Source organism: Petaurus breviceps, unplaced genomic scaffold (genome assembly GCF_028583685.1).
Source record: "Petaurus breviceps papuanus isolate PSGF00001 unplaced genomic scaffold, PetGlider_PUasm1.0 90804, whole genome shotgun sequence".
Classification (NCBI taxonomy): domain Eukaryota; kingdom Metazoa; phylum Chordata; class Mammalia; order Diprotodontia; family Petauridae; genus Petaurus; species Petaurus breviceps.
Genome location: NW_027187348.1, coordinates 13697311 through 13769399, shown reverse-complemented (window position 1 = coordinate 13769399; position 72089 = coordinate 13697311).

Here is a 72089-nt window from a genome sequence, read left to right as displayed (position 1 = left end):
GGAAGGGCTAAGTCTAAGCAGTGCCAAATCTCTGCAGCTTAGAGTGGGTCTCCCACTGTTAAAAGGTGTCAATGAAAAGGAGCAGCACCAGGAACAGCAGGACTACAGTGAAGGTAATGATACTTCTTGTGCAATCACTGAGTCTCATCATGAATCAGAGTAATCAACAGTAAGATAGTTAAGAGGTGATTATTCCCCTTGCATGCAACATTTTCCAGTTGAAATGCCAGTACCAATACCCTCCATTACTCCCCACTCAGCTTTCCCTAAACCACCATCCAGGATCTCCTCTCCTATGGGAATCCCCCAAAAATAGTGCCTTGAGTGACCTCAGAGAGACTTGCCCTTTTTTATGAAAGGTTAATACTGCTCTGTCCTGAGATCTGCCCCACCTGCTAAGGCTCTTCTGTGCCCAGGTCTCAGTACTGCTCCTTACCAGAGCTACACATCACCAGTATCACAGACCAAGGAGCCCCTGCCTCTTGTTTGTTCTCTATGTCAATGAGGTCAAGAATGGCAACACCTGGTGATTCAGGCAGTTCATAGGAGTCGTTCTTGCTAGCCGGGTCAGAGACAGGGCTCTCTACTTCCTATTAGTCATCATCTTTCCAGTGTAGGAAATTCCACCTATTTCAGCCAGTCTAACTGAAGAGCCCAGAAGCTCCTGACAGATATTTTGCAGTTAGAAGTCTACCTCTGAAGATAGAATTTTTCAGGATTGCTAACTGATGCTCAAGGAAAGAGAGACAAATCAAAATATATGGCTGGTTCTTGTTCGCCATCTGCCACCTATAAACAGTTTTCATTTTTTCCAGGATGGGGGGTGGGGAATTGGATGCCTTAGTTCTGCTGAAGCCCCTACCCTACCTCTTGTTAAAAATTCCAGAGAGAGATGGAGAGACACAGAGAGAGCAAGAACTGTAATTTATAGATTCAGAAAAGGAGCAGATTTTGTCTTTAATTTTTTACTTCAGTTAACCTCTGTAGCAAACTGATGAGAATATATGAATGAAAGCTAAATACCAGCCATGGTCTGCCATAAGTTCTACAAGTATTATCCTCTTTATTGTACCTGTGACCACCAGCTAATAGTTATCTGATGTGGGATTTGAAGCCAGATCTTTCTGACTTCAAGTCTAACATTCAATCTGGTATACTGTACTACTTCTCCAAGGAATTTGCCTACTGCTAAAGCTAGGCAGACATTTGAAGTTTACATCTTTGGACAGAATACTGTTGTCAGTGTGATCACAGATATATTTGAGAATTCACTGAAAAATAAAATAAATATGTATCAACTTTAATAAAATAAAATATATTTCTTTGATTGGCACATATTTCCTAGAGAGATAATTGATTTTAAAAATAAATTGGAAATAGTTTCAAAAAGAAATCCTTTCAATAAAGCCCTGGTCAAAATGTTTTTACCATACCTTCCCAAATTTATTGGTACCTGCATCTTTGAAATGAAGCATAATATTATTTCCAGATACAGGTGATTTTTTTAATCTCCATTTAAGAGGGTTAAATTATGTGCTCATTTAAAGAACTTATTAGATGATAAATAATTTTTAAATAGGTTGAAAAATTATGAAACCTTAATTTCCATACACTCCTCTTTCTGTTTTCAGCATATGCCTTTATTTTTTTTAAAACAGCAGCTATTCTCAGACACTATCCTGTGCCTGTAGAGAGCTAATTTCAGAAGCAATCAGCTGCTTGCAATCTCTGTTTGTTTCTGCAAATATCTGGAGGTGTGAAAATATCAACAAAAGAAAAAGTTTCCATTAAGCCCACATTTTATTGTGAAATGAATTAGGTCAAGGGATGAAAATGAAACTTTCCATTAAACTTAAGAATTCAAAGCAATCAGAGTTCCAAAGTCATGATTAAATTCTACAAAAAGATTTTCAGCTAAGAAGGAAAGAAGGGTCCAGTATTCTGGTTCTGTTGTCCTCTCCTCAGTCAACAAAATTCTGTCGTGCTTTAGCAGGCTATTTTTGTCATTAATATAGAAATTAAAACAGCCTATAGATCCAATCCAGGACTCATTTCTCTTTAACCTTTCTGCCCAAACCCATTATTGCATTCAGTCCAGCTTCTTGTGCTTAAAAGGCAGTCAGTCAGTTAGCTTTAATTGAGCACCTACTCTATGTCAGGCACTGTGTTAACCACTGGGAGTAAAAAAAAAAAAAAAGGCAAAAAAATATATAGAAATAAAAAGTCCCTGATCTTTTTTTAAGCAATTGGGGTTAAATAACTTGCTCAAGGCTACACAGCCAGTTATTTCTGATGTGATGTTAAGTATCTGAGCCCGGATTCGATCCCCGGTCATCCCAACTCTGGGGCTGGTGCTCTTACTCACTGTGCTACCTGGTGGCCCCAAAAGTCCCTGATCTTAAGAAGCTCACAGAATAATGAGGGAGACAGCATGCAAACAGCCACATACAATTGGTATATACAGGACAAAAATGCAGAAATATTAGAGGGAAGTTACCTTAATTAAGGAGGACTGGGAAAGGCTTATATCAGAAAGTGAGACTTTAGTGAAGACTTGAAGGTAACCAGGAAAGCTAAGAGTCAGAGATAAGGAGGGAGAACTTTCCAGGTATGAGAGATAAGTAGTGAAAATGCTTTGTATTAGAAGATGGAGTATTCTGAGAAAGGAACAGAAAGGAAAGCAGTGTCATGTGATTGCAGAATATATGAAGGGAGTAGAAGGAAAATAAGTGTAAGAAAACTGGAAGTATAGAGGAGGCAAGGTTATTAAAGGATTTAAAAGTCAAACAAAGGATTTTATGTTTGATCCTGGAAGTGATAGAGAGTCATTGGAGTTTGTCGAGTAAGGAGAAAGTAAATACATGGCCAGATCTGTGGTTTAGGAAAATTTGGACAGCTGAGTAGAGTATGGACTGGAGTGGGGAGAGACTTGAGGCAGTGATATCAACAAGAGGGTTATTGCAATAGTCCAAGTGTGAGGTGATGAAGGCCTGCACAAGAGTGGTAGCAGTGTCAGGGGATTGAAGGGAGCATATACAAGAGAAAGAAATGGAAGGAAGGAAGTCTAGAACAAAAGAAACAACAGAGACTTCTTCCTTCAGCTACTTAACTATATACCAATCATTCATGAAGTAATGGAAGGAAAGAGTTAAATAGTACTTTAGACATCATCACCATTTTCATATGGTCACCAGGTAGTATTTGAGGTAGAATTTGAATACAGATCTTCCTAAATCCAAATCTAGCACTCTATTTTACCCTATGAAATATAAAAATAGTCCTACCAAGTATATCTTTATATTTCCAAGTATTCAAATTATTAGTAAAAAAAAAAATAATAAAGTTAACTACTATCACAGTCTCTAGAACCACAGTAATATGGGGTGACCCAAAATTCTTAGTAGAGCTTGCATTAGAAATTCTGAAACAGAGAAAGATATAGTAGATAGAAAGAGAGATAGAGAGATAACTAGATGATAGGTAGATAGATAGCATTTAAATGTTTACTATGTATAAGACACCAAATTCAGTTATTACATTATAATAAAAAGTATGCTATGCAGTCTTTATCCTCAAGGAGTTTATATTATAATGGGAGGAAACTATATCTAAAAGGAAACTGGGAGGGTAAAGAGATGTATTTGGTGAGAGACTCAAACCACACAGTCTATCAAAGCCCAGGGAAGTTCTAACCGTGGTTTCTGGTTTTCTGTTGAGGAGGGAGAGGAGAGCATGGCCTGAAAGTAAACTTCTTGGCTGGAGAAATTCATATGAGGGCTCAACAGAGAAGGATGCAGGGTATTTTGGTGGAAAGATTGTTTGATTTGGAGTCTAAATATCTGGACTTAAATTCTTAAATTGCTACTTAACTAACTGTGTGACCATGGACAAGTTACTTAAACTCACTGGAACTCATGACCCTCATCTGTTTAATTGATTATCTAGTAATCAATAATGTCGTGAAAGTGGAGTAGGAAACCACAGCTGGAATATGATTTAAAGGAAAAGATTCTTCTATTCATCACCACCTACTGTTCTCCTCTCTTAGGTTCTCCCTCTCCCTTTCCAAAAGCCTTCTACAATGGAGTTCTTATCATGATGCTTAAACATTTCTACATCATTCCTTCCTTTCGGTTAAAGTACCAGATGGTCTTGTTAAAATACAGATTCTTTGTCTGAAGACTGTCACATAAAGAACTATTAACTCCTTGACTAAGATTAATTTATTAGATTAACTAGAAAATTGTTTAGCAGCAGCCTATGGAATGGAGTTGAAGAATATTAAGTTATGATGCACTGGTTAAGTCAAATTTGTAAAGCTCTAAACTCCACTATAAGAACTTTGAAATTTGTCTATGAATTGTGTTATTTAATGGTATATGGAAAGAAAAAGAATTATACATGTGTAAAAAAGAACACTAATGTTGAATCAAGTGAAGTGGGTTGTAATCGTGGCTCTGATGTAAGCAAGTTTTTGTAATTCCTCTTCCTAGAATTCTCAACTTCCTTAAAAAACCATCTCAGCCAACTATGGAGGCTTTTCTGATTCCCCATTCCCCCTACCCACTGTCACTAAGTCACATTCCCTTTTGAAATTATTTTGTATTTATATATGTACATGAAATATTAATCCTAGTAGAATACAGGTTCCTTGAGGACAGGAACTATTTAATGTTTTCTTTCTTTCCATCCCTAGCATTTTGTGCAGTGCTTGGTACATAACAAGCACTTTAAAATGTTAGTTGAACTTATGATTGGTAAGTCATAACCTCTTTGAATCTCATTTTGCTCATCTGTGAAACGGGGGTGAGGGATTAAACTAGATAAGCACTCTATGGTATGATCTTAGCCTTTGACTCTTCTCATCCACATTATAGAAATTCCAGACTACACTTAGCAAATGTTGCTTTCAAAATCTTATCCCTTGAATCTACCCTGTCCATACGGTTCATCCTAGTTCAGGTCCTAATTATTGTTCACGAGGACTATTAGAATAATATCCTAAATGATCTCACCAATCTTTTCCACTCTCCAATCCATCGTGTATCCTACATCCAATTAATCTGACCAATGAAAGTGTTTGATATCCTGACTCCACTTCTCAAAATTATATAATAACTTCCCATTTCCTATTAAGTGAAGTCCAAGTTCTTTAGCCTGGCATTCAAGTGGTTCTACAATCTTGAACAGACAACAGGCCTAACTTTACTGTTACCTTTCAAGTACTGTACAATCCATTCAAACTAGATTAATCATTATCTAACTATGAACCTTTGTTCCTACCATTTCTTATGCATGGAACTCTTTCCCCACCTTTTCCTTTTGATGTCCTGCCTGTCTTTCAATCTCTTGTTTTATACATCCTTAATGAACTTTGCCTTCATCTCTTCTCATATCATTTTGTATTTCCCATATGCACATACCATATAATAATTGGTATTACATTTATTGTCAACATCTCGATCCTCCTTCTAGTCTGTAAACACTTTAATAGTGGGGGGATATGTCCTACCTGTCTCTATATTCCCCAGTAACTAACATGGTTCAATTAAAATGTTAAGCTATTTTGAATCTGTACCTGATGTTATTAGATAATTAAATACAGTATAGAGTAGAGTTATAGGATTAGCTAACACAAAGTCTTTTGATTACTTCTACTGCTCCAAGCAGTAAACCTAAATGCAATAAAACTTTGTGGATTCACCCTTGCAGGACACATTAGCATTTAATAGACTATGTGATTATAAGAAGAAGATACAAACAGGATTTGAGAGTGATGAAGGCAAAGTGTGGTGCAGAGTGCTCAATTGATCATAGACTTTACCTTTCCAAGATAAATATTCAAATTCAAAAAAAGCAGCATCCCCAAGGCAAAATGACTAACAGAAGAATTAATGTCAACAAATTAGAACTCTCCTCTGAGTGGGAATAGTTTGTTGCTAATTTAGAGGGAAAGGTGAGCCAACACACATTTGGCAATAGTGGAGCAGAAAAACAGTGTACATCTTTTAGAGATTTGGTGTACAGCACTGCATTTGCTCATCTGGGTCAGAATACTCGCAAACACCAAGACTGGTTTGATGAAAATGATGGGGAAATTCAGAAGCTGGTAAAGAAAAACAAGAACTCCACAGAGTTTGCCAGCAGGATAATTCATCCATCTCTAAGAAGTCAGCATTTAATTCCATCGAAAGTAAAGTACAAGCAAAGCTTAGAGAGAGATGCAGGATTCTTGGCTCTGTAAGAAGGCAGATAGAATTCAGCTTTATGCTGATAGCAACAATCCAAAGTGTTTTTATGATGCAGTTGAAGGCTATTTATGGGCCAAAGACCTATGGTGCATCTCAACTACTCAGTACTGATGGAGCCACATTGATCAATGATACTGTTGTACCTAAGCCCAAATCACCCTCCATCTTGTCTCAGTCCTCACCATTTTGTGCTCCTTTCTCCATGTAAGTGAAGTCCTGCCTCAGAGAACCACCCAAGGCATATTTCTGGGAAATTGCCCAAGGCATAGATACCCACCCTGTTCTGGGAAATTATAACCTAACCATATTCCATATAAGGCCCTAAACTGAGTATTAACCAATTGCTTTTCTCTGCTTCTGTAAGTTCCTGCTTTCACATAGATCAGATCATTTCTTTGTGGTTTTAGTCTTTAAATACTCTGGCTCTGCCCCTGCTGGCTGATGTTCAATTTGAGTCTACACTCTGCACAGTCATGCACTCAAATAAATCTACTTAAAAAAGCTTATATCCAGGTCTTGCTCACTTTTTTGGCACAACAATATGGATATGATCCCAGAGAGATGGGCTAAACACTTCTATAGTGTTCTCAACAGACCATCATCAGTCAAGGCTGAAACCATTGACCTTTGACCTCAGGCTGAAGTCAGTCCCTCCCTAGCTGAAGCTCCAACTGAAGAGGAGGTTATGAATGCCATTAGGCTCCTTTCATGCATCAAAGCACCTGGGCCTGATTCTATTCCAACTGAGATTTACAAGGTAGGAGGTCCATTGCTCTTACAAAAGTTGACTGAAATTTTTCAGGTTATATGCAAAAGGAGGTTATCTCCCAGAAGTTCAAGGATGTCTCCACTGTCCATCTCTATAAAGGCAAAGGAAATAGATTGTCCTGTGACAATCATGGGGCAGGGTGGGGTGGGGGATTCTCTTTTAGTCATTGTTGGTAAGATTCTTGCCAGAGTCCTCCTTAATAGGCTGATCCTCCACCTGGAAGATGGTCATCTACCTTAGAGCAAGTGTGGCTTCAGAAAGGGCCAAGGAACAATTGATATGGTGTTTGCTGCCTGATCATTCCAGGAGAAATGCTAGGAGCAGAACAGAGCTCTGTACACAATATTTATGAATTGACCAAGGCTTTTGACACTGTTAGTCATGAGGGCTTATGGAAAACTATGTCAAAATTTGGTTACTGGGAGAAGTCCATCAGTATTGTATTCATGATGTCATGCTTGCCCAGTTCTAGATAATGGACAATGCTCTTGTGCCTTCCAATGGAATGAAACCAATGGAATGAAACAAGGCTGTGTGCTTGCTTCCGTCCTTTTTAGCATGGTCTTTTCAGTCATGTTATCAAATGCTTTCAATGAGGATGAACATGGCATCCAGCTCAGCTACTGCATTAATGGTAAATTCTTCAACTTGAAAATTCTACAAGTCAAGACCAAAGTGGAGGAAGTGTTGGTGCACGATTTTCTGTTTGCAGATGATTATGCACTCAATGCAACCTCTGAAGCTGAGATGCAGCAAAGTATGGATCAATTCTGCTGCTTGTGCTAATTTTGGCCTAACAATTAACACCAAGAAAACACAGATGCTCCATTAGTCACCACTACACTTTCTATATGTGGAACTATCAGTTACCACAAATGGAGAAGTTTTGAATTCTGTGGATAAGTTTACTTACCTTGGTAGTGTACTTTCCAGGAAGGTATACATTGAAAATGAGGGTGATGCATGCATTTCCAGAGCTAGCTCAGGGTTTGGGATCCTCTGAAGAAAAGTATGGGAGAGAAGAGATATTAGACTGACTACCACACAGAACTCACACAGGGCAAGTGTTCACATAGTGATCAGAAGAAGTGACACAAGTATACTCTCAAGATCTCTTAAGAACTTTGGAATTGTGTGACATGGAAGACACTGGCACAAGACCAGTCAGCATGGTGTGCCCACATCAGAGATGGTGCTGTGCTCTTTGAGCAGAACAGAAGAGAAACAGCTCAAAGGAAATGCAAGATGTGCAAATTTGGAGAATCCTCCCCAAATGTTCATACAGACTATTTGTGCCCAAGCTGTGCTAGAGCATTCTGAGCTCATATTGATCTGATCAGCCATAGGAGGACACATTGAAACTTGACTCTAGCATAGTGGTGTCTTTTTGGTCCCCTTTGAAAATGAAGGACAGCAACCAAGAACCAACTGCTCCAAGCAACCTCTGACTTAGAAAATTTTCTAAACCAAATCATTTTATATTACCTTAACTAAACCAAGGAATAAGTTAAGTAAAAACATGAATGCAAAGAGATACATGGTTTGAATTGGTGCTTTGTGTTCATCTAAATAATATTATCTCAAAGACTTCTGAATAGAAATCGAAGGAAAAGAAAGTTAGACAATCCTATGGGTCCTTCTAAGTCATATCATTCTTATGTGATTTAATTTTTTTGTTTGAAATGTGAATTTCTCAGGAATCAGACAAATCCATATTGTAGAGTATGTACAAAAGCATGCCCCCATATAAAATAGAAATTATAAAAAGAGATTAATTTTTGTACTAAATATGTGTATCAAACATATAATATAAAATGTTTTCAAATGACCAGACTATATTTTATCCTCCAATAAACTACAGCACTCCAATTATAAATGTTGATATTTTAGTTTTATATGTCAAACTATAGGATGTCGTTTGCCCTAACAAGTGTATGATTTGAGAGATACTATAAGGCCTTCTTTCCCCGAAGGAAATGATTTTTGGATTACCTACCATTTTGGATTTTCATTGCTCTGGCAATCTCCAAATAGAGAATTGATGGAACCATATATTTATCTTCTTCTAATTTCAAAAAACTTAGAGATTATAAAACATATTGATCCCACAACCAAAAGCAATAGAACTACATGGTTTTATAGCTTTTATGGCTGGTTTTAAAAAATCAGATTTTCAGAGAATGACTACATAATGACTTTTATTGGCAAAATAAAGCTGGGTCATTTATATACGTATTGAAGGGGAAGAGATCCAGGAGTACAGTCTATTCTGGGTTCATTGTATAAGAGTCAAATGGGAAGTTCATTCATTTTTATTTTTCTGAGGACTCTCAGCTACAGTTGTGTTCCCATACCCTTTGAAATGTGGCCTCTTTAATCCCAGTAGATGGCACTGAATCCTTTTGTCAGTAGCTTTAATTAATTACCAGATAGAACACAAAACCATTAAAAAGAAAAGGGAAAAGGAGAGTACAAGATAAATTTGCAATGACACAAAGTAAACAGATTCAGGGATGATTTCTATCCTGGGAAACTGGTAAAGCCCATTTTGAGGCATCTGCAAGAAAATGAACCCAGGGATCCTTGTCTTCCTGCAATATTGAATAATAATATTTTATTTCATGTGTCAACTCTCATATAGATGCCAAATATGTAGATATAAAAAATAGTGTTTTAGGGCTAGCAGACAAAGGGTGATCTTCTTGCAATTCTACTCCAAGTGTCACTGAGGTAAACATCTGTGGATTGTATTTGGGAAATTGCAAAGCCAGTGGGTTGCTGTGGAAAGATGGCCATAAATTTGCTAGCAATTGCACAACTCTGCTCTTGCCTTTTTCATTTTCTGGGGTTAGAAAATTAAATATTCTCAGGAAAATAGTTACAAGTGAGGTACAAAACCTGACTCCTTAGGAAAAGAACTCAAAGTCCCGGCTGTAAGGAAAGCAGTTGCTCTGGGGAAAGGGGCAGAAATGTCCATTTTTGAACAGCCAAATAACACATCTCTCATCTCTAATCCTGATTTGTTTTTTTTTGCCAGGAGCAGGTGATTCATAGATAGGTCATTTGAGACTCAAGTGAATATCTAAAGAGTAGAGTGTTTTATCTCTTGCAAATGTTATTTCTGACACACATACATATATTTCACCTCAATGGTTGTAAATGCTTATTTCAACCACAGAGAAAAAACAAAAGGCTTTTCCTCCCACAGGCCCTTAGGTCTTATATACCACTGATTCTAACCAGTAATAGGGTACAACAATATGAATATATAAAACCCAATTTCCAGTCTTTGCCATAATACAAAACCTGAATTCCACCTTCAAGATAAACTTCTTCGATGCCTCTTTTGTATCATTAGAAACTAAGTCCAAATTTTTTCATAATAATAGTTTGGAATTTATATACACAACACCCATTAATATAAATGGGAATGTGATATTTAAAAAGTTCGAGAGACATTTTCTGGGCAATTAATCATTTTATTAATAATGCTAGAATTTTATTAATAAAAGAGGTCAGTGATATTCTTGAATGTCAAAGATCTCTCATGTTGGTGGGCTCACAGTTCATGTGGCCTTGAAGGAGTGAGTGTTCCTAAGAGTGACAATAGACCCTGATTGGTTAGCAATTAATGGAAAAATTAATATTACAATGAAAAGTAGACCCATTTCAATAAGGGACTGGTGGCTATAACTTTATTTCATTTATTTCTAAATTGCCCAGCCTTGGGAAATCTATTCAAAAAAAATGTATCACCTAACCAAGCCTAAGCAGAAGATAATGGACCTGGAGTTTCACCTTAGATTAATTTCCTAGTAAGGTTGGATGGGGTCTGAACAAGATTGAGTAGAGAGTTAATTCAATTTCATTATTGGTGATAATCTTCAGAGACTGAACTTTCAAATGAGGACTTTAGAAAAAGTGGGAACTCTGTATCTCCCCAAATCATTAGTAATTAAAAATCATTTCTCTTAGGAAACAAGCAACTAAACCTCTGTAACTTTTAAGGAATTTATGTCCTAGAATAATTACTAAGCATGCAATTGATCTGTATCAATTACTAAAGAGGAACATAGCTACAATGGACTATATCTTTTTAGTTTCTTTTTTTGTATTCTCTTTACTAAACAGAATAATCAAAGTAAGAAATTTGTTTTCAAATTGTAACAGATATCTGCACAAGTAGAGAATGGGGCAGGTGAAAAGGATCAGAAGCAATTTATGTGGGAAAATACTTAGTAGTTCCAGGGAACTTGCATGTTCAATAAAGGTTAACAGTGTGATGGAGCAGCCAAAAGAACTACTGTCATCGAAATGATTGAGTCCAGAATGAGGAAAGTGAAAGTCCCACTCTGCTCTGACATAGACAACATCCTGCATATCATGTCTAGTTCTAAGCATCATTAGAGACATAGTGAGATAAGTGAAAACTACTGTGTTTCCCCGATAATAAGACACTGTCTTATTATTTTTTTGGACAGAAAAACACCAGAGGGCTTATTTTCAGGGGAGGGCTTATTTTAATGAACATTGACAGCAATTTTAATAAACAGGTAAATGTGAACAAAAAAATGTACCTTTATTCAATAAGCAAATCACTGGGGAAGAACAGGATGACGCACTCACTGCTGCAGTTCTGATTGGATGCAGCTCGGAGCGCAGCGTGCGTTTCACCCGGAGGGTGTAATGTAATGCCAAGGAAAGGCAACTTCCCAAGGTTCAAAATACCAGCATAGGTGCTCTCCATTTTATTCAGTGACCAACCAAGAACAGAGAAGATCAAAATATGACATCATTCAAAATACAGCATTTACTAAGGGTGATTGAATAATCTCCAAGTACTACCCCACCCCAGGACCTTCCAATCATTCAATCAATTACAAAGTCCCTGTTCTAAATACTACTCCACCCCTAGGCTGTACCTTCATTTAGTCCAACACAAAGCCCCTCTTCTCAAATGGAGATTAGTTTCCAAACATAAGTAAAATACCTTCATTTGTTCAATCACAGAGCACAAAAAGGTCAAAAGTTCCCCACCCCTGGATCACAATTGAATCTACCCCAGAGTTACATCAAGTTTAAGCACAGCACTTAATACCCAAATGGAGGTTTTTTCTTCATCTTGACAAGAGGCAAGTTCTCAGCAATCTTAGTTCCTGGGGAGACAAGGCTTAGCAAGGTCACAAGATACATTGCCAGTCTCTTCATTAATTCATCCTCTGTCTGCAGAACAGTCCTAGAACCCCTGAAAACATTAGCAAAACCCTCTCCCAGGATTTCTGTAAACATACAACAAGAAAATCCTTCTTCGGGGCTTCTGAACCAACAGAAAAGTTCCCAGACCCCTGCAACAACAGCACTGTCCTTCACCAGTGGACAGTATTCACTCTGTCTGCAGGACAGTCTCCAGACCCCTGCAACAACAGCACTGTCCTTCACCAGTGGACAGTATTCACTCTCTGTCTGCAGGACAGTCTCAGGGCTTCTTAGCCAACAGCCAGGTTCCAGGACTTCTTCAACAAAAGGACTGTCTTTCACCAGTGGACAAATCTGGCAAAACAACATCAAAACAGCCGTGTCTCCTCAGTCCTTAGCAGCTCAGGGGGCAGGTCTCAAAAGTCCAGGGCAATTCAAAGTGGCCCCCAGCAATTTTCTCAGTCTCTCTCTGCCTCCATGAGGTGCTGCTTCCAAAAAGTTCTTCTGCCTCTCTCTTGTGTCTTTCCAAATCTACATCACCAGCTCCTCCCAGTTCAGGACTTTCTTTTCACATCAAGAAGTCCATCCCACAGATGGGATTAACAAGCTCTGGGTTTTAACACAATCAATTTGAAAACCAAGCCAATACAGGGGAATCTCTATATTTCATTACTATCGGGGGGGGGGGGGAACGGTGCATACAGAGGGTACCATAATGTAGTGTGTAGCGCAGGGGATCACCTTCACTACAGTAGCAATCTCAATAGGGCTTATTTTGGGGGGAGGGCTTATTTTAGAAGAATCTTACACAGTAAGGGGAGGGCTTATTTTTGGGATAGGTCTTATTATTGGGGAAACACAGTATCTCATATGCTAATGCATTAAGTGAGTTAAGGATGTGTAGGTTAAGTAAGAGAAGAAATGTCATGGAACATAATAGACACCTTCACTATTTAAAGAGTTGTTTTGTGGATTACATTTGTTCTTTGTGGCCATAGCAAGGAGATCTGTTATTAACTGGTAAAATCACAAGGAGTGGCTTCTGTTCATAATAAAGAAAAGCTTCCTAATTCTCATGGCTGTCCAGAAAAGATGTCTTGGTAGTTTACCATCATAGGAGGTCTTCAAGCAGATGCTGGCTAACTACTTGTCAGGAGTCCTACAGAAATATTCAAACTTCTTTCAAATTGATATTGAATTAGAAGAACTCTGATTGTTTTCAAAGGGCATAGAAAAAAAAGGGATACCACTGGGTCCCTGTACCAGGTACCATCATGAACTGATATCAAAAGAAGAACTCCATTCTGCTAGACCCAGAGAGACTACAGCTCTCAGGAAGGGAAAAATAAGGATTCCTTTAATATCTTGAAATTCTATTTGGCTTTAGTCTTGGATCCTCTAAATGTACCTTAAATCTTAACCCCCCCTTCCCAAGATAGACTTGATCTCCCTAAAAGTATTAGAACTAATTTGGACTCATTAATGGATCATAAATTCAATCCAGTCCTAAAAAGCTTGACCAGAAATTAGTTCAACTCAGTAATTTTATGATCATTTCATAACAGTCTTATGAAGAATCTAAGAGTGTAAATACCAGAGAATTTACCCTTTTTTGAAGCACTCTGGTCTAACACAAATTTTTCCACATTTATTTCATTTACTGTATGTTCATCAGGAAAAAGTTTAGATTGGATTAAAAGACTCAAAGTTACTCTTGAAAGGAGAAACAGACCCATTCATTCACTCCCAATAATAATCTCTCTAATTCTGGCTATTGTTCTTGTGATTGTTGTTTGTTATTGCCTTTCCACCATCTAATAGACCATACACTTGGGAAATCTTTTCTAGAATTCTTTTACAATTTTTTCTTTTCCAATTTCAATCTGCTGCCTCTAATGACATATTCTTAAGCATAAATAATGTGTTTCTTGTTTTATTATTTGTGTCTTTCAAATAATTTGAATGCTCATCAGATTCATCTTCCTTAGTTATAGTTTTCATTATTTTCTTACAAATAGAATGAATTAAAATGTCTGCTTACAAAAATAAAGAAAACAAGTCAAGTTTATCCTTTCTTTCTCCTGAGTACAAAAGACTACAGGAAAAAAAAGTATTTTTGCTCTTTGATTATGTTCCTAGATAGAATGAAAGTTTGTAATAGACAAATAAAGAGATAGTTATGTATGTATATGTGTATATATATATATATACATATATGTATATGGACCTTTGTAAAAAGCTGACTTTTTGAAACAAAGAAATAATCTAATATGGAAGGGCAACAGCATAGGGGGAAAGAAAAAGGGAAAAGAGATACATGTATAAAAATCATCTTTCCCTTTTTTGTAGTAATTCTCAATATCCCCATTTACCCAGTCTTACTTGTGAAGACCAGCTCTTAGTTCAATAGTCCCAAGTTCTTTTCTATGCTTAACCTTGTCCATGAAGCTGCTATTCTAGGAATAAATTCCCAGTGGAATGTGGAATGACCTTGAAGCTGTATGGTTAATATTCACATCACATTCACACTGGGTTAATATCTATTTATCCCAATTATTTCTGTATGCTATTTTTGTGGTATGAAGGTGACCCTGGATACTTAAAAGATTATGTCAGCAAAGTGCAAATCTTGACAGGTTGTACCAAGCTGGAAAGGTTTCAAGTAAAGGTTCAGAGAAAAGTATACATCTGCAGTCCAAGGAACATGATCGCTAAGGTTGGAGAGGCATATAATAAGGTTGATCATCAGGAAATGAATGTTTTAGCAACAAGAACTCATGAAAACCCTCTATGAAGTTATGAACAAGGCTGTGCTCTGGGCAGATGAAGAATACCCACACTGACAAAATCATGGATCCTGAATGTAATTAATACTATGTATGTGGATTTTTTTTTAGCTTTCAACTAGCATTCCCTAGCATTTCATTTCCTTCCTATGCACTTACACTTCATTTTATATTCACTAATCATTCATGTAGCCAAACCACCTGGAGTCATGAACTAAGGGCTGGGATTATAATCAAGAAACCTTGGATTTAAATACTGTCTGTGATATTTACTAGGAGTGCAACCCTAGGCAAGACAGTTAAACTCTATTTGCCATAGGTAACTCCCTAAGAATTATCTAGTATATATTTAAATATGGGATTCCCCAAGCTGAAAAAAATTCACATCTTTTGCAGGTTCACATAATAATTTGTATCTGTAAATGGCTAAACTTAGCATTCAACTAAGCTAGTTGTTCTATTAACGATGTAATAGGTCAGTTTATCAGTGTTGGTAACAAGCACAGATTAAATGAGACTTCTTCATGAGATCCACAAAAAGATGTCCTTTATCAGTGGCAAAGACAGAATAACCCTGTCCAAGGTCATTGGAGTCAATGCTAAACCTCAAGCAGGATACCCAGGAAGAAGAAAAACAAACACCTGTAGGAGAAGGTGGTTGCTGCTGTTGTTACTAGTCAGACATTTCAGAATCTTTATGATCCCATTTGGGATGAGAGTGTTTTGTCATTTCCCTCTTCAATTCATTTTACAGATGAGGAAACTGAGGTAAATATGATTATATTATTTGCTCAGGGTTGCCCAGCTAGTGTCTGAGGCTGGATTTGAACTCAGGAAGACAGGTCTTCTTGATTCCAGGCTCAACACTATCTGCATTATGCCACCTCATTGCCCCTTAAAAGAAAATATATGGGGATAGGGATCACAGGATTAATTTAGAGATGAAAGAACTTCAAAGGCCATCTAGTCCAACCCTCTCTTATTACAGACAAGAAAACTGAGGTCCAGGGATATTACATGACTTAAGTCACTCATTTAATAAGCATGAAAGATGACATAGTGCAGAAGAGTTTGGATAAATAGCAACAGAGCCACACAAAAAAAGTAGTTAACAAAACCTTGTTATGACTCACAGGGGAAGAAAACTGTATGCCAACAGGCATCTTGGTATATAGCACTCATTGTTCTTTGCCAAGGGCAGAACCCATTAGTGTGGTTTCCAAGCATGGAAACATACAATGGCTTGTACACTCTTGCTGAGGGTGCAGAATCCTTCCAGGATAAGAGGACATAAGGATGACTGAATGTTCCAGAGAAAAGAGATCATAGGTTTTAAGAGAAATTTCAAGATGAAAGAAAAACAGAGGCATAGTATTGAAATCCAGAATTCAGGAATAGGGCTACAAGAGGAATGGATGCTTGGGAGCCATGATGCCAATGTTGAAGTGCATCAAATTGCTTGAATTAAAGTTGTCCACACAAATTCAAGGCAAGATTTTTGTTAGTGATATTTCAAAATATTATGGGCCATGTGGTGTTACTGGTGTCAGAAAACCTGGGTTCAACTTAAATTCAAATTGAATTTAATTGCCACTTAGTGGCTGTGCAACTGGAGTCAATGCTATGCTTCAGTTTCCACATTTATACATTGGAAACAATAGTTGTACTCTTTGCCTCACAGGATTGTTGTAAGGAAAATGCATTGTAAACCTCATAGAGCTATATAAACATGAGTGACTATTTTTCTATAGTGTTCCATGGGATTGTCTATACATATGTGTAATAGTAATGGAATTTAAAGATCCCCCTGTATTGGCTTGGTTTTTGGTTTGATCGTGTTAAAACCCATAGCTTGTTAATTCCACTTGTGGGATAGACTTGTTGATGTGAAAAGAGAGGGCTGAACTGGGAGGAGCTGGTGATGTAAATTTAGAGAGACAAAAGAAAAGAGAGAGGCAGAAGAACTTTTTGGAAGAACTTTTTGGAGGCAGAGAGAGATGGAGAGGATTGCTTGAGGGCCACTTTGAATTGCCCAGGACTATGAGAGCTGCCACCCAGAGCTGCCAAGGACTGAGGAGACATGGCTGTTATGCTGGTACTTTGTCTGTCTGTTTTGATGTTGTTTTGCCAGATTTGTCCACTGGTGAAAGACAGTCCTGTTGTTGCAGAGGTCTTTGAACCTTACTGTTGGTTCAGAGCTCCTGAGACTGTTCTGCAGACAGACAATGAATTAGTGAAGACACTGGCAATGTATCTTCTGGCCTTGCTAAGCTTTGTCTCCCCAGGAACAAAGATTGCTGAGAACTTGCCTCTTGTCAAGATGAAGAAAAGACCTCCATTTGGGTATTAAGTGCTGTGCTTAAGCTTGTTGTAACTCTGGGGTAGATTCAATTGTGATCCAAGGGCGGGGAACTTTTTACCTTTTTGTTTTCTGTGATTGAACAAATGAATGTACTTTACTTATTATTGGAAACTAATCTCCATTTGAGAAGAGGAGCTTTGTGATGGACTAAATGAAGGTACAGCCTAGGGGTGGAGTAGTATTTAGAACAGGGACTTTGTGATTGATTAAATGAATGTAATGTCCAGGGGTGGGGTAGTACTTGATCAAATCACACTTAGTAAATGCTGTATTTTGAATGATGTCATATTTTGATCTTCTCTGTTCTTAATTTTTCACTCAATAAAATGGAGAGCACCTATGCTGGTATTTCGAACCTTGGGAAGTTGCCTTTTCTTGGCATAACAATATGTTGGCTTTTTACTTTAGTCATTTGCTCCTACTGCACAGGATGATAAACAAATCTTGTGGACTACAAGTTTCATGAAGGCCTGTACCAAGTGTTATCTAATTGCTAAATCTTTCCCAAACATCTAGCACAGTATTCTTCACCTGTAGGCGTCTGAATGTTTCTTTAACTAAACTGAATGGATTAAGCATTCTCAGTCTACTGGGGAGGACAATCTTTATCTGTTGGCCTTCTTTTCTTCAGGATCCCAAAAAAACCCTCAATAAGTCAATTTTACAATAAATTTGCTTAATACTTTTGTGGAACTGGACTGGGGTGGAAATGAATATTCTAGAGTAGAATTTAATATGCTCTGATGACTTGGAGCTGAGCCAATGCGAACTTTCCTCACCACTGTGACTATAAGAATTTTAAACCACCTGGTACTTATAAGTGAAGTTACATAGCATTATGCTGCTTGGCAGCAGCAGTTGATGCCAGTGCTATGCCCTCAGACCATCTGTCTTGATCTAAATCCCCCCTAGGGCTTCTAGGCAAGATAGATCTGTCCAGAAATGGAGCATGTTGCCTCAGGAAGTAGGGTGTTCTGTCTATGATGCTGTCGACAAGATTTACACTTTAGGCTGGACAAGATGACATCTAAGGTTCCTTCCAACTTGGAGAAATGTGATTATATAATTTCAGTAGAACTAATATTTCAGACATCAGGTTTTAGGACAAGCTTAGCAATTAGCTATCTCCTCAATAATGATACAATAGTCCAATTTATTTGATTCTAGAGTATAAGTAGACAAACAAGATTTCATGTGATCCACAAAAAAACACTCCTCCATCATAGACAAAAATAGGACAGTTCTATGCATGACTAGTGTTTTCAATCTCAAGCACCAGGATACAAGGAATAAAAACACCAGACAACTGTAGAAGAGGTAATAAAAATAAGGTTGATAGATGAGAGAGAAAATCTATAGAGATAGAGATGATATAGTCAGATACATTCATAGGAAGTTCATCAGTCAATAACATAAAACATGAGCAGAAGATGAATACAAGGACACGTAATGGAGAATTAATATAATTGTAAGGCACAGTCCTATAAAAATAGTGTCAGTGGCATTCAAATTAGAATGAGCTGAGGCTAGTACGTAAAACAATAAAAGGGCCTGTTTATTAAGCTATTTTGGGGGGGGAAAGTGGTTCAAAATAAGGATAAAACTTCTCCTTGGAATAGATGATAACTGGCAGCATGGAAAAATCTGAATCGCTCAATTTAATTATTTTCCCTGTCAAAGAGAATTATCTTTGAACAAGAATTTTTTTTTTAAATGGCCAACATGGAATTGATATCCAAGATGTAGTAAGCACATAGTGTTATATCAAGAAAACCTAGTATGTATAATTTATAATAAAAGTCAATAAAAATTTCATCCATGTTTTTCAGGCATTTTTCAGTCATGGACAACTCTCTGTGACTCCATTTGGGATTTTGTTGGCAGAGGTACTAGAGTGATGTGTCATTTCCTTCTTTAGTTCATTTTATAGATGAGGAAACTGAGACAAACAGAATTAAGTGACTTGCTCAGGGTCACACAACTACTAAGTGACAGGTCAGATTTGAACTCAGGAAGATGAGTCTTCCTCCCTCTGGGCCCAGCATTCTCTCCATTGTGTCACCTAGTTGCTCTAATTCATCTATAATTATAGGCAAAAGTAGAAAGAAGCATCAACTGGCTCATAGAGAAGGTTGTCTCTCAGTAGGATGAATGGGCTTCTGAACATGAGCCACAGGTCCTTATTAGGATTCCCACAGGTCTGATATAATATTCAGAAAATACATAATGATTCTTGATCATTTCACAAGCAGCCACTAACATAGGTGCTTAAATTGGCATTATATTTTATGGTCATTGTTTTGTAAACTCTTATCATTAGTCCTAAAGTACCTAATACCAAATGTCCCATGAGTTCGTATCTCTTGAAGCTTCAGGTCATAAATAAAATCACTCTATAAACTCTTCCTTTTCAAGGAATACCTGTGAACTATCCTTCAATTTAACTTCAACTTCTTTCTTCTGGTTTCATTTATAAAAAGAATGCCAAGATTTGGCTGCTTCAACAATATTCACACTCACTCACTGGTTTCTCAGAAGCAATCTTACATTTAGAGTATCACCAGTCAAATTTTCAGCTTCTTAAAAGTCTATAAATGGTGCTATTCTTAATACCCTCTGCCTCCTTTGCTGGTACTTTAACTCCCTCACAGAAGAAACAGAGGGGGGCCACACTGCACTGGGGGACATTTAAAATGTTTTCCTATTTCATGCTTTGCCATGGTGGCCAGAATATTGGCAAATGGTCTCTACATGATGAGATAGATGGTCCTGAGAAAATAGATTTAGTTTATTCCCAGACATAGTTTATTTCCCTTATGGCAGAACTTTCCAGAACTGATGGGAGCCAGACTTTGAGGCTTTGAGAATCCAGGGTGATCTCCACACTATGATAAGGAGTTAGAGTATGACTTCTGTATAGACACAAGTCAAGAAAGGAAAAATATAATGTCATCCCTCCCCACCCTACCCCCCACTACAATAGTAAGAAAATATCTCATGACTTTGATGAATTCAAGTCATTTGAACCAGACTGAAAGTCATGGTAAATGTCAATACTAAGTCACTTGAAATTTGAAAATTCATGTAGAATAAGAGAGGTGCCACAGCACAGGAAAATTGCAACTGCCAAGATCAAAAAGAAAAACAAAACAAAAGGGAAGTAGAAGACAATAATTGACAAACTTAGATAATGAACCTGACTTTGACGCCCAAGAGAATTCTCATTTTTTTGTTGTTCAGTCATTTTAAGCCATGTCTGACTCTGTGACCCCATTTGGGGTATTCTTGGTAAAGATACTATGATAGTTTGTCACTTCCTTCTCCAGCTCATTTTACTGATGAGGAAACTAAGGCAAATGAATTAAGTGATTTACCTAGGGTCACACAGTTAGCATATGTCTGAGGCTAGATATGAACACAGGAAGATGAGTCTTCCTGACTCTAGGCCTAAAAGTCTATCTATTGTACAACCTAGTTGGCCCTAGCAGATCAACCAAAAAGATAGTTAGTGAACAACAGTAAATACAAATGCTGATTACAAAGAGGTCTCATGGTTTGGTTTCATCGAGAATAAGTCATTCAAATCCAATATTCCTCCTGTTACATTTAGAGGGCTCCAAAACTAGGAGATGCTAGATCAAGAGAATAACTTAGCAAGATTTTGGCAAGTTAGATAAAGCATCTCCTGATCTCCTTGTGGGAATGGTAAACAGATGAAAACTGGACAATATTATAATTAGATAGATTTGGAACTGGTTGAATGTCCAGACTCAAAAATGAATCATTGGTAATTCAATGTTAACTTGGCAGAAACTCATCAGTAGAATGCCCTAGGCATTTGTCCTTGGACCTGTGCTAATTAATTAACATTTTTCTCAATGACTTGGATAAAGACATAAATAGCATATTTACATGTCAAGCTTACTGACACAAAGCTGGAAGGAGAGTTGAACAAAAAAAATTAATAAAACTATGTGCGTGAAGGTCAGATTATTTTGGAAGTATTCCTCATAGCAAGAACTTTTTTTTTTCACTCTTCATAGGGACAGAACTTAAGACTGTCTCAATTACCTAAAAATTATATTGAATCCTTGTGGCTATTAGGTTTTTTTTTAATGAAGTTTATATTACACTTGTGTTAAAAGTACCATAATAATTTCTAAAGGGAAATGATATGCAAGATTTCTTCAGCATAATTACAGGTGGATAATAGAGTCAAGATCCAAAAAGACTTTGACAGGCTAGAGCACTGGGCTGAATCTAAGAATATGAAGTTCAATAAGGTTAAATTAAAGTCCTACAATTATATTCTAAAAATCAACTATACAAATCTCAGATGCGTTAGGGAGATGAATAGAGGGAGATTACTAGATGATAAATTGCATGAAAAAAGATCTGGAAGTTTTAGTGGATTGTTCAATAAGAATTTGGGTTGAAAGAACATGACCAGCATGTTTGGAAGCAATGGATTATTATTTACAGCTTGGGAGGGTAGGATGCACGTGTGCACTGGCACTTAACTCAGTCATACTGGGCAAGAATGCAAGCAGATAAATGTGCTCCCTTGAAAGCCTCAAACAGTCAGGTGGAGCAGGGGTGTAGAGATTAGTGCTTCGGGCAAAGCTGGCCACCAAGTCAAGGAAAGAGTATCCTTAGCATTTACAAGGATTTTTAACTGCCCAAATTTTTAACCAGCCAAATGGGGAACTCACAGTTGTGCCTTAGGCAAAAATACATTGCTCTCTAAACTATAGATGAAGATGCCAGAGTGTAGATCCATAGCTACTTATGATCCAAAGTCAATATGAGTCTGCAGTGTGATATGGAAGACAAAAAAGCTAATGCAAACTTGGGGCTATATAACTTTAGGAATAAAGAGGTGAAGTCTCTCTCAATTCCTCCTCAGTCAGACCACATTCAGAATATTCTGTTCACTTCTGGGAACCACAGATTAGGAAGAACATTGATAAAATGATGAGCATCTAGAAAGGTGCAACCAGAAGATTGAGGGGTCTTGAGTCCATGTCATAGAACATTAAGTTGAAATAAATGTGGATGTTTATCCTGGAGCAGAAAAGAGTGGGTTAAGAGAAAATGTACTGTCCTATGGAAAAGGGGTTGAATTTCTTCTTTTTTACTGTAAAGGGTAGAACTAAGAGCAATGGATAAGAGTTCCAAAGAGGCCAGTTTAGACTTGTTTTCAGGAAGAGTAAACAAACTTAGTTAGAGCTTCCCCAAAGTATCATGAGCTGCCTAGGGAGGTGGTGTGTGTTTTCTCAACGGAGAACTTCATGCAAGGGCTAGATGGTCATTCTTCTAGTTTCCTGAATTGGTGATTTCTGTTGAGAGATGATTTTGATTAAATGAGTTCCTGAGGTCCCTGACAATTCTAAAATCCTATGATCCTGTAATTTTGATACATTTAAGATGAAAAGGTCATTTAGTCTAATATTACAGGGAGAAATTTTGTAGAAGACCTCAAAGGTCACCTAGTCCAAGACCTTACAGAAGAGACACTTTAATTTTACAGAAGAAACTGAAGCTCAGAGAAGTGATGCAATTTGACCAAAATTCCACAGCTGGGATTTATACTCCAATCCTCTGACTTCAAATGCAGCAGGCTCTCCACAGCATCATGCCATCTTCTTAGGGAGAAACATATAATCATAACTGCCAGAGGTCACCTAAGGCTCATTGATAGGACAATAATCCAGAAACCAGAAACAACAGCCTGCAGTGAGGAGTTCTTCTCATGATTTATTTATAGTGCAGTAGGTTATACTACAGTAGCATAGGGAGTGGGAAAAGCTCTGAATTCAGAGCCAAGTGAGAGCTGGGTTCGAATCCTTTTATTGAAATTAACTGGCCATTTCACCATGGATAACTCACTTAACCTCCTTAGTCTAAGTTTGTTTTCAAAAGAAAAATCAATATAGTACCTACCTTGCATGGTTATTCTGAGGATAAAGTGAGATGCATATCAAGTACTTTGTAAGCCTTAATATAAAACTGCTAGCAGCTATTACTATCTGATTAGCACATCTAACTCACAGCATTCCGTGGGCCAGATGATGTCACATCTAGGACTACGTGTATACTATTACTGTTTAAAATGTTCACACCTGACATGATGAATGACTAGACACTGGTTTACCTTTGAGGGATGCCATAGTATAAAACCCCTACATTGTATAAGTAGACCATTACAGAACTCATATTTAATTTATCAGAGAATCAAACATCGGGAGCTAGATCAACATTGCCCAAACTTTATTCCAGGGAGCCTTGCTGTTCAGTTTAATATGAATTGGAATTCGATGCAAAAATGTTAATGATAGTAATACTTTCCCTTAAAAATGTTCAGTATGAAATTATGCATGATTAAAAATAATCATTGGGCAGGTAGGTGCTATAGTGGATAGTCTGGAGTCAGGAAAACTCATCTTCCTGAGTTCAATTCTGGTTTCAGATATTTGCTAGATATGTGACTCTTGGCAAGTCACTTAACCTTCTTTGCCTCAGTTTCCTCATCTATAAAATGAGTTAGAGAAGGAAATGACAAACCATTTCAGTATCTCTGCCGACAAAGGTCCAAATGGGGTCATAAACAGTTAGACACACAACTGAAATAACTAAACAACAGTAAAAATACTCATTAGGTATGACAATCCTTCAACCTAAATCTAGGTTGATTTCTCCCATTTGTCTCCAAAAGTTCCCTGACTCCTTCCCCTGCTAATCTCTGGAGCCAGCAATCCCTCCAGTTTCTCTGGGTTAATTAATCATTAAGTATTTATTAAGCACCCAGTATATGCTAGACATTGGGAATACAAAGACAGGGAGGAAGAAAACTCCTTGAACACAAACAAATAAACTAACATGAAAAATATTAATAACAGAAGGAAATATGGCCTTCAGACCAAGTAAAAGTTCAGGCATCTAAGAATGAGTATTACAAAGCAAAGAAAAATAAATCACCTGGTTGAATAGAGGAACCTGTGGATTCCCAAGAAAGCATAGTATCACAGAAAGAACTTTATGAATGGTTTAAAAGAGAAATAAGAATTGAGAGCAGAGATTTTAATAAACTACCCACCAGAAATAATTGACAGAATAAAAAAAAATTAAAATACATTATGACAAGTCTCACCAAAAGGAAAAAAAAAGAATGATAATGGAAATACAAAGAAGTGAAGAAATTCTGCTGAGTTTTTAAAACTGAAGGGGGATTGAGTAGGAGGACAGGATGATGGAGAAAATTCCAGGATGGGGGAATAGTATGGGCAATAATGCTTAAAATTAACTTTGTATCTGCAAGATAAGACTCAACTGGAAAATTCCATGTGAGAGCTGTGCTCAATAAAGCTGGATCCATAGGGTTAACAGAGCATATGGAAGATCTTAACAACCAGGGAAAGGAGTTAGGTAATAGAAAGGATATGGAGTCATGAGAGTTCTTGGTCTGCATCCTGGCTGTAATGTTTATTAGTCATGCTAATCTGCTAACTTCACTTCTTTGAAACATTTCTTTATCTGAAAAATAGTCATGAGGCAGCTAACTGGCCCAGTGAATAGAGCACTGACCCTGGAGTCAGAAGTATGTGAGTTTAAATACAGTCTTAGACCCTTACTTACTAGCTGTGTGACCTCGGGCAAGTCACTTAACCCCAATTGCCTTGCTTTCCCCCTTCCCCCCCCCAAAAAAGACCAAAAAAATAAGCATAAAATATTTCGATTCCCTACCCCAGAGAGATCATGGCAGAATGGATAGTGTGTCACTTGGAGGCAGTGAGATAAAGGCTCAAATTCCACATTAACATTTCCTAGCTATGTGACCCTGAGAAAGTCACTTAATCTAAGGTTGATTCTAGGAATTATCAGCTACATTATACCTGAGATAATTTGCATTTGGAAGGAATTACTATGTCAGCATTTTCCCAAATATACCTACTTCACAATGTTGTAAGAAAGACAAAATGCAATTATGTGTGGATATGTACAAGAGTGTGCTCCAGTGTTGTTTTTGTTTTGGGGAGAGGAGTGAGAAATCTTTTGTAGCTACTATTCTTTCTAGGCCTTTTCAGTAAATGGCTTTTTCACAAGTGCATGAAATCTATTGGGGGCTATCACTAGTAGTCTTGACTTTTGTCTTGCCACTGGACTCTGATGACTCTGGAGGAGACAGACTGAAGATTTTGAGCACCTCTGCCTCATTTAAAACCAATTTATGTGCAGCTCAAGTCATCACCCTTGTGGTGTCATTGATTCTTTCAGAGAACAAAGGATGAACAACAATCTGTGAGTAGTACTGGTTGCCCTCTGGGGACCCAACCTGCCACTTCGAGTTAGGCAATGCTACTCTTCTCCTCCTTCTCCTCCTTCTTCCTCTTCCTTTTTCTTCTGCTTTTCTTTGTCCTCCTCCTCCTCTTCCTCTTCCATTTCCTCATCCTTTATCTTCTTCTTCTCCTCCTCCTTCCCCTTCTTTTTTTATCAGCACAAATGTTCCCTCTGTCCACATGGGGAGTCATACCTTCACATGCTGGTGCTATGTTCAAAAGAATATCATTTTTGGCCACTTATATTTTGTAAGATATCTTGGAGACTAGATATTTCTTTAGTTTCTTATTTCTTTCATTGTTTTTTTTTTTTCAAAAACCTGTGACAACTATGTTTTGCACAATTTTCGTTTATGATTTCTTGAAATATAGAGCTTAAAATCAAGTTTTGAAAAAGTCCATTATAATTTAAATGGAGGTACTTCACTACATCTCTAAGTCCAAATCACTGTACTGAAGGCCCATTAATAGGTCCAAGGCTGGCTTGTTCATTGTCTGGGTTTTGATGGCTCACTATGAGTGTAAATAGCAATTCTTTTTTGTTCTGACTAGAAACTGAGGTTCTTCCCCTCTCTGACTGGCCCTTTTGTGGTAAAGAACTAGGCCACCTTTTGTCCCAGTTCTTACTGAAAGGTCATTGCTCAAACAGACTGAGACCTGGGGAAAAACTTGTTTTAAAAAGACCAAGGTCACCCACTGTATCCTGGGCCATCTCTAGTTTTCGTGACTTTTGTCTTACACTGGACTCTGGTGGAGAAAGTGAGGCTGACAACTTTGTGAAGCACTACCTCACTTACATCTAATTTATGCACAAGTCATCACTCTTGTGATGTCCTTGGTCCCTTCCAGAACAAAGGACAAACAACAACTAGAATCTACTTACTGGGTTCTAATGGAAAGTAGAGGAGTGAGAGTTTGTGAGCTACCATGGTAACTGCAGTCACCCATGGGATTACCCCTAGAACCCAATGTAGCAGACTCCCCTTTGGAGACCCACTCTGACAGGACAAGTGAGAGTTGGAGGGATAAGCCCAGACAGAGATGGAGTGACACTGTCTTATGTTTTCTTCTTGGTTCTGCAGCCAACTGCTTATATAAATGGACAGATTATTTCATTCCTCTAGAACAATATTTTTATCTGCAAATGAGGAAGTTGGACTCGATACTACTAAAGTCACTTCTGGTGCTAATATTTGCTGATATTGTAAGGCTTGAATTACTTGTCAGGATTATGAAAAGGCATGCACAAAGTCATGCTTTACAATTCTCATGCAGGCCAGTTGCCCTTCACTAAAAAGACATGTTCTTTTTTAATCCTCACATTAACTCCTGAAGTTTACAGGTAGTTTTAAGAATGATAATTTGGAGCTTAAATAACATGTAGAGATCTTTATTTAGTACAAGACATAGGACAGAGATTTGTGGGAAGTAATTTAACACTTAATATAAAGAAAGAATGTTTCCGTAATGAATAAATAATTTTCTAGTTATTGGTACAAGAGAAAAAAATGTATTTTTTTAGCCAAGACAGGGCTATGTCACCTTATAGGTCTTACTTAATGAAACAAAGATGACAATTAAATAAGGGAACAATCCTAGCCATACTTGGAAAATATTCCAAAGCTTTTTTTTTTTGAAAAAAATTGATCATAGATCTAGAACAAAAGGTAGAAACAAAGAGACTTTTATCATTTATCAAGTGAAGAAATTGAGGCCCAGCAAGGAGGTATTTGCCTAACATCATATAGCTAATCCTTATCAGAGACAGTGATCAAACACAAATCCTTGAACCCTAGAGGCAGTACTCTTTCTTTTGTATCTTGCCTGAATTTACCTTCAAATTTTAAATTAGTGTTGTTTTTATTTTCTGTTATTCAAGGTAATTTTTTTCCATTAGCCATTGTTGTTGGAATAGAAATCTATTGTAATTCTTTATAGGAGCATGATGGAAATATTCAAATTAAGTGACTTCTGGTTTTTGGCCCAGTCTTATTCTTTAAACAACATTCACTTTAAAAAAATCAATTGACATGCCATTAGAATATAAGGTCCCAGATATTAGGGGGTAGTGTTTGGTTAATTCTTTGTATTTGTATTCCCAGCACCTAATACTGCCTGGGGCATAAAAAAAGGCTTAATAAATGGTTATACACTTAATTCATGCCTTTGATGCTCATTGCAAATGATATTCCTCTGAGCAAAGAGAACTGTGCAATAGATACTAAAGGATTAACTCTTCTTCAGAGAAACCTTAGGGGTCTTTCATAAAATTTCATGATCGCTGCATATGCATCAAGTGATGACTAGACTGGAAAAAAAATATTAAAATCAGCATGTCCCTGCTGTGTTAATCAGAACATTCTGAATTGTTGAATTAGCATAAATAACATAAGTGAGGACTTTCTCCAAGGATATGGGTCTTTTTCAATGTCAAGTCCAGGGATATACTAAATTGTTCATTCTCTGGTAATATGCACAATCAAACTTAGATAAAATCACATGTGTGTGTGACATCTTAGATTACAAAAAAAATGATAACTACTAAGGGTGCTATCTTAGAAATTTTGTAATGTGAATTAGCTGAGGCAAGTATTTGAAATATACTTTAACAATAAGTTCTTCTCAAATTACATAAGCTACCTAACTGAATGATTTCATATTACATAACAAATAGATATAATAAAATCTATAGATTGAAACACATTCCCAAAGCATAATGTTTTCTGAATTCAGAAGCTTACAGTCATGCAAAGAAAAATACTTGAAGAATAGATTAAAAAGTAGCATGAAAGAACTATTAAGATGTAGCCCCACTTACTTAATAAGATAGTGGAAGAAAACCTGAATTATTGAAATGAACAATGGAAGAAGAAATTTGAAAAATTTATCATTTAGCCATTTTCTTTATTCCCAGCTTCTTCTGTTATCATGTTCCATTTTCTCATTCTTTCTTCTGGTTCACTTGTTCATTCTACTAATCTTCCTTTTGGTCATTCAATTATTCCATTACCTCGATATTTTATTTATTTGTGCTCCAATTTTCCTCAGGCCTTATCTTCATAAAATCTAATGGCTGAGATTTTTTGCTGTTAAGGTAGGGAAGATGATAGCATTGACCTAGATCATGAAGCAAGTAGCCCAATGGATGGTAGTATAGATCAGGTGATCAACTAGGTTTTGCTTTTATTATTTTTATTTATTTATGATTGGCATTCAGTCTGATTCCCAAAAGCATTTAAGAACATATCTGAAGTTCATATATAAAGCAGGATTGATTGCAAAAATATTATTAAGTACAAAAATTAACTTAAAGGAGCTGCAGAGAAGACACATTAGGCACATTAGCTAGGTCTAAATTTAATTCTGAGCCTTTCTGACCAATAAGAACAATATTTGCCAAAAAAAAGTTTTCATAGAATCACAGAAGTTCAGAGTTGGAAGGGATCTTCCTCAGAAATCATCAATGCCAACCCACATCTGAAAAAGAAACATAACAACAGACTTGACAAGTGGTTGTCTGATTTTTATCTGAAGTTTCTTAGTGGGAAACTCACATCTTAAAGAAGTGTATCACACTTCTTAGATAACACAAGTTCATGCATCTTTGACCTTGTGCTGTGTCTCATGGACCCCTTTGGCAGTCTGGTGAGGCCTATGAACAACTTCTCAGAATAATGTTTTTAAATGAATAAAGCAAAACACATAGGATTACAAAAGAAACCAATTATACTGAAATACATTTATCAACTTTTTTTTAAGTTCATAGATCCCAAGTTAAGAACCCTTGCTTTAATTGTTAGAAAGTTTTTCCTTGTATCATATTTAATTTATACCTATAACACTCTTATCTACTGTTTTAGTACTACCCTCTCAGGTTCAGTTCAACAAATCAAATCTTTCAGCCACATGACCAGCTCCCTCATCATGCACTCTCTGTCTTTTGTAATCCGATAAAAGAAAGCATATTGTCTATCTGGGAGAAAAACTCCCCACACACACAACACTGAATTCCTAGGGGAATATTTTACCCAGATCTTTAATAAGGGGTACTTGGTGACAGGATGGCTACAATCTTAAAGTTGCAGTTTGAGGAAAGATAGAGAAATAGTCTTCAAATGGATATCATCATCTTCATTTTGACTGTGCCTTGACATAAATCTATTTAAGTTGAAATGGGTTTAAAGGATTTGTTGTAACACTAAGGACCCAACAAAAGGGTAGCATTTTAGGTGAGTGTGAAAATGAAGATACCTGCTTACCTAGTCAATCCTAGAAGAAAGAAAAAAAATCTTATCAAGGAAGAAAGAAACATTGAATAATCTGTAGAATGAAAGCCAGAAATAATCAAGGCCAATAACCTCAAAGAATAAAGTTCAATATATTTTTGGCTAGAATATAGAGTTTGGACTCAGCTATTATTTTAATCTTATTCTAAGTTGTTGATTTCATAGTTCCCTGCTAGTACGGCTTAGCAGGTGTTCAAACTCCACTTTAAAGTCTGATATTTCATGAGTACTATTGGCATTTAAGCTCCTCTAAGCCTCCTCATGATTCAGTCAATGAATACACCAGAGTCCTTGGTTTGAGATGACTTCATAAAGGTCAGACCTAAAATGTTTAAATCATCATTACGTGATGATTTAAAAAGATATTCACTAGGGACAATATTTTAAATGAAAGCATGAAATTATATTTACTTAGGTTGTTCTCAAATTCTCAAGGACAGAGAGACAAGGGGGTGGTACACCTGTATACCCTGAGGCTAAAATTTCAATTTTCAATTTTTAGTATAATGAGAAACAATTATTATGAATAACCACACAGTAATAGTTTGCAGTGTGCTAATCATCTTATATAAGACATGGTAATTGCTTGAATTTTGATTACAAATTTAGGAACATTTGAACCTATATTTTCACTTAGATTATTTTATTCAGTTGTTCTCATGTGCATGTATTTGTTTGCATATAGGGATCTTTTTGCCTCTCTGTGAGAGTTATGGGTTCATCTATCACCATAATTATGATCAATAAATATTTTCTAGGCTATTTGACATTCTATTTCAGCTGCTTGAATGAACTGAGAAGTCTAAAGGACTAAAGAAAAGTTTGTTATAAGAACTATGATTTCAGGGAGATTTGGGAATAAAAGAGCTTACATCAAGACATATAGAACAGACACATGCCAATAGATCACAACAGGAAAATCAAATAGAATCTGGGATTTCCTTAAAGGAGCAGCACATAAAAGAGGCAGAGGATGTGAGGATAGAGTTTAAAGTTCACAATGAAGTAATAGTATACCAATAAAGAAGACATTTTAGAATAGAATGTAAAATGAGAAGTACAGAAGCTCCTCTATCATCAATACTATTTTCTTGCAAAAATCCAAATGCTTGATACATATATTCAGGATAGAGAAGGGCAGCATGGCATATTGAATAAAGGACTGGCATTCGAAACAGGAAGATGGATTCAATTCCTCTCTTGAACAGATAATAGCTTTGTGATGCTGGGCAAGTCACTTAACCACCCATAGTACCATGAAACTCTCAACAAGTTACTACTCTACATCAGTAAGGAATTTCCACACTAGGAAGTTCCTTACAATGATAAAATCATGGACCTGACCCCTCCACCCTGTGCCTTCCCAAAATTCAGGCTTTGATCAAGGTAGGCAATGAAATCTTTATTTATCTGAGTGAATAGATTCTACTTACCATTCATTCCTGGGTTTTGATGGTTAGTCAAGAGGACTAACCATCAAAAGCTAAATGAAAAGTTAAGAAAAAATACATCAAGAAGCAAAAAATGTATATGTAGATATATATGTAGAGATCTAGATACATAAATGCATATATGTATATATAATATCTACATGTCTAATGTGTATATACATGTACATGTGCACAGACATATACATACAGATACATACATATATATGTGGCTGTGGGTGTGTGTACACATGCTAGGTGGTACAATGGATAGAGTACTGGGACTGAAGTCAGGAAGACTGATCTTTTCTGAGTTTAAATCTGGACTTAGACACTTACTAGCTGTGTGATCCTATAGGTACAATGATATATAAACATATTGTGTACAGGATGCATAATACATATCATATGATTGATGTAAACCAATATACAGTTTCATGAAATATATACTATCCAGGATATATATATAAAGTTTTAAATAATATTCATTTTTTATAAACAGTTATATAATAAGTTGGTTTCTTATTTTCAGGGTTGCCTTTTATCTCAAATGTAGCATTGGGAATATAACAGTAACATAAATTTCTGTAACCTTTTATCATTTTCAAAGTGATTTTTTTCTCTCCTAACTCTGTAAAGTAGTTGTACAGTTGTGCTAGTTTTCTTAGGTGAGGAAACTGAGGCCCAAAGAGGTTAAGCAACTTGTCTATGGTCCCAGAAACCAGTTATCAGTGTGAGTGAGATGTAACCCAAAACTAGTATTCTTTCACTTCAGGACACCATGGTGCCAGAATGGTATAAATGTTAGTTATTCCATTCAGGAAATGGAAAAACATGGTAATAGAAAGTAGGAAATGAATGAATGAAAAAGGATAAAAGGGTCAACTTTTTTAGTTCTTTCTCTTCCTTGGTTATATCCATAAATTCAATTTTCTCTTACTTATGTTATTCATCATTTCTTTTTATACTCATATTCTAAAATATCTGAGAATTTTTAAATAAAAATTTATATAAATGGAGGTATAAAATGGGTAAATGAATAACAAAGTACAACTTGAGATGCTAGATTATAAGAAAAGAAAAACTAATTTATTGGGATCTATAATCCATATATTCATTCATTTATCAACCGTCTAAGCCCTCTCTCACCTGAATACACTTCACTTGCAAGTCATGGCATCACCTTCCTGATGGTCCATGGTCCTAGGGACAAACAGAATGAAGTATCACCTATATCCTTTTTATAAAAACTGTAGTAATGATTACATAATTTATATACAGGGCTTCTCAGTAACAAAACTACTTAGGAACAATCTTATTTCATCACAACAATATGGGGTATAAAAAGTACAAATAATATTCTTTTGGAGCAGAATTAAAATTGAGATAGAGAATCATGGTGCAGAATTCATGTCCTAAGAGGCTTCAGAAGAAACCTCAACTAACCACTGCCTAAATAGGAAATCACTATTGCCAGTAAGTGATCAATTAGACCCATTTTTGGAAAACAATGATCTTTCTTAAATATAGCAGAAATGTACCTTTGCAACACCTTCTCCCCTGCTATTTTTGCATTGATCTCTCCTCTGTAGTCAAGCAGAAGAAGAAATGAAAACCATCTTCCATTTTGTAGCCTTTTAAATACTTTGAGATAGCTGTCATGCTCTCCCTGAGTTTTCTCTTTTCCTATATAAATAGCTCCAATCAGTGCTGAAGTGAATGTTCTTCATAAACTGGGACACATAGAACTTGATATTAGACCAGCAAAGTCTACTGCAGAACTAATTCTTCCTTTGTTCTCTACTATGCCTCTCTTAATTCTGCTCAGGTTAAACCTAGATTTTTGGCTATAGTTTCCTACACCGTACACATAATGAGTTTACTTCACCTCATCCCATCCCCAATAAAGCCTCATTTTTCCCCCGTGGACTGTTGTCTAACCATACCTGCACTTGTATAGTTGTATTTAATAAACTCAAGTGTAGAATTTTACATAATTTCCTATGAAATTCCAAGATCTTATCATTCAGCCTACTGTTTGAGTTCAGCTAGCTAGCTGGCTTTGAATCCTTACTTTGTTATCCAACATATTAGCTATGCTTTCTAGCTTTGCATTATCTGGACATAAGATAGGCATACTACCTGTGGCTTCATCCAAGTTACTGATTAAAACATTTGACCCAAAAGGACCAAGGACTAATGTTTAGGCTATTTAACTAAGGATCTCCCTCCTGGTTGGCATAAAGTCATTAACTAGCATTCTTTACAATCCTTCATACAGCTTTGAATCCACCAACTACCATCTAATCCACTCCTCTTTACCTTGTTCACAGGGATAACATAAAGGAATTTGTTAAATGCCTTGCTAAATTCAGGTATTCCAACCCTAACTTTAAAAGACTAATGTGGTAGCAAACTCACCAATTCTTAGTAGAAAGGTCTAGAAGTGCTGAATGAGAAAACATTGCCATAAATGGCCAATGTGTTGATTAATTTTTCTTGGATATGCTTATGGAAGGGAGGTTAGAAAAAGAAAAAAAGTTCATCCATGAAACAAAAAAATATGGAAAATGCATTGGACATAATTAGCATACATGAAAGATAGCAGAAGGAAGTTCATAGGGGAATACAAATAAACAGGGCAGTTTGTTACCATCATGTTAAATTTAATATAAGCTTTTTGAAAAATGTAATAGAAGTACACAGTTTCATATATAATCCTCTTTTTCTGTTCTTTGAATACTGAAATATTCATGTTGATATTTGTCATGTTTACATTTCTTGATGTTTGTCAAGTTCATAAGAAAAATAAATTAAATCAATATATGTACGTCTATGGAACTCTCTTGATCCATCAATCTAGTAACTGTCAGAAAAGGGAAACAAGGATCATCTGGCATTAATGATTCTTATGGCCCTGTGCTGGGTCTTCGTGATTACCAATTCTCTTTCCAAGTGCTCATAAACTGCTTCTTTAGTAATATTTCCAGAATTTTTAGAGGAATCATAGTCAAGGTCACTGGCCTATAGGTTAAAGGATCTATCAGTTTCTGTCTTTTGAAAATTTAACCTTTACCTATCTTCAGTCCTGCACCAACTTTTTTTTGTCATCTATGATCTTCCAAAGATCACCAACAATGGGTTAGCAATCACAGCTGTCAGTTGTGCTATTAATAGCAAGGTATTAATAATTTTAAAAGGTTTCAAATTAGTTATATATATATATATATATATATATATATATATATATATGGTCTACACACTGTGTATGCACATGTAGCATGAAAATATTTCTCCAAATGAGATCCTTTGGGGAGGTAATACTTTGCCATGACCTCTAAAGGATATAGGATGGCAGTGGGAAAGGTGCTTTAATCAGCATGTGGGCAGTGCTCTATTTCTTTGGGTCCTGGTGTCACATTGGAATGAATAAGGATCTGAGGAAGGGGTAAGGATAGCAAGTGTCCTAGATTTGGAGAACACTGAGAGGAGGGGTGGCAGGACTCCCAGTGATTTAGTAGGTTGGATATTGGAGATGGGACATTTGACATCAGGATAGAGGCTGAAATAATAGAACTGAGAATCATATGTACAAAGACAATAATTATAGCCCTACAATCTGAGATTGGTAGCTAGCCTTTGGGGATCCAATTCATCTGTTCAAATGAAAGGTTGGGAGAGTAACACAGAGGGTATTACATCTTTATCCAGTATTGGCAGCTTAGATTCATTGTATCATTATATGTCTTTGATTTTGTGGAGTAGGTAGATGCATATGAGTACTATTATTTTAGAGAACATATTTTCTTCCTAAATAAGTTACTTTCTCGGACCAGAGAAACAGAACATTATGAAGGACCTCAATTTCCTTCCTGACAACATCAAGATGAATGAGAATCATCCTCTTTTAAAAAGGGGTCTCTATCATCTTAGAGATTTTCTGCCAAAACCAGGGAATTCTGATAAAACTAATTATTGACACACAGGAATAAACTTGACCTTTAGCAAATCCTGTGACCCCTAAGGCTGACACATGTTACCATTTTCTTTCTTTAGAATAATGGTGCTAGTTGGTTGTGTAACTCTAAGCAAGCCAACAAAGCTATAAAATTTCATTCTGTATCTTAGGAATCTGAAACTGCTGCCAGGGAGAACTCTTCCTTAGTGCATTAATAAATTTATTTTCTTTTCAGTCTGGCCACTGACTTTTTGACTTCAAGTCTTTCAGACATGATGATAGATGAGATTCTTCCTTGGCTCTCAAGGAATCAAGCCTGACAAACTCCCACAATATTTTCAACTCCCTGTTGAGGTTCTTGTTTTATCTTTTCTAGATAAAAATTGCTGGAGAAAATAGAAATAACTTGTGTTGAACTGTCCTGCCTTCTTTTTTGTTGATCATTATGTCATTGACCCTGAGCAAGGCTCATTTTCCTTCTGCAGTCTTTTTCCCTCTATTAAAATGGCTTTGAAGAAAATTCCAAACTTTTCTCTTTATCATTCATCCCTACCTATAGTATTCCTGGACCCTACTTCTATAGGATCATGGCACTTTTAAATCTCATTTATCTTAGGCTGCCTACCCTTGATTTCCAACTTTTGTATGTCTTTTAATAATCTAAATTGGTAGACACATAGCCAACTCAGTCTCTTTACATAGCACCCCATTTCCTTTCTCAGGAGACTCATTTATATCATCAAATGTCACACAGGCTTTAAAGTAGCAGCCCTTTGCAGGTTTTTTTAAAGTATATGTCTTGATAAAATTAGAAGTACTTGGGACCTGAATTAGTGTTTGGCAATTTTTTTAAACATTGATATTACATCTTAGAATTATATTGCAATATGGGAGTGATAGATAGTTAAATGTTAATGCAAATTCTGTATGTCATCGCACTTGAGGTCTTGAATATGCCATTATAAAAAACTTTAAATAATACGGTATTGAATTATATTCATGCTAATAAAGAGAGAAAAAGTTTGGATAGTACAAAGTAAGGGATAATAAAAAATGTGTTTGACTTCTGAATACAAACCTGCAACTAGTCCCAGGAAAGTGTTGCAACTGACTTAAACTCCCAATTATTAATTTTTCTAGTGTGAGTATTTATCTCTCAGAAATTGACAAATGCTACAGATTAGGATTTGATTTATCATTTTGCTGATTGTCTATATTTAAGTAATTGGAAAAATGATAACAATGCAGATTAAACTTAAAAGTGTGTGGATTTGTATTATTTTGGAAGACCCTGTGCTTAAACATTTACCAGCAAATCCCTGAACTAGAGTAAAGAGTCATACTCACACAGGTACACACAAATCCTCAGGTACTTTCATATCCGTCTAACTTTGTGTTAGTTCTAATCCTTTTACTAGCTTGACCATGTTTTCTGTTGGTGAAGAGTAGTCCCTAAGATATTACTCTACTCAAGAATATTCATGAATTTTCTACCTGTGCATAATTAGGAGTGCCCAACATTTGTTAGGATATTTAGGACCAATCTAGTAAATATATGTTTTAAGGTTAAATTTTTTAACATAAGGCTCTACTCAACTGAGAGCTCTTGATCCCACTTCTGAGCAAAATAACAAAAACAATAAAAACAAATAAGAATGTTGGTTATATCTTAAATACCCACATTTGATGAAATACTTCAGTAAAAAGTATTACTTCAATATATAATTTGCAATGAGATTGAAGGATAATTTTATCGTTTGAGAAAAGAACTGTAGAATACAAATTTAGAAATGTAACCAGTAATCTATGGCTAGAAAAGGAGTGAGTTCAGTTTGAAGAGCAGCCCTCCCCCCAAAAAAAATTAGTCCTTTTTTTTTTAATTTTGACAGTTTAATCTGAGAAAATCTCTGAATTTTGTCTTAGTTTCCATAGGTGTGGGTAAAAGAAAACCTCCCAACCAAGTATAAGAACTCAAAATAATGATGTATATAACCAGTATTGCATAACCTTTATTCCACAACATGAAAAAATGCAGAAAATGCATAAAGTGCCTTATAACTGCTTGCGTACCATTTTCCCTCCCTTTATGATGAGTACCATCTCCCCAGTGTCTGTGCCCAAAACAACATCCTGTGTTTTGACTCCCCTAAAAAAAAATGGAAAGAACTTAGAGTTGCTAGTGGGCAACATCTACCCATACACACACACACACACACAGATATGCACACATTCTAGTGAGTTTCATTCCTGATGCAGAGATGCACACAGGTAGCAGATGTTCAGCACTACCCTCAGGCCCTAGTATCACCCAGGAGTAGCATGCACTTGGCATTACTAAACAGGCAATCTCCTTCTCATTGGAAACACACCTTCCAAGCAATTCATTGTTATAAGAGTGAACACCCCTCATAACCTAACTTTAGTGCCTTGCAGCTCATCTAGCTATAGAAGAAAGATGGAATCTCCTTCTCTTTAAGAGTCTGGAATGCTTCGGACTCCTCAAGAATTTGTCTTTTTTGAAGGAAGTCTTGATTCTGGATCTCTCATTTGTGGTGTAGCTAAAGAGGCAACCCTCTTAGCCTTGAAATTCACCTTCTCTGGTTAGAAATTTGATTCCAAGATGACAGCACATTCCCCTTCATCTCTCTGGATGCTGGACTTTAGGAAATCTTATCTTTGGGTCCATATCATGCCTCTTTTTATGAATGTCATGTATTATGCAATTGCTTTCCTTATTCTAGAGTCAAAACCTTCCCAAGCCTCCTCTAGAACCAGAAAGCCAGATAGTCCATAAAGCACCATGGGCCAAGGCAATCATTAGTGGCTCTTGGAAAGAGAACTAAACCAACTCCCAAGCCCCTTCAAGATCACAGATACCTCTGTAGCTTGCCTTTCTCTGAGTCTCCAGACAAAATGAAATGGGGCAAGAGGGAAGAGAAAAAAAAGAGAGCGATTGAACAGCAAAAATTCACTCACAAATCAAAAGACTGCGGTTCTTCCCACAAAGTCCATGCCAGAGGAGTAAAAGTCAATCAATTCATCGGTAATTACTGAAAACCATTCTTTAGGAGGCATCACAGGGTCATGTCTATGTTCTCTATAAGGAGATCCACTCAAAAATCCCAAAAAAACATAGCCCACTCCTGGGAAGCTCATCAGGTTCATAAGGGAACTCCCTTTAATTTTAGATACAGTAAAAAATTAAAATTGCACTAAGACTTTTTGAACAGTGTGTATTAGTGTGTAACTACATATACACATCTACATATGTGTTTATAGCTATTGCAGTATTACATGAACTACAAATCAGATTTGACATGTGTTGGTTATTATGTTTTTAAGACCTCACATTTCTTAACAAGGAATTATTATATGTTGTTATATTACTTATATAATTAATAATTTTATAATTATGTACACACAAAGTTTTGATATTTGCATAGTGCTTTACATATATTATCTTGTTGAACCCTTTGAAATAAGTATTTTTATTGTCTCCATTTTACAGGTGAGAAAACTAAGACTCTGAAGCGTTTAAATGGCTTGGCCAGGGTTGTACACAGAAAATAAGAGTCCAAACAGGTCCATTGGAAATCCAGGTATCAGCTTCTACCCGCTAAACTAACTGTCATAAGGGTATAATGTTACCTAGAAACACTGAGTGACCATTTGAAGTCTTTTTCTACCCTATGATTTGAGTATATATGTATTTTTGTCTTGGTTGGTCATATTGTTCATTGTTCTTTTCAACAACTTGAATGAAACTTGAACCAGCCTTCAGGCTAACTAAGCCAACAGAACTTTCATAGTAAAAATTCCTAATTCCTTTATTTGTCATTTTTCTCAGATTGAATTGGTCTGAGAATCAAATTTGATTCTCACCTTCAACTTCACTTTCTTTAGTGGAACAGTATGAAGGAAAAATTTTATAACAAATGATTAAGTCCTCCTCAATTCTACTACATGAGATATGACTGTTATGTAGATGTATTGAGAACTCATATCTTCAAAATTATCTTTTCCTCACTCTCCAGGAGTAATAAATTCATTTGAAAAGCAGGCATGCTTTTCACCCCTGAGCATCACCCCTGAACAAACTCCAAGAGGTGGAATTGCTCATTAAACTTTGATAGTTTAGCAAAAATTACATTTTAAATTGAAGCCTTCAGACTGATAGAGAAATCACTTTCAGTTAGTGCAGCAGGTACATCTACCACCTTCCTTAAAGCAGAGGAAACTACAAAGGTTAATGTTAAATAGAGAAATAGTAATAAGTGGATGGAACACAGGAACAAGCCTAGGAAATATCAGGGGCTAAAAACTATATTCTTCATTAAATTTGGAAATGTGTCAGGATTTCATGTGAAATGAACATATTTTATCCTTATCAAAAGGCATGAGCAGGAAGTGTTTCTTCAAATGGAATATATTCATCCTCACCTGTTTTTTTTCTCCTATGGCATATGATGATATCTTTTATTTTTTGTTTTTTTTGGAGGGAAGAAGCCAGGGCAGTTGGGGTTAAGTGATTTGCCCAAGGTCATACAATATGATGATATCTTGAAGTTAGGACTACTGAGCTGATATCCCACTGCCAAGTACAAGATATTCATTCTGTCTTTCACAAGTCATTCACAAGAGTGACTAGGAACTATTTTGTTTTCCTTGTCTGTTCCTACATCCCAATCTACTCACTCCTTTTATGCTCAAAGCCTCATTCCCACTTGACAGTACTCTCCATAGTAGAGCTCTCCCTCATATTCTTCACAACGATTTCTGTATGCTTTCATTTATTACTCATGATATTGACTGACATTCGTACAGTGCTTTAAGGTTTGTACTGCTCTTTGCATACATTATTTCATTTACTCCTGGTTTGAGATCCTCAGCAGATGTTATAGATATAATTAATTTACAGATAAGGAAAATAAAGTTTAGACAGTGATGAAGTAATCTCGCAAGCCCTCTAAACTGAAGCCAAACTTCACAGAACAAATTCCCTTAATAAAAGGATGTGTTCTGTAAAACTTGAATTCAGTCAAATGGCAGCACCCATGGACCTAGAAGGCCACATATGGCCTTAAGGCTGCAGGTTCCTCACCCCTGATTACAGATATATCAAGCCTGAAACAGGTTCTGAATTTCCAGATTCGTTGAAGTAGAGCTGAACACTGTCTTCTATGAAAGAAACACTTAAAAATTGCTTTTTCCAAATGTATCCCACTTATTTTCCTAACCTAAAATGCATATCCTGAAGTTAAATCTACAAATGCTTCATCACACGTTTCTTTAATATTTCTAGTATTGTGATGTCTGGGCATTTAAGTGGCACAGGGAATACAGTGCTGGGCCTGGAGATATGTACTATCTATGAGACTCTGGGCAAGTCACTTAACCTTGTTTCTCTCAGTGTCCATATCTGTACAATAAACTGGAAAAGGAAATGGCAAACCACTCCAATATCTTTGCCAAGAAAACCCCACATAGGATCATGAAAAGTTGGACATGACTGAAAAATGACTGAACAACATGATGATGCTTATATTCTCTGTGTGTATAGATGTATGTTATATATATATATATATGATTAGACTACAAATCTATTTTCTGCTCATATACATATAAACATACATATCTATGTATGTCTATCTTAAATATAAGTACTTATGCATATATATGTCTATTACTAGACAACAAGCTCCTCAAGGGGAAGCTTATGCCATTTATTCATTCAACAAATATTTATTGAGCACCTATGAATATGATAAATATTAGGAAGGCATAAGTGATGGAGGAAACTCATTCATGCTAAAATAAGATGGGCTATCTATTGATAATGACATGGCTGTGAGAAAATAAAAAATCTAGTTAGATATCAGTAATGGTAGATTAATCAGTGAGATTAATGGACTGCATAATTGTCTGCCAAAGGAAATTGCCATCATCTAAATGTCACTGGAAATTCTACACATGATTCTGAAAGTGAAATTTGGCCCATATTTAATAAAGTTTTTATATCTGTCCTTGTTCTAATTGTTGAATCATTTTGTCTTAAGAAAAAGATTTCAAAGAATGAAATAAAAAAGAATAGATACCCAAAATTCCTTGGACAGCAATATGGCATATTTTGGTCTTAATCTCCTTCCTTTTCCAGTCCATATTATATTCCTACTTCACAGAGATCATGACATACATGTATTAATGGTTCCCCCATTTTATTGATTTTATCTTTTGAGGTCCCATCCTGAGTTTGAATTACAATATTGTAACATGCCCACCTGTCAACTATTGGCCCTCAGTGAGCTCATTTTCATCCATGTTGACATTTTGATCTGATAAAGATGAAGGTCAAGTACTATAGCCACCAGAGAAAATTGCATCTCTGAACCAGTTTTGATCATTGCAGAATTCATTTTTGTGCAATAGGTAATGTAACTTTAGTGAAATGCCACATCTGGTTTAACATGTAAGCTATAAACAAGAGTTTTTCTTTTGAGGAGGAGAGGATGAAGGGGTAGGGGAAGGAGGAATTGTTTTGTTAAATAAGTAAATTAAGTAAACCAGCTTATTATCTAGTCTTTTTTTTATTAAAGAGATATTGACATGTTTGTTTTTACATAACTTACATTTCCCAGAATGTCTCCTTGCTTCCCCTCTCCAAAAGCCATTCCCTATAACTAAAAATGAAAAAAAAAATACATTTCAGGAAATCTAATACATCAATCAAGTTGTATTATATGCAGCATTTCATGCCCATAGGCCTCTACCCCTTCAAAGAAGGGAGAATGTAACTTCTCATATTTGTTTATTGGACCAACCTTGGTTTTTACAATATTCAGTTCTTATAGCTTTATTATTTTTTCATTTATTTTATTGTAATTATATGTATTATCTTCCTGATTTAACTTTGTATGAGTTCATGTGCCTTCTTGTGGTTCTTCAGATTTATCATTTCTTATAAAACAGTAATATTCCATTGCATTCCTGTACCACACCATTCTTAACTATATACTATAACAAGCCCTCTTGTGGTTTGGGGGTTTAAAAACAGGATCAGGGACTTTTTAAAGATGTTTGATAATGTGATATATTGAAAGGAAGATGAGGACGTATAGATTATTTCAAAAGATTGCAGCATTATCTCAAAAACAAAATAAAAACAATCATTTTGACGTAGTTGTTTACATGCAATGGTCATATAAAAGGGAAGGGAATGAAAACTATCATATTTCAGACTTTACATTTACCAGCATTTCTAGAATTTTTCACAATGGCTGTCATCAAAAATGTATGTCGCACACTATGTATACCCTTAGTGTACAATACCATGATATTGCATGGAGGACTCCTAGGAGGTTACACAAATATAAGCGTTCCCCAGGAGCAGAGTCACACATAAAAAAGCATTCCTATCAAAAGGATGAGCTGCCTGTGCTTACTTTCTTCAGTCATTTCTCTTTTATTTTTTATTCCTAGGTGATTCCATACAGAGCACCTGGATTATGGAATCCTTTTTATTTCTTTTCAAAGAACTATGATCTGCTTCCCCACCTATTCCCCAAGGCAACATAAGCACTATGAAAGGGCTTGGTTTAGTCCATATTAAAGCTGAATTCAAGCAGACTCATCATTACGAATTAATGCCACCAAACTCTGCATGATTAAGGTATCCCTCTTTTTCCTGGGCTCTGGAATGCACCATGTCATCTACCTTTCCAAGAATAACTAAGAACAATTAGCACATCAATATTTTCAAAGTGATTTGTGATCTTCTAGTCTCTGTGGGCCACACAGCCCTGGGGACTGGGTCAGCCCCTATTCCAAGTCTGACAAATGAAACACAGCAGGAGTCAGTAGTTTCACCACAGACAGGATGAGGATTCAATATCCCTGGGTTTTTGCACATCCTTCCTTCTGTTCTGAGGCACACTTGCTTCTCTAATCTAATGAATCACAGGCCAGTCAGATCTCACTTCTGTCCTTCCAGGGAACAGAGAATAATGGTACAAATAGCAAAAAAAGTACATTGAAAGGAAATTAAGTAGAGTGCAGCTTTTGGATCATTGACATCAATAAAAAATAATGAAGCTTCCTGTGAGACCTGAACCAAGTGGTCATTATGGCATCTCTTCATATCAGGTATTTGAAGAGCCTTCTCAAGGGGATGGATGATTATAAGTCCCTCTGAGTGTTAGGTTGGGCAAGAGGTAAGAAGACATCTCTAAAGGCAACACCGGATCATTAACAATCTGTCTACAAGCCCCTACTTTGAGAAATCATGCAGCTATTTATTAAAAAGGTGTTAAGTACTCTCTAGCTTGTATAGGAAATGTCTGTGTGCTCTCAGCATTCTTTCCCCAACAGTGTATATAGATACATATGTATCAAACATTTTTGAAATATAAATTCAAATGGGGAGAAAGGCAAATTATAGAAAAATTATAGAAGCTATATATTACTAGGAAGTAATTATTCTGAGTGATATGGGACTGGAACTTATTAAAGAAACTAGGGCTAGACATATATATCTGGGAATCATTGGCACAAAAATGATAATTGAACTTATGTGAAATATTCAAGTCACCAAGTAAACTTGCATAATGGAAGAAGAGAAAAGGGTCTGAGATAGAGCTTCAGGGGACACCCATGGCTAGTGGGTATGCCATGGATGAAGGAAAAACCAGCAAAGGAGACTGAGGAGCAGATGGACAGATAGGAGGAAAATTAGGAAAAGTCCAGAGTCATAAGAAACCTAGAGAGGTGAGAATATTCAGAAAGAGAAGGTGATGAGCTATTCTAAATGCTGCCTGCCAAGGTGGAGAAGGATCTGTCAGTTAAAAGATGATTGTTAACTTTGAGGAGGGCAATATCCCTCTAAACGATGAATTTAAATTTAGATTTCAGAGGGTTTAGGAGAAAGTAAGAGGAGATGAAAAGGAACCAGAAAACAACTGATTATCAACACAAGAGTTAATTAAGCAGCAGTTAGTTGTCTTTGTATAGTCAGGTAATCATCTGGTTAGAATAAAGATTGAAAACAAAGACTAAATATAAAGGAAAGATGAGGGATAAAAGATGAAAAAATTGCTTTTGCTTGCAGGAATGTCACTTCAGCCTCTTTAAACAAATCACAACTCTTAAAAATGGAAAATAATTAGAAGTAAACACATTGCTTTAGAACCATTTCTTTGAGATATTTAACCAAACATCCAGTTTCTATCCAGTCACCACAATGAGGAAACTGAATGAGATCCAAAAATGTTCTAGTCAGCAGACATTTGAGGAACTTGTCAAGTCCTTTCATGGTAGGTCACACATTTCTGTAAAGAACTAGGGGCCTGTCATCTCCAAAGAATATAAGTGCTAAACAACACATTCGGTTGGCTAGAAGCAAAAAGAAAATATAGGAAAAATAAACAAAACAACAACAAAAGATAACAATAAAATGACAACTTAGAGACAATTAATAGACTTCTTTCTCAAAGTACACAGGGACAGAAGAGTGAAAGCAGAAGTCAAATAGAGCTGACTTCTGGTAAAGTGGAGAAATGCATCTCAAACCTCATGAACTAACCCTCACAACACCACGTCAACAAGTTAATCAATGTTTTATGGGAATAAATGACAGAATTGTTGTTGTTTCAGTCACGTCTGGCTTTCTGTGACCCCATTTGGGGTTTTCTTGGCAAAGCTACTGGAATGGTTTGCCAGGTAGAGGCAAGAAGGAGGAGCAAAAGCAGGGACTTGCTTAAGATCTCCCTCAAACTCCTACAAATACCTGTAAAAAATGACCTTAAACAAATTCTAGACCAGCAGAACCCACAAAATGACAGTGAAACAAATTTCCAGACCAAGACAGCATTGTGGAAAGGTCTCTTGCACCAACCTGAGAGAAGAGCACAGTCTAGTATGGGCCATGTTGGCATAGAACAGGCTGGAACAGGCTTCAAGGGACTGAATCACTGGCATCTATGGTAGTTTCCAGACTTCTCAACTCACAAACGCCAAAGACTACTTAAAAGGTCAATAGAAAAGGTCTATTAGACCTGGGTGAGAGAGGAGCAAGATCATGTCCAAACCCCATGGCAGTGGCAGTGGCTGCTTCTGGAGCTCTCAATCCACAGATGGTAGGGGGATTGAACAGCGGATCAGATGGGGATTATGGGAATCACTTGGTTGGCACTGAGATAGGATTCTTTTGCTTTGCTCATGCCTAGTTCTGGGTTGCAGTCCTGACTGGCTGTTCTGGGGAAAAGAAGAGCTGTGGTATGGTAGAGACTGTGGTGCAGGTGGAGAGAGAACCTTCCTCACAGTTCTAAGGCAGAAAAGAGTGCTTCTGGTCACTCACAGATAAGAGCACAGACAAGAGGAGAAGTAAATTCCTCTCCTTTCATTATATAAACTTGGAAGAACTGAAAATTTACAGGTCCCTAGAAATGTCTCTGAAAACAGATGCACAAAATCCCTGAAGCTTGGGATAGTACACCCTCCACACTGGAAACAGAGACCTACCTTAAAAAAGAGCTAAAAAGTCAAGTAATTAGCTGGGAAAATGAGCAAACAGCATAAAAAAACCGGCCTATAGAATCTTACTTTCTTGACAAGTCAAATCAAAACATACAACCAGAAGAAAACAACAAAGTCAAACCTCCTATATACAAAGCCTCCAAGAAAAATATGAATTGGTCTCAGGCCATGGAAGAGCTCAAAAAGGATTTTGGTACAGGAAAAATTGGGGAGAGAAATGAGAGTGATGCAAGAAAATCATGAGAAGCAAGTCAACAGCTTGCAAAAGGAGACCAAAAAAAATGCTGAAGAAAATGACACTTTATAAAAACAAATAAACCCAAAGGACAAAAAAGGGTAAAAAAAAAAAAAGGCAAGGAGGAGAAGAATGCCTTAAAAATCATAACTGGCCAAATGGAAAGGGAGGTCCAAAAGTTCACTGAAGAAAATAATTCCTTAAAAATTAGAATGGAGCAAAAGGTAGCTAATGACTCTATGAGAAATCAAGAAATTATAAAACAAAATTAAAAGAATGAAAAAATAAAAGACAATGTGAAATATCTCATTGGAAAAACAACTGACATGGAAAACAGATGCAGGAGAGATAATTTAAAATTATTGTACTACCTGAAAGCCATGATCCAAAAAAGATCCTAGACATCATCTTTCAAGAAATTATCAAGGAAAACTGTCCTGATATACCCCAAGGGGTGGGGTGTGGTGACAGTAGATAATTAAAAGCATCCACTGATCACCTCCTGAAAGAGATCCCAAAGGGAAAACTTCTAGGAATATTGTATCCAAATTCCAAAGTTCCCAGGTCAAGGTGAAAATATGGCAAGCAGCCAGAAAGAAACAATTCAAGTACTTTGGAAATACAATCAGGATAACACAAGATTTAGCAGCTTTTACATTAATGGATTAGAGGATTTGGTATATGATTTTCCAGAGTTCAAAGGAGTTAGGATTAAAACCAAGAATCATCTACCCAGCAAAACTAAGTATAATCCTTCAGGGGAACAAATGAATATTCAGTGAAACAGAAGACTTTAAAGTGTTCTTGATGAAAATATCAGAGCTAAATAGAAAATCTGACTTTCAAATATAATAATCAAGAGAAGCATAAAAAGGTAAACAGGAAAGAGAAATCATAAGGGAATCTATTAAAATTGAACTCTTTATAATACTACATGGAATGATAGTATTTGTAACTCATGAGACCTTTCTCAGTATTGGGGTAGTTGGAGAGAATATATACATATACATATATGTATACGTATGCATGTGCATATATGTATGGGTATGTGTATGTGTGTGTATATGTATATGCATATACACATATATATATGTGTGTGTGTACATATATACAGAGAGAAAGAGAGAACAGGGTACATTGAATATGAAGGGATGATATGCAAAAAACAAAATTAAGGGGTGAGAGAGAGGAATGTACTGGGAAAAGAATAAAAGGATGGGTAGAATGGGGTAAATTATCTCACCTTAAAGAGGCAAGAAAAAACTTTTACATGGAGGGGAAGAGTGGGGAGGTGAGAAGGAATGAGTGAAACTTACCCTCAACAGATTTGGCTTAAGGAGGGAATTATATAAACTCTCAATTGTGTATGAAAATCTATGTTATCCTACAGGAAAGTAGACAGAAAGGGTATAAAAAGCAGGGAGGTGGGGGAGAAAGAGTAGAAGGAGAGGAAATGGTAGGAGGAGATAATCAGAAGCAAACACTTTTGAGGAGAGACAGGGTCGAAGGAGAGAATAGAATAAATGGGGGGTGGGATAGGATGGAGAGAAATATAGTTAGTATTTCACATGACTGTTATGGAAGTGATGACTTCCAAAGCATGACAACACATGTATAACCTATATCAAATTGTTTGCTTTCTCAAGAAAGAGAGTGGGTGGGGAGGAGGAAGGGAGGGAACATGGAACTTAAAGTTTTAAAAATGAATGTTAAAAATTGTTTTTACACACAACTGGGAAATAAGATATACGGGTGATCGAGTATGGAAATATATCTTGCCCTACAGGAGAATAGAAAGGAAGAGGATAAGAGAAGGGGTGGTGTGGGGCGGCCAGGTAGCACAGCTAGTAAGAGCACCGGCTCCAGAGTCAGGATGACCTGGGGATCGAATCTGGGCTCCGACACCTAGCACCCACCCAGAAACACCTGGCCATGTAACCTTGCGCAAGTTACTTAACCCCAATTGCTCATAAAAAAAAGAGATTGGGTGGTGGTGATAGAAGGCAGGGCAGATTAGGGGGAAGCAGTAATCAAAATAAATGTTATCTTGGGCTGGGGGGAGAGGAGAAATGGGAATAAAATTTGGAACTCAATCTTGTGGAAGTGAATATTGAAAACTAAAAATAAATTAATTAGTAAAAAGAAAAATAGCAAAAAGTAAAAAATGGAGTCATTTTTCTATTTCCTTCTCCTGTTTATTTACAGATGAGGAACTGAGGCAAACAAGTTAAGTGGCTTGCCCAGGGTCACATACCTAGTAAGTTTCTGAGGCCAAATTTGAACTCAGTTTCTCCTGACTTCTAGTTAGGTTGACCTTCTATCCACTGTGCCACTTAGCAGCCTTAAATTACAGAACTGTAGGGCATATAAAAGGGTGTATGGAAGGAAAAAGATACAAAGTAATATGTAATGTACCCTAACCCAATCAAAGCTTAAAATGAAGGATAATAGCTCCCAGTCTCTTAAGAAGAAGAAATCCTACAAGAAATTGTCAAGGTGGCAAAGGGAGAAATTACAAAACAAGAGAAAATAGTAGGGAATCCATGGGGCAAGAGAGATTCTACAAAGGAAGATGAATATTTTATAATAGGTATAATCTGTAGAGATTTGGTACTTGGAGTGATAATTTATCCTGCCTCTGGAGTAGAGGAATCAGAGTTCCTGGGGGGCAACTAAGACCTAGAACAACAGAGCATGGATTCAGGTAATATTTCATGACAAATGGGTGGGGGAGGGGAATGAATTCAGTAAAGGCAAAAGTTAATAATGAACTGCACAATTAGGAACACAAGAAATTTCCTACCATGGAGTAATCTCTTTATCATAGGAATCGGTATTTCTAAGAGGAAAACATAACAGAAAAAATGGAGCCAGGGCAAAATCTACAAAAACTGGACTATATTTCCTATCCTATAAATGATTGTAACTGATAAATGATTAGCAAAGCAAAGCAAAATAAAGCACTCAAGGTATTGATTATTGATCTTTCCCATTTCAGTTTGTATAATTTTATTTTCCAAGAGTTCGTGCTGGTCCCAAAGGGAAATTGGCTCACAAGTTTAGAGACCCAGAATTCTTCTATGGTTGAACTCTCTTTTTAACACTTGTTTTAATAGTTCATCTTTTCATTGTGTTTATTATTTTTATGCAGAATTTACCAGGGATCAAGATACTAACAAAATACTATAAAGAAGCAATTAGATCCACTATGCTAAACACACACACAATATTTTTAGACACATTTAATCACAGATTCAGAGGTAAGATTAGAGATCATCTAGTAGCATAACCCCTTCATTTTACATATAAAAAAATTGAAACCCAAAGAGCTGAAAGTGATTTGTGTAAGGTGATACAGTTAGTAAGTGACAGGGCCAGGATACTAACCCATGAACTCTGACTCCAAATGCAGAGGTCTTTCTCCTAGACCTCTTGGTCTTATTGACAAGGAGGTGAATAAAGTGACTGCAAACACACATGCATATGTGTTTAAATACACACATAGCCACAGATAGCTAAAAGTAAATCCTGTTAAATTGCCAGGTAAATATCAATTTGTTAGCTCGATGTGTCAAGTTAAGTGGAATTATCCTCAATTTTAAGTAGCTATAACTGACACTGAACACGTTTAGGGAATTCTTTATTCCTCAAAGTTTATAACATTTTAGTACTCAAACAGAGAAATGTGTAGACACAACTGCCCTTTAAATCCTATTGTTGTACATTGTTTTACATTTATTTTTATCTCTTCCTTGTAGTTTCCTCCCTGGGACTTGCTGGCTAAATAAAACTATCTTTCCATTTTCCTTCCTTTCAAAGGTATTGGTGGAAGTTAGAATTGGATTCATTTGCAAGATACAATGGATTTTGGTAAATAAATTGAGATTATAGGTAGTATTTGTAGAATATTTTATAGTTTGTAAGGCCCTTTCCAAATATTATTTTATCCTCACAACAATCTCCATTTTTTAAAGCTGAGAAAAATGGAAGCAGAGAGAGGTTAAGTGACTTGCCCATGATCACACACCTAGTAATTGTTCTTCCTGACTCTGGATCAAGTACTCTATCCACTCTGCCACCTAGATGGATGGGTAAATAGAAAAGGAACATAAAGGAAAAGAATAATTCAATTTTTGGAAATTCTTTTGAAAACTCCAGCATGGAAGTAAAGTTACTTTTATCCCCAACTAAACAGTACTATTCATAAGGGAAAAAGGTCTTTTCTCTTTGGGAGATTATATGGGGTCATTTGTGAGCCAATACGAAAAGCAGATACAACCACCCATTTTCTCCTTTTCCCCCAATCTCTAACATCTCTGGGTCATCTGGTGATCAGGATTAAATTTACCTTCTAGGAACACATATATATACAGTTTCATTTTCCTAGGACAGACAAAGATGGGGATTCAGGAGGAGGTCGTAAATTGGGAACTTTTTTGTATATGTTAAGAAGTCCACATAGTTTGGACTTATATATTATATATAGTTTTGGACATATATATTCAATATATAGTGCAGTTACATTGACTGAGTATGACTATTATGTTGTTGTTATTGCTGTTTTCTTCCTTGGTATCCTGTAGCTGGTTAGTACATCCTCACCAACATGCCAACAATATGCTTTTTCTTCTGGTATTTGCCCTTTTTCCTTCACACAGGTAAGAGAAGTAATGGCAAAGTTTCCATTTCTCATCATTCATCCAACACACTTAAAGTGTATATGGACCATCTCTTCATTACAAATTTGTGTCGGTTATGGGAAGTCCCTGATAATTGTTAATACTGGTGGCTGCCATTCTATTATTCAAATGGCTCAGCAGCTGTTCTGGAGAAAGTGAGACAGGTTTCCTACTTTTTCTTCAACCTCCACCAACTCTCCTGGACCCTAGTCTCTTATTCTCATAATGACGTTGAAGGCAGCAATGTATCAGCATGTGGTATATGTTGTGTGTGTGTGTGTGTGTGTGTGTGTGTGTGTGTGTGTGTATATATATATATATATATATATATATATATATATATATATATATATATATATATATATATATGCCAAATGATCAATGAAGTCATGGAAGGTTTCTGATAATGAGGAATCCTACAATACAATAGGACTGCTCCTTAAGTGAGATAAATTCAGACTTCCTAACAGGATGGAAAATCTGGCACAGAAATCCCAGGGTCATGGCTAGAGGTGGTTTTGGATCACTTAGCATCACAGGAGTGAATAATACAGTTGGACCTCACAAGTTTTAACTAGCAAAGGCAAACTCCCAAATGCATAATGATACTAATTCCTGCCCTCAACAGATGAAACCTATCTGTCAGCAGTGACAAGAGGTACTCAACACAACCACACAAACATGCAATGTCTGGTGCATTTGTGTTTAAGTGGGCAAGTGGATTGCTAGACAATTATAGGCACTAAAATGGAGTGTCTAGAATGCAAAGACATTCAGCATGTTACATTTTGAGCCCTGGCCATAGCAGAAAAGTATAGGATAACCATAAATTTGCATAATACCTAGCACTTAGTAGGTACTTAATAAGTTCTTATTGACTGATTCTTCACAGAAAAAAAATGTAACAGTATTTTAGATTTATTCTTTGTAAGGTGAAAATTTGAAAATCAAAAATGAGATACATGTCATGCCCCTTTTGCTTGTTCTTTGATGTTTTCTTAATGAAAAACATTTAAATTGAAAAAGAAACTACTTAATAGAGTTAAGAATATAAAATGTATATTCTGTAACTTTATTGCATTGTAACCTGTCTGCTCTTGAACAAACGAATACACACACACACACACACACACACACACACACTTAAAATCCATAGATCACAAATGCTGTAAAGGTCACTATGGACCAAAGGTGGAGGCAGAATCCAGACCTTCTTTGCTACCTTCTTATGAAGAAAAATAGTGTTTTTAAGTTCCTTTAATGAAGTTGCATTTATCATATTCCTGGTGCTTTTCCTTTTTGTCCCCAACTACAATCCTGTCATCTTTGGAGTTGATGTCAATGAACTTGAATTTTTCTTCAGTAAGTGAGATGAATGAAATCAATATTCTTCCCTTAACGGGTGAAATGAGTTTAGTCACACACATAGTGTACCTTCCTCTCTCTCTCTTTTTTTAATCCTTTGTACTACAATCCATCAATGTACAACTCTTGGCACCTGAATGAGCATATCTTAATAAGGGATTCCAAGCAACCATTCCTTCTAATGTAATGAAACCTTTTAGTCTTTGATCTTGAAAAGTAATACCTCAATCTCTGTGCTTTCCTTATGCACTGGAATTCAATTCTTTTATTTTCACTGGATTCCTATATTCACACAGTGATAAGATGGCTCCTTAAGTTTCTGATATAGTTAACCTCTCCACAAAAGATCTAAATTATGTTAATAGATAGCTGACCACGAAAATAGAAGATCATTTCCAAACAGCATAGTTAAGGTTCAAGGTCCTTGTATTCCTAGTTGTGATGTATATATCAGTAAGGATACTTGTTTGCCATTATTGAAGACACATTTTCTATCAATTCAATAATTTCCTTTGTAGTAATCCCCAACAAGGGAAAGGAGTAATTTGGAGGATGGCTTACTGTTGCATTTAGTGGTTTGAAATAACATGGTGTGCTTATTAAAGTCATTTTAACATGAAATATATAATCAATGGATTGATTTGACACTAGGCTCCCCTGGTAATCATGTTGTTATGAAATCCTATTTAATCAAATATGAAAGAATTAGAAACATTGATGAAAAATTGTTGATCATAAGATATAGAGATGAAAGTGAGTTTTTAGAAATAATCTAATTGAAGCCCCTCATTTTCAAGATCAGAAAACTGACAATTTTTGTGTTGGGGAGGAGTCTGGGTTGTTAAAATCACTGTACAATTTTACAAATGTAATCCAATCTACAGTTGTCCTCCTATTCAACTCTGGGCCTTAACCATTGCCCATATATATCCATTGAATAAACACCCTTGCTTTCCTATCTCCACAATTGTATTAGCATCATTTCATAAAATATATCCTATCATGCCAGAGCCAAGAAAACCTGAGTTCTAGTTCTGCCTCCAGCACATACTTGTAGTGTGACCCTGGGAAAGTAGATTAATGTCAGTGACCTGTCAAGACTATCAGTTGATCTTCTTTGGTAAAGAGAGTCTCCTTTCCTGGAAGTTCCCTACACCAATGAAATCACAAATAGAATGTGTTTATTCCATACCCTAGTTTATGTATACATATAAACACATATGTGAACATACATGCATACACATGTATATACATACTGCATATGTATATGCGTGCACATATATTACCATCTGTGTACATGTACATATACGTGTATATGTATGACATACAAAGAAAGAGAGAGATGAGGCTCTCTAAGGTAGAGTGGTGTAATAGAGGCCTGGTCTTAAAATAAGGAGCAATTGCTTCAGTAACATACCTAGATATATGCCTATAGGCAATAAATTGCTTAATCTCTCAAAATCCCAGGTCACTCTCTAAAAATATAAGATAAAGGAGAAATGTCATTCTGCACCACAGGCTAGAGTTTCAATAGGCCTATTTCTCCAACCCAATAAAATCATGTGTTAAAAAAATATATAAACATTGATTTATTTATGTACTTTATAGCATAGCCTCCAGTAAAGGCGTATACTCATCTGTAAGCATTGGTATAGTGGTGTTCTGGCTTTTTAAATTCTGTATGATAAAAAAAATGCAAGTTCTGTCAGGTTCTACCAAGCTGGAATGGGTTTACATATGGGCCTGGTTATGTACTGTGTGACTCCTGTTGGGCTTGGTAATTAAATGATTCATTTTTGTCAATAGCAACTCTGCAAGACTACTAAAACACAAAGGGATTGGGATCTTTGTAAGTGGATGGAGTATAAAAGTATATAATGAATTCAAAAAGCATTTATTAGGCATGTGCTATGTAAAGGCACTCTGCTAGTTGTTAAAGCTACAAAAGATACTTTTTTGTTAAAGATACAAAAAATAGTAAAGATAGAATAATATCTACCATCCAGGTGTCTATCTTTAATTGGAAAGAAACAAAATGTACACAGAAAAATAAATACACAAAATATACAAGGTAAATATAAAGGAATTTCATGAGGAGAAGCCTCTCAGTTGGGAAGAATTTTATTTCAGTATAACTGGCTTCCTTTGCAATCCTGTGCAATTTGTTTTATGCATTTAAAATCATTCTGGTTCAGTTAAGCACCAAGACCTTCCCTTATTTCTCCTTTTCTTCATAAAGAGAATGCTCCAGTGGTATTAAATACAGGAATGAAGAATCCACTGGGATAAAAAGTTGGGAAGCTGTGCTAGTGAGTGTTTTTTGTAAGATGAGGGAATGTCATGGACCATGTCACCAGTGCAATGCCTTCCATTATTCATAGAGCAAAGAAACTTTTCTTCTCTAGTAACTATATTACATGGCCTGTTGGTCAACATTATTCCCTGAATTACATGTGGCTTACAACAAAGGGAGTGCTGGCATTAGCTTTCACTGGCTAAGGAGATGGAGTATCTGGTGGGAGGAACAGCAAGAAGATCACTGTCACTGTATCACAGAGTACAAGGAGGGGAGTAGCTCTATAGTCTAGTATTGTTCCCTTGAGATTCTATCTGCTCTCTATGTTTTGATTCCTCTCCTGTAATGTGTTAATTGGATGGTTGCTGTCCTTTGTTCTTAAAGAGGACCAAAATGACATCACTGTGTAGGAGTTAAGGTACAATGTGTCCAGCTGTGACTGATCTGACCAATACCAAATAATCCATATAAACTTTTGAAGAGATGTCTCTAAATTTGTGCATCTTGCATGTCGTATAAGCTACTTCTGTTCTGCTTCGCTCATAGAGCATTGTGCCTTCTTTGATGTGGGCATGCCATGCTGGCTGGTCCTTCCCCATTTTCTCCCATGTCATGAAATTGATTCCAAAGTTCTCCAAAGAAAGTCTGAGACTGCCCTTTTATCACTTCTTTTGACCACCATGTCAACACTTGCCTTGTGTGAGTTCTCCATAAAATAGTCTTTTAGGCAAATATATGTTTGGCATTCAAACTATGTGACCTGCTTATTGGAGCTGTGCTCTCTGCAGTAGAGTTTGAATGCTTGGCAATTCAGTTCAAGAAAGGACCTCAGTGTCTAGTACTTTATCTTGCCAGGTGATCTTCAGAATCTCCCCAAGACAATTCAAATGGAAGTGGTTCAGTTTCCCTGTATGTCACTGGTTTACTGTCTGGATTTCACAAGCATACAACAGTGAAGTCAGCACAATGGCTCTGTAGACCATTAGTTCATTAAGCAATCTAATATTTTTTCTCTCCCATGCTTTCTTTAAGAGCCTCCCAAACACTGAGCTAGCTCTGACAATGTATGTGTCAACCTCATCAACTATGTGTACATCTCTGGAAAATATACTGCCAAGGCAAATGAATTTATCCACAGCATTCAAAATTTCTCTATTTCCTATAACCAATGATTCCACATATGGATGATGTGGTGCTTGCTTGTGGAGAACCTATGTTTTCTTGGTGTTAATTCTTAGGCCAAAATTAGTACAAGCATCAGAGAATCACTCTATACTTTCTTTGTTGTACCTCAGTCTGAGAGGTTGCATTGAATGCATAATCATCTGTGAACAAAAAAATCATGCACCAATTCTCCCTCCACTTTAGTCTTGACTTGTAGCCTTTTCAAATTAAATAATTTACCATCAATGTCATAGCTGACCTTGATGCTGTTTTTATTCTCATTGAAGGTATCTGACAACACGGCTGAAAGCATCATGCTAAAAGGCACAGGAGCAAGCACACAGCCCTGGTTCACTCCATTGGTGACTGAGAAAGCATGAAACATTGTCCATTATCCAGAAACTGGGCAAGCATGCCATCATGAAATTGATGTACATTACTGATCAACTTCTCTGACCACCCAAGTTTTTCCATAATTTTCCTCAAGCCCTCACAACTTAGAGCATCAAAGGCCTTGGTTAGATAGATGAACATCGTATAAAGACCTCTGTTCTGCCCCTGGCATTTCTCCTAGAGTTGTCAGGCCATAAATACCATATCAACAATTCCTTGTTACTTTCTGAAGCCACACTGGCTCTCAGATAGATGACCATGTTCCAGGCGAAGAATCAGCCTACTAAGGAGAACTCTGGCAAGAAACTTGCCAACAATAAGAGAGACACACACACAGCCATAATTGCAGGCATAGAAGCTTGTTGACTAGATTAGTTTTGATTACAAAACCTATACCAGCTTTACAGCACTCCCTTTCACTATGGCCACTCCAGAAAAATGTCCAGCTCCAACTTTAGTAAGCTATCCTTCATTTACCAGCATTGTTTCATTCCAGGCTGCTATTTGCATATGGTACCTGATTTGTTCTCTCACAACAAGAGCTGGTTTTCTTTCAGGTGTACTAGATTTTGTGTTTTCTATAAGGATGCACACATTCCATGTACCAGAGGTGAATGGAATCATTTTGGGAAAACTTTTTGTACATTTGTGTGTGTGTGTGTGTGTGTGTGTGTGTGTGTGTGTGTGTGTCTACCATGGTGGGGGGATCCACACCTGTTGCAGTAAGCAGGCCAAGGTTGGGTAAACCAGATGATTTTTAGGGAATATTTTCTAGCCCCTTCCTCATGCCAGGAGGTGAGCAGTGCAGTCCTACAAAAAGGTTGCTCGGACATCTGACAGGGCTACTGAGTCATACTACTGCTTCAATCCAGTGAAAAGATGATCCTAAAGTCTGTGTCACCTTTATGCAGGATTGTGACTACAACTCCCAGTGTATCTGCAGCTGCTGATTCATCATTTCCTTGTCACCACACGCTTTTGTGGTAGATAAAAATGGTTTTTAAAAAATGCTATGGATGGTGTCCTCTGATTCACACATAAATTGGATTTAATTAAGGCAGAGTTACATGAAATCATCCATCTCACTCTGCCTCCAGAGTCATCAAATTCCAGTGGCAAGACAAAAGTCAAGACCACTGGTGATAGCTTGGGTTGCAGTGAATAACTTTGGCATCTTCAATGTCTAACCAAGCTCTAAGTCATTCATAGTGTCTGCTTTCACTGCCTTCATGACCATTGGAACAAATTATTCTCATCCATCCATGCCTCCAGGGTAGGTCTTCACATGTTTGGGGTAGACACCCTCTTAACTCACCAAAGGTTTTGAGACCCCTCAACCTGATTAGCCGATGTGCTGAAATGTTTTACCAGGTTGTGGTCACTGTGCATGCTACAGTTTCTTGGAGTCAAAAGCAAGAGTTGGGTGAATCAGGTGGAAAGCAGACCTGAAAAAGGCTTGATCACCCTAACAGCAGAGGTACTAGTCTTCCCTGAGCATACTTTATACCACTATGTGTATAGATCTGGCCAATGCCTATCAAATCTCATATAGAATGAGGCATTACAATTGAACCTTAGAGGGAACTAGGTACTTTAAAATGTAGACATGAGATGTGGAGGAGGGCCAGGGGAAATTTGTACAAAGATTTTGGATCAAGAAATGGAGTCCCACATATGGTGTTCATCTAGTAATTCGGTTTTGCTGAAATATAGACTGCATGTCAGGGAATAACATGGAATCAATATAGAAAGCAGGTTGGAGTCAGATTTTAATGACTAAATGCTAAAGCTAGTTTATATTTGATTCTAGCGGCAACAGAAGGTCATTATGAAAGGGTCAGATGCATGCTTTATGAATATTAACTTGGTGGTGTGTACAGGAGATTGGAGAAACAAGAAACTTGGAGTAGGGATACAAATTAGGAATCTATTAGAACTGCCTAGAAGAGAGGTGACAAGTGACTGAACTAGTGCTGTGGCTATGTGAGTAAGGAGAAGAAAATAGATGCAATAAATGCTAGGGAGATCAAACTGATAAGACTTGGCAACTTATTAGATAAGGGAAGTAAAGGCAAGTAAAATGTGGAAGATATCTCTGTGGTTGTGAACTTGAGTGAATGGACAGGTGTTGGGGTTTTCAGCCAAAGTCAAACTGTGAATAGCAGTAGATTTGAAGGGGTACATATTGAGATCGTTTTTAGACATGCTGATTTGGAGATGACTATTGCATATCTAGATGAAAATGTCAAGCAGACAGTTAGTGGTTCAAGATTAAGACTCTGGAAAGAGATGAGAGTTGCATATATACACTTGAAGGTGATCTTTATGGAACTGATTATTGAGGCCATAGGAACTTATGAAATATGTAGAAGGAAGACAGAGATGAGAGAAAATGGATCAGGCTAGAGTCCTGGGGTACATTCAGACATAGAAGGATGAGATATACATAATGACTAATAAAAGGAGATTAAGGAGAACCAATAATTCAGATAGAAGGAAAACGAGGAGGAAATAGAGTCAGAGCTGGCTAAGAAGGAAAGGGTAAATTGATTCAAATACTGAAAAGAGTTTAAGAAACACGAGAGGGGAGGGGAGTCAAGATGGTAGAATAGAAATAGGACTTCCACACGGCTCTGGCTTCTACCTCCTCCAATTAATGTAAAAGGTGACTCTGAAGAAATTTTTGAGCTATGTAACGCACAAAATGACACAGAGAAGCTAATCTTCCACTGAGGACAGCCTGACAGGCCAGCAGGAAGTGCAGCGCTCTGGGAGCCAACCCCAGCCCTGGGCGAGCATGAGATTTTAGCCTCAGAGTGGCCTGACCAACCTCTGGCTAGAGGAACTTCAGATCAGCAGTAGCTGTGGTGGTTTAAGGCTTATCAACCCATAGATACTAAGGACAAAGTGAGAGGTCACTGCAGTGTTTACTTTGGGATCCAGTATTTTGGGAGTGCCATTGGACTTTGCTCCCTGGGAGAGAAGCAGCTAAGGATAGGCAGCCATGCAGCCACCACCATCTGGCTGCTTCAGCTCCTGGCTTGCATATTGTAGGGGGACAAAATGACCAGTCTGAGGGGTAATTGCTCTTGCTTTAACTTGCTTGGATCTGGATTGAGGTCTAGGGTGGAGGTCCTGGGCTGTGTGACCAGTTTGCCAGAGCATGTGGAGGCTTCAGAGAGGGCACCCAACTAAAACCCTCGGCAGCTGAGAAAACCCCAGTGACTGGGACAAAGCTCCCCTGTCTGGTAGCAGAGTCCTACTGTGGCAAAAAGCTCAAAAGTCAAGTAATTGAGTGGCAACTTGGGCAGGCAAAGGAAGCAAAGCAAACAGAGCAATCCAACTTTATACTTCTATTTTGGGGACATAAAGGCTCAAAGAATGGAACAGGAGGAAGACAGCAAAGTCAGAACTCCTGCACCAAAAGCTTCCAAGAAAAATACAAGCTGGCTACAGGTCATAGAGGACCTTAGGAAGGATTTTGAAAACCAAATAAGAGAAGTGGAGGAGTAATTGGGAAGAGAAATGAGAATGATGCAAGAAAATTATGAAATGAGAGTCAACAACCTGACTGAAAAAAATAACACCCTAAAAAATAGACTAACTCAAATGGAAAAAGAGACTCAAAAAGGCAATGCGGAGAAGAATGTCTTAAAAAGCCAAATTTGCCAAATGGAAAAAGAATCTCAAAAGCTCACTGAAGAGAATCATTCCTTCAGAATTAGATTGGAGCAAATGGAAGCTAGCGACTTTATGAGAAATCAAGATACTATTAAACAGATCCAAACAAATGAAAAAAAAATAGAATGCAACATGAAATATCTCATTGGGAAAACCACTGACCTGGAAAATAGATCCAGGAGATATACTTTTAAAATCATTGGACTACCTGAAAGCCATGATCAAAAAAAGAACCTAGAAATCATCCTTCAAGAAATTCTCAAGGAAAATTGCCCTGATGTTTTATAACCAGAGGGCAAAAGAGAGGTTGAAAGAATCCACCTATCACCTCCTGAAAAAAATCCCAAAAAGAAAACTCCTAGGGATATTATAGCCAGGTTCTGGAATTCCCAGATCAAGGAGAAAATATTACAAACAGCCAGGAAGAAACAATTTGAATATTGTGGAAACACAATCAGAATAACCCAGAATCTGGCAGCTTCTACCCTGAGGGATAGAAGAGCTTGGAATGTGATATTCCAGAGGTCAAAGGAGCTGGGATTAAAACCAATAATCACCTACCCAGCAAAACTGAACATCATGTTTCAGGGGGGAGATATGGTCATTCAGTGGAATAGAGGACTTTCAAGCATTCTTGATGAAAAAACAAGAATTGAATAGAAAATTTGACATTCAGATACAAGAAGCAAGAGAAGCATGAGAAGGTAAACAGGGAAAAGAAATCATAAGGAACTGACCAAAGTTAAACTATTTATACTCCTACATGGAAAAATGATAATTGTAATTTATGAAATTTTTCTGAGTGTGAGAATAATTGAAGGGAATAAAAATGTGTATATATATCCATACACACACAAATACACATATATACATATATATGTATGCATACACATGTATATATGAGGGTATATGGGCATATGAATACATATGTGAGTTTGTATGTATATATATATATGTGTGTGTGTGTGTGTGTGCGTGTGCACAAGTATACATAGATAGAAGGCACAGGACCAATTTAATAGGAAGGGATGATACTTAAAAGGTTAAATTAAGAGGTGAGAGAGGAATTTAATGAGAGGAGCTGGGGAGAGACAGAATGGGGTGAACTATCTAATATAGAAGAGGCAAGAGAAAGTGGTTACAATGGAGGGGAAGAACAGGAATGCAAAAGGAAATGGGTCAACCTTATTCTCATTGAATTGGGCTTGGAGGGGGGGGAATGACATGCACACTAAATAGGAAATCTCACTCTACAGGAGAGTAGGGGGGAAGGGGATGAAAGGGGGGATGATGGAAGGGAGGGCAGGCTGGGGGTGAGGGAAGTTGGAAGCACTCACTTTTGAAAAGGGACAGGATCAAAGTAGAGAATAGAACAAGTGGAAGGTGGGATAAGAAGGAGGGAAATATAGTCAGTCTTTTACAATATATCCACTATGGAAATGTTTTGCATAGCTACATGTATACAACCTATATTGAATTGCTTATCTTCCCAATAAGGGTGGGTGACAAGGGAGGAAGGGAATGAATCTGGAATCCCAAATTTTAAAACCAAATGTTCATACACACACACACACACACACATATACATATATATACATATATATGTATATATACTATTATTAATATTCTTTTACATGTAACTGGGAAATAAGATATACAGGCACTGGGGCATAGAAATCCAGAGTACCCTACTGGAAAGTCGGAAGGGGTATGGGGGAAGATATGAGAGGAAGACACCAGATTGGAGGATGGGATATCCAGTGGGATTGCTATTTTGGGGTGGTGGGTAGGGGAAAAACAGAGAGAAAATTTGTAACTCAAAATCTTGTGGAAATAAATGATATAAACTAGAAGTTAATGAAACATTTAATAAAGTAAAAAAAAGAAACATGAGAGTCAAACAATGCTCTTTTTTTAATTAAAATATTGTTGATTATCTTGGAAAAAAGAATTTCAATCAAAAGCAAAACTGCCATATGTTGAGAAATGGACACAAGGACTATAGTTGTTTTTTTTTTCAGTGATTTTGACTGCAAAAAAGGAAAGATACAGGATGATCAATGGAAGCTATGGCAGGGGTCAAAGTGGGTTTTTTTCTCCATAATGGAAAAGACTTTGGAATGGCTATAGGTATCAGGGAAGAAGGCCAAAGGGAAGAAGAGATTGAAGATCTGAGAAAGAGATGGGATGACCAAAACATCATCTCCAAGAAGAATTCAGAGGCATTGGGGTCAGGAGCATAGATGGAAGGCTGACCTTGTGAAGAAAAAGGACTTCTCCCTCTGTGACTGGATCAAAGGAGAAATGCATGTGGGATGAGCTTGAGGGGATTTAATGTATAGTGTTGGGAAGGGATTTCACAACAAAATGGCCTATTTGTATGTTTTAATTCCTATTTATATATATATATATATATATATAACTCCTATTTGAAGACAGTGAAAATATTTATATTTGGATCTCCTTTGAATCTAACAACCAATCAACAAATTTTTATTAAACGCCTAATATGTGCTAGGCACTATGTTAAGTTATGAGAATATAAAAAGAGGCAAAAGATAGTCCCTGCCCTCAAAAAGCTTACAATCTAGCAGGGAAGACAACATGCAAACACATATGCACAAGGTAAGCTATATACAGGATTAATAGGAAATAATTAACAGAGGAAAAGCACTAGAATTAAGAGAGGTTGGGGAAGGTTTCTTGTAGAAGATGGGGTTTTCATTGGGGCTTAGAAGAAGCCAAGTCCTTTACACCTTTCATAATAGAATTAAATCAAAAACATGCTATTATTCACTTTATTTTTATTATTATTATTCAAAATGTGTCAGTTTCTGTGCTCAATACTGGGAATAAAAAAATTAAGAACAGTTCTTTTTTTTCCCCTCAGGGAGCTTACATTTTAATGATAAAGATAGCAGTAGAAAGAAGTAGAAAAGAGAGAGGGTGGGGTGCTTAGACATGGTAGAGAAAGAATCCCAGAAAGTCAGGAATAGAGCTTGGAGAGGAATGAAAGAAAAATATGACTGACCCAGGCACGGTCTTTTAAATGGAGATCCTGGAAGAAACACAAAACAGGAAGGGGCTACAGGAGTAGAGTGATTTATCAGAGTAAGAAGGTTACTGCAATATGGTAAGACAGAAATCCAGAGAGACCAGAATAGAGCCCAGAAAGGGATGAAGGAGTAGATATGGCTGACCTGGGCACTTTTTTTTTTTTTTTGCCTTTTGAAGGGCAATTGGGGTTAAGTAACTTGCCCAAGGTTACACAGCCAGTTTTGTTTTGTTTTGTTTTGTTTTTCTGTGGGTGTGAAGTACGGAACCAAACTTGGGGCCTCCTGACTCCGGGGCCAGGGCTTTACTCACTGCCACCTAGCCACCCCTGGACACTTTCTTTAAAGTGTATTTCACATAGTGGACACAATAATTTTTTGAATCAATGGATGTATTGTTTAATAAGCACACACAATTTAAAAGTGTATTGCAATAACAACTTATGAAATTAAAATCATTGTCATTTCTGTGTCTGATGAAGGCTATACCATCCTTTCCATTTCCCAGATTTGAATCTTCAGAGCTATCCTTTACTTCTCATTTTCAATTTCCCCACATACTCATTCATTTGTTACATTTTCTCATTTTTACCTCCACCACATCTCTAACACTAGACTTTTCATATCTTCTCACCTGGAAATGGCCTCCTAATTGGTTTCTCGGACTTAAGTATCTCCCTATTCCATACTATCCCCTACATAGCTGTCAGGTGGCTTTCCTAAAGTGCAGGTCTCCCCCTCTATTTTCCCTACTCAGTAAATTTTGGTGGCTTCTCAATATCTCTAGAATTAAATATTAACTCCTCTATTTTGTTCTGAAACCTTTTAACAACCTTACTCCAACCTACCTACATTTCAAGCCTTATTATGCATTACTACCATTAACACATCCTATTTTCCATCCAAATTATCCTTCTAACTGTTCCAAATACATGACACTCCATCTGTCACTTCCCTGCCATTGTATTGACCATCTCTCATACCTGAACTATACTCCCTCCTCCCTTCTGCTTATTAGAATCTATAGTTTCTGGCAAGAGTCAGCTCAACTGCCACCTTCTATGTGGCAGATAATTCTTGATCTCCTTATATGCTAATGACTTTCTCCACTTTCCCCAATTAATTTATGTCTATTTTATTTATATCAATGTAGGTATCTCCCTTGGATGAAATGTTAGCTCCTTGAGAGCAGGATTTCTTTTACTTCTGTCTTTGCATCCACAAAATTCATGCTTAATAAAAGATGGTTGATTGATCATTCAAATTGTGTATATTATTTTGATTCAAAATTTCAAATATATATACCTAAACATAATCTTTTTCCCTTTATCTTTACAGTCATTTCACCAAATCTCAAAATCCCTAAAATCATAGAATCTTTCAATTGGAAGGTGTCAGTACTTATCTGATGCAACTTAATACTCTATTAGATTTGTTTGTATTACAGAATCAAATATTGTCAGAAATTTTCATTTTATCTAGAACTCAAAAGTTCAAAAATTTGATCTTTTCCAATACATGTATAGTTGGGAAGAAGGGTAGTCAGGATTGGACAGCAGACTGGACAAGGTCAGAAAGATCACATTCTATAACTTTTTAGTATCTATTCCAAATTAATACAGCATAAAGAGTAAAAGGGAAAACAAACTAATAAAAAAAAATCTCAAGTTTTTGGGCTAAGGTGGGGGAGGACCAGAAGTTAATATTCATTTTTAATTCCCTGTGTGGTCATTGTAGGGCTTTTTCTTGCTACTTACATTAGGCTTAAAATAAAACTGCAGCATTGGAGACTGAAGGGAAAGGGGATGAGGGAGAGATGTGCTTTTTACTTCTTATTGAAATAGTAAAGTGTAATGGTCTTTTTTTTTCTTTCTAATGACTCTTTAGTATCTCACTGGAGCTAAAAACACTAGAGCACTTAGAATTTGTTTCAATCCAATGTAATTACCATATTATATGCAGTATTATATATGGCATCTATAAAATATACACCAATAGAGAATGATATTTTCAAAAGTAATTGCTTCTCCATTTATTTTTTTACTCAAAATAAATGTTCACAAAATCCAACTTTAAATAAACACTCTTGATAGCATTAAAATAAGTTAGCATAAGGTTTTTTTAGAATTTCATGAAAAATTCTATTTCATTATGTTTTACACATTCCTTTTAGATTTGAATCTGTCAGGAATCTGGGTAAATAAAGTAATCCATGGCATCAAGTTTGCTGCTTTTAGGTAAGCAGTGGGGTGTGGTAGAAGCTTTAATAATAATAACTGAAATGTAAATTATGGTATTACATTAAGTACAAAGCATTTGGCATAGATTATCTTGTTTGCTCTGTAATACAACTTTGTGATATAGATAATCCAAGTATTATATCTCCACGTTATAGATGAGGAAAATGAAGCTCCTGTAGCTTATATGAGTTTTCAAGGGCTATGTAATAGCTAATTGGGCAGGACCCAAGTTCAAACCAGTTTTCTTATTAGAATACCAATAAACTTGCCACTGCAGTGACTGTACCATTCTCTATTCTAAGTAGATTTGGTAGACAGTCCTCATTCTTCCACTAATTAGTTATATGGTTTTGGTTAGGTTACTAAACTTTCTAGGCCTCTATTTTAACCTGTAAAGATTAAGTGGTTAGACTAAATGCCAGTCCATTGAGTCATGATGGCAGAGAATGGGCTGGGACCCAACTGAACTCTCCCAATATTCTTCTCCAAATAAAATTAAAATATTTCCTCAAATCAAATTTTGAAGCAGTAGAGACCACAAATGGTCAGAGGGAGATATTTTTCCAGCCTAAGACAACTTAGGAGCACCACAGGATAGATCTGTAAGACCAGGTGATTGAAAGCCTTGAACATGGCAGGAGCAACAGCACTTGACCTTGGAGGCCTCCAAAACAAAAGCAGTAGCAGCCTTTGAGAGCTCTCAGCCTAAATTAAATACAAAAATCTATCTTGACCAATAAAGAAATAGGAGGGGAAGGGGATGAGAGAAACTGGGGAAAGTGGCAATGATCAAGGGTAAGCAGTGGTCAGAAGCAAAACAAATTTTTGAGGAAGAACAGGGTAAAAAGAGAAATAGAAGGATAAACAGAAGACAGCAAGACAGAGGAAAATGCATTGTTAGTCGTCATAACTATGAATGCAAATGAGATGAGTTGACTCATAAAGCAGAAGCAGATCAAAGAATGAATTGGAAACCAGAATCTAACAAAATGATATGTTTAGGAGACACACTTGAAACACACACACATGCACAGAGTTAAAATAAAGAGCTGGAGTAGAATCTATTGTGCTTCAGCTGAGGTTAAAAAAAGAAGGGTTAGCAATCATGATCACAGGAAAGGCAAAAACAATAAAAGACCTAATTAAAACCGATAATCAGGGAAACTATGTTTTGATAAAAGGTACCATAGACAATGAGGTAATATAAAAATTTACAGTAAGTCTCTCTGATTAAGTCCTCATTTTTCAAATTTATACAGAAGTGAGTCAAGTTTATAAAAATAAGAACCATTCCCCAATAAATAAATGGTCAGAGCACTGGAATGGTCAAAGCAATAGAACAAGCAGTTTTCAGAAGAAATATCAAATGTGTCTATAACTATGTGAAAAAAATGCTCCAAGTCACTATTGAGTAAAGAAATATAAATTAAAACAACTCTAAGGTTGTTATCAGATTGGCTAATACAACAGAAAAGGAAAATAATGAATATGAGACAGGATGTGGGAAAATTGGGACATTAATACACTGTTAATGAAGTTGTGAACTGATCTAATGGTTCTGGAGAGCAATTTGGAACTATGCCCAAAGAGCAATCAAACTGTGCCTATCCTTTGATGCAACAACACAACTATATGTATCCCAAGGAGGACATAAAAAAGGGAAAAGAGAGGCCGCTAGATGGCACAGTGAGTAAAGCGCCAGCCTTGGAGTCAGGAGGACCTGAGTTCTGTTCTGGCCTCACACACTTAACACACACACACACACACACACACACACACACACACACACACTAGCCAATCACCCTCCAAAAGGCAAAAGAAAAAAAGGGAAAAGAACCTACCTGTGCAGAAATATTTATAGCAGCTCTTTTTGTGGTGGCAAAGAATTCTAAATTTAGGCGTCAATTGTGGTATGATTGAATTGTGGCATGTGATTTTGATGGAGCACTACTGTGTTATAAAAAAATGTCAATGGGGGTGGTTTCAGAAGGAAAAGAAATGGCAAAATTCATATAGATTGATGCAAAGTGAAGTTAGAAAAAACTGGGAGAACATTGTGAAGAATAACAGCGATGTTGTAATGATCAATTGTAAAAGATTTAACTATTTCTTTCTCTTTTTAAATCAAATTTACCAAAGGTTTATCAATTTCATTGTTTTTTTTTTGTAAAAACCAGCTCCTAAGTTTTATTTATTAGTTCAATAGTTTCGTAAAATTCAATTTTATTAATCCTCTTTAGGTTTTCAGTTTTTCTAATTTGGCATTTAATTGAGAATTTTTAATTTGCTCTTTTCTAGCTTTTTTAGTTGCATACCCAATTCATTGATCTCCTATTTCTCTATTTTGTTCATGTAAGCATTCAGAGATATAAAACTTCTCCTAAGAGCTGCTTTGGCTGCAACTCATAAGTTTGGTATGTTGTCTCATTATTGTCATTCTCTTGAATGAGGTTATTAACTGTTCCTATGATTTCTTGTTTGACCCACTCATTCTTTAGATGTAGATTATTTAGTTTCCAATTAATTTTAGTCTATCTTTCCATAGCCCTTCATTACATGTAATTTTTATTGCATCATGATCTGAAAAGGATGCATTTAATATTTCCACCTTTATGCACTGAATTCTGAGGATTTTTATGCACTAGTACATGGCCAATTTTTGTGTCTGCGCCATGTACCACTGAGAAAAAGATATATTCCTTTCTATCCCCATTCAGTTTTCTCCAGAAGTTTGCCATATCTGCCTTTATTAAAATTCTATTCACCTCCTTAACTTTTTTCTTGTTTATTTTGAGGTTAGATTTATCAAGTTCAGAGAGGAGATTGAGGTCCCCCACTAGTTTAGTTTTGCTGTCTTTCTTCCTGTAACTCCCTTAGCTTCTCCTCTAAGGATTTTGATGCTATACCATTTGGTGCATATATGTTTGGTAATGATATTACTTCATTGTCTATGATGCCTTTTAGCAGGATATAGTTTCGTTCATTATCTCTTTTGATTAGATCTATTTTTGCTTTTACTTTGTCTGAGATTAGGATTGCTACCCCTGCTTTATTTTTTTTACCTCAGCTGAAGCATAATATATTCTATTCCAGCCTTTTACCTTTACCCTTTTTGTGTCCCCATTTCAAATGTGTTTCTACACAACAGTGTAGGAATATAGTTTTTAATACATTCTGCTATCCACCTCTGTCTGGGAGGTGTTCATCCCATTTTCATTCAGTCATGATTGCTATCTCTATCTTTCTCTCCATCCTATACACCCCCCATGTATTCTTTTATTTCTCCCTTCTCCCTTACCCACCTCAAAACAGTTTTACTTTTAACCACTGCCTCCCTCAACCTTCCCTCCCTTCTATCTTCCCTCCCTTTACTTTTACTTTTCCCTTACTACTTCTTCCTTCCCTTCTAATCACCTAATCTCCTTTCTTTACCCTTTCCCCTCCTACTGCCTGTATGGCAAGTTAGATTTCTACACTTAACTGAATATGTTATTCCCTCCTTGAATCAAATCCAACCAGAGTAAAGTTCAGACAATGATCATCTCCCTCCCTTCTTTTCCTCTACTATAATGTTTTTCTGCCTCTTCATGTGATATAATTTACCCTTTTCCACCTCCTCCTGTCCTCTTCTCCCATTGCAATCTCTTTGCACCCCTTAATTAGGTTTTTTTTATCACATCAGTTAATTTATACCCATACCTTCTGTCTATTTATATCCCTTTTAAATGTTGTAATAAAGATACAATTCTCAAGATTTACAATTATCATCCTCCCATGTAGGGATATAAACAATTTGCTTATTGAAAACATGTTTTTTTTTTCCTGTTTACCTTTTTATGCCTCTTTTGAGTCTTGTATTTGAAGGCCAGATTTTCCATTGAGCTCAGGAAGAAGTTGTGGAAAGACACTATTTTATTGACTGTCCATCTTGCCTGAAAGATTATGCTTAATTTTGCTCGGTAGTTGATTGTTGATTGTAATCCAAGCTCATTTGCCTTATGGAATATCATATTCCAATCCCTCTGATATTTTAATGTAGAATCAGCAAGATCCTGTGTGATACTAACTGTATCAAGATATTTGAGTTTTTTTTCTGACTGCTTGCAGTATTTTATCCTTGAGCTGATAATCCTGGAATATGGCTGTAATATTCCTTGGCATTTTCAATTTGTGATCTCTTTCAGGAGGTGATCAGTGGATTCTTTCAATGACTTATTTTACCCTCTGGGTCTAGAACCTGGGGGCCTTTTTCCTTGATGATTTCTTTGAAGATACTGTCCAGGCTCTTTTTTCATCATGACTTTCCAGTAGACCAATAATTCTTAGATTAGCCCTCCTGCATCTATTTTTCAGGTCAGTTATTTTTCCAATGAGATATTTTATGTTTTCATCTTTTTTTATTCTTTAGATTTTGTTTGACTGATTCATGATGCCTCATAGAGTCATTAGCTTCTACTTGAAGTTGTTTTCTTCAGTAAAATTTTTTCCATTTTGTCAATTGTATTTTTTAAATAATTGTTTAATTTTTCTTCTACCCCTCTAATTTGACTTTTAAAATCCTTTGTGAGCTCTTCTAAGAATGCTTTTTAAGCTTGGGACCAGTTCATATTTCCTTTTGGGGTTTCAGATGTGGATAAAGTATCAATGCTGTCCTCTTCTGAATTTGTATTTTGATCTTCCCTGTCCCCATAGTAAAAATCTATGGTCTTTCCTCTTCTAGTTTACTTTTTACCCATTATGATTGCCTTTTTCCTGGCTTTTAAAGTGAATCTCTGCTTCTGGAGCACAGACGGCTCTGTCCCACACTTCTTGTGTTGGGTACTGGGGGCTTGGTTACTTACTGGCTTTGTGTACTGTGGCCTTTGGTTCTGGCAGCTGGAAGCTATATAATGCTGTAGCTTACCTGGCACTGAGTTGGAGCTGGCTGGTGTGTGCTGAGGATAGGTACAATCTCTCTGCATTTCCCCAAGGTTACACTGAAGCTCACAGTGTGAGGTAGGGGGAGGGGTAATCTGGCAACTGGAGGTCTCCTCCTCCCCTAGGGCTGTGCTGGAGCACAGGTAGGCTCAGCCTGGTGGATGCTCCTCCACACTGGTGTCTGTAAATTCCTCTAGCTGTGCAAAGGCACACCTGGGGTCCTGCTATTGGTGCTTGCTGGCTCCACCTCCTTGGGGCTCAGAATCCCCCACTGATTGGCTGAGGTGGGGCTTGCTGCTGGCTTGCTGGGACACCTCCCATCCTGTGCTGGTCCTGTTCAGTCACAGTAAGAGGGACCTCTCCTGCAAATCCTACTAGCCTCCCAAGTTACAAGACTGCTATACCCTTTCATCTGCCTCTACTATTCCAGGATTTTTCCTGGGGTAATGTTCTCTGGGTTTTTCAAGGTCAACAAGGTGGGGGTGAGAGCACTTAGAGTTTACTCTACCATTTTTGGTCCCAGAAGTTTAAGTAGGTGACTTTCATACATTTAGTCTGTGGACTGACAGCCCCAGGAGTAGCTGCTGCCACTGTTGCAGATTGTGCACAGGACTGTACCTCTCTCTCACCCAATTCTGACAGACCCCATCCTGCACTGAAAGGTCTGGGAATCACCACTGCTGCTGAAGATTCAGTCTGCTGGGATCTGCTCTAGCTCTTCTATGGTCATGTCTGCAGTGGTACAGCTCACATGCTCTGCTTCTCTGCCAGTCCAGTGCAACAGATCCTTCCTGTTGACCCCCAGGCTGTTTTGGGCTAGAAATCTGCCATACTCTGTCTCATTGTGGATTCTGCACTCCAAAGTCTGCTCAGATTTACCCCTTGGAGGTACCTGAAGGAATTTGTGGGAGATTTCAAGTTAGTCTGCTTTCACTCTGCCATCTAGATGTGGCTACTTTGACGCATACTGTCATGGAAGACAATTCCAAAAGACTTATGACAAAAAAAAAAGTGTTATTAACCTCCAGAGAGAGAACTAATGAACTCTGAGTGCAAATTGAAGTATAATTTTCTTTTTCTTTTTTTTTCTTTTTTGTGATATTGCATATATGGAAATATGTTTTCAATAATTTAACATATATAATTGATATCATATAGCTTACCTTTGTAGGAGGTGGAAGAGGGGGTTGGAGAGAGGGAAAGATTCTGGAACTCAAATTTTAAAAAAATACTAAAAATAAATAAATACTATTTTTTAAACCATTAAATGACATGATTTTTTCAAGCTCTGAAATTTTGATTATATTGCCAAAGTATTATATTATTTGATTAAATTCATAAGTAGTAAAACTAATTTTTCAAACTAAGGTAAAACTTAAAAATTTTAGAAAATAACTATATCATTAATCTTGATATTATTCATTTATATACTCTAGGACAGATTACTAATTACTGAAGAAAGCCATTTAATTGTTTATCACAAAATAATCTACAAACTTTATCTTCTTATTTGTTTCTAAAAACATCTTTTAAAAGTAGAACTGATCCACTTTATACAAAGAAACATATGTGAAAAAGGAACATTAATTTTAAAACTCATTTTACATTGTTATAAACACATAGCCCTAGCTTCTTTTTAAAAACAAATTATTGATATTTTATATTGATATTTTGAAATTAGAGATATTTGATGTTGATATTATTTTATTTTCCTATTTTATATATCCTAGATTTCCCTATGTATCCCTCCTTCCCTTCTTGAAAGTCATCATTATATATTAGAGAAATATTCAGAACAAGAAAAAGAAAAACAAAAGAAAAAATTCAGTAAAATGTATTATTGTTTTAAAAACCTGATATTATATGCCATACTTCACACTTACAGATTTCACCCTTTCTTGTATGTATTAAGGAATGCCATGAGGTATTTTCTAATATCTCTTACTTGGGGCCAAGATTTTTCTTTATATTGTAATAACTTCATTTTATATATATATATATATATATATATATATATAATGAATACATAAGTGTATAAATATATGTATATATATATATATATATATATATATAACTTTATTATCAACTGTTTTATGGTAGTTGTTCCCTCCATTTACATCTTTGTCCTCTTTGGATATTGTTTTCTTGCCTCTGCCTTACTTCATTTT